This window comes from Mytilus trossulus, chromosome 2 (assembly GCF_036588685.1).
Source record: "Mytilus trossulus isolate FHL-02 chromosome 2, PNRI_Mtr1.1.1.hap1, whole genome shotgun sequence".
Classification (NCBI taxonomy): domain Eukaryota; kingdom Metazoa; phylum Mollusca; class Bivalvia; order Mytilida; family Mytilidae; genus Mytilus; species Mytilus trossulus.
This window is the reverse complement of record NC_086374.1, coordinates 85,918,678-85,980,200: the sequence shown is the minus strand read 5'-3', so window position 1 is coordinate 85,980,200 and position 61,523 is coordinate 85,918,678. Positions and strand designations below refer to the sequence as shown.

The 61,523-nt window shown below is 32.3% G+C and overlaps 1 protein-coding gene across 10 annotated transcripts; it reads left to right on the top strand.

The window, feature by feature from the left end:
* Positions 1 to 5,929: 5,929 nt before the first annotated feature.
* On the top strand, positions 5,930 to 52,259 carry LOC134708216 (uncharacterized). 10 transcript variants are annotated; one of them, XM_063568589.1, is made up of 9 exons: positions 5,930 to 6,150; positions 7,889 to 7,930; positions 22,590 to 22,686; positions 38,076 to 38,135; positions 39,561 to 40,146; positions 42,456 to 42,527; positions 48,370 to 48,539; positions 49,766 to 49,983; positions 51,405 to 52,259. In XM_063568589.1, the coding sequence occupies exons 3-9, from the start codon at positions 22,597 to 22,599 to the stop codon at positions 51,577 to 51,579; spliced, it is 1,371 nt and encodes a 456-aa protein (XP_063424659.1). In that variant the 5' UTR covers positions 5,930 to 6,150; positions 7,889 to 7,930; positions 22,590 to 22,596; the 3' UTR covers positions 51,580 to 52,259. The 10 variants fall into 10 exon arrangements, with proteins under 10 accessions (XP_063424659.1, XP_063424654.1, XP_063424660.1 ...); XM_063568584.1 differs by having other exon boundaries at positions 38,073 to 38,135; XM_063568590.1 differs by lacking the exon at positions 7,889 to 7,930.
* The last annotated feature ends 9,264 nt before the right edge of the window (positions 52,260 to 61,523 follow it).

The window sequence follows — 61,523 nt, the reverse complement described above, 5'->3', positions numbered from 1 at the left end:
TATGCTCACCGAACCTGGTCAAGCCAGAACAAATACTATTCTCACCTAACCTGGTCAAGCCAGAACAAATACTATGCTTACCGAACCTGGTCAAGCCAGAACAAATACTATTCTCACCTAACCTGGTCAAGCCAGAACAAATACTATGCTTACCGAACCTGGTCAAGCCAGAACAAATACTATTCTCACCTAACCTGGTCAAGCCAGAACAAATACTATGCTTACCGAACCTGGTCAAGCCAGAACAAATACTATTCTCACCTAACCTGGTATAGCCAGAACAAATACTATGCTTACCGAACCTGGTGAAGCCAGAACAAATACTATTCTCACCTAACCTGGTCAAGCCAGAACAAATACTATGCTCACCAAACCTGGTCAAGCCAGAACAAATACTATTCTCACCTAACCTGTTTAAGTTCAGTAGTGCTTTATATGCCTTAATATTCACATGGCATATAATTGATCACATTTTGTTTGGAATGTCCAGGCAGCAGTTTTGAAAATGTGGGACACTAATACCCCCCCCCCCCTCTTTTCCTCTCAGTAGGTGAAAAGCGGGTTCAGCGATTGCTGTCAAGCTGCTTTTCAATAGTTCGGGGGAGGCGTTAGAAGTTAAACAATTTCAGACAAACAACTACACAACCTTGAACAAAATCCTGCCAAATAGATAAATGTACACAGGTAAACGAAAACACTTAAACTACTTAGGAACTATTTTCAGCAAAACAGGCAGCTTTATACAATGCAAACAACATCTAAAGGACAAAGCAATTAGTGCAATGTACGAAGTTTTAGGAAGGGAAGAATTCACAATTGATCAATTAAATGCCACGTAGATTAATTTGACTTACTGGTAAAACCTATTCTGCTATATGGATGCGAAATATGGGGTTAAGAAAACATAGATATACTAGAAAGAGTTCAAAATAAATTTTCGCCAACTACTCAAAACGACTTCATTTATGGAGAACTGGGTCGCTATCCCCTAGAAATAGATATAACAAGAGTGCACACACTGAAATGTCTCGCCTTCTTTACTTATCATTGATATTATGTTGATAGTCCTAATACTAAAGCTTTATTACAACTGTCACATAAACTTAACATAAACCAAGAAAACTAAACATTGACCTTTGAACCATGAAAATGAGGTCAAGGTCAGATGAACCATGCCAGGTAGGCATTTTCAGCTAACTATTCTTCCATACAACAAATAAAATTGACTTATTGCTTATAAATTATAGTTTAAGAAAAACAGACCAAAACACAAAAGCTTAACACTGAGCAATGAACTGTAAAAAATGAGGTCAAGGTCAAATAAAACCTACGTGACTGACATGTAGTTCATGAAATATTTCCATACAAGAAATATAGTTGACCTATTGCATATAGTATTAGAAAAAAAGGCTATAACTCAAAAACTTAACTTTGACCAATGAACCATGAAAATGAGGTGTAGGTCATATGACACTTGCCAGATAATCCTGTACACCTTATAACCATTCCATACACAAAATATAGAAGACCTACTGCATACAGTATAAGAAAAACAGACCAAAACACAAAAACTTAACTATAACCACTGAACCATGAAAATGAGGCCAAGGTCAGATGACACCTGCCAGTTGGACATGTACAACTTACAGTGCTTCCATACACCGAATATACTAGACTTATTGCTAATTGTATCTCAGATATGGACTTGACCACCAAAACTTAACCTTGTTCACTGATCCATGAAATGAGGTCGAGGTCAAGTGAAAACTATCTGACGGGCAAGAGGACCTTGCAAGGTACGCACATACCAAATATAGTTATCCTATTACTTATTATAAGAGAGAATTTAACATTACAAAAAAATCTTAACTTTTTTTTTTCAAGTAGTCACTGAACCATGAAAATGAGATCAAGGACATTGGACATGTGACTGACAGAAACTTCATAACATGAGGCATCCATATACAAAGTATGAAGCATCCAGGTATCCCACCTTCTAAATTATAAAGCTTTTTAAAAGAAGTGAGCTAACACCGCCGCCGCCGGATCACTATCCCTATGTCGAGCTTTCTGCAACAAAAGTCGCAGGCTCGACAAAAACTAGAATTGTATCTTATTTGACAAAGTTAATTACCGATAAAGAAAGTAAGCTCGCTGCTGTAATGTTGAGATACCTTTTCAAGTTAGCACAAGAAACAAAATTTCGATCGCGATCGTTAGACAAGATGAAAAGTATTCTAGACAATTGTGGATTTTCTTACTTAATTATGGTCATTCCAAAACACATCACCTAACATTAAATCGATAATTAAACAAAGACTAGAAGATCAGTTTACACAGTCATGGTCAGGAAAGGTAAACGATTCGCCTAAAGCTCTGTATTGTCGCCTATACAAAACATTACACAATTTCGAACACTACCTTAACGTACTTGATGATAAAGATTTAATAACAATGTCGCGGTTTAGGACAATGAACCATAAACTGCCGATTGAAAATGGCAGATGGCAAAACAGTCCCCGAGGACAGAGTCAATGTCCGTTGTTCAGAGTTGCTATAGGTGACGAATACAACTATGTAATGGAATGCAGCAGTCTCTTGACAGATAGAACACTACTTATTGACAAGAAATACATAACGAACTGTAATGTTTTTAAATGTAATGCTATTATGAACCAAAAACAGAAATCTAAACTTCGAAAATTGTGCCAATTTAAATGACAAACTGGATTCTCTCTGATGTTAACCTGTCGGCTATACTGATCATACCGTTGTAAAAACTCATATTTAATGCTTCCTCAACAAATATAGTACTTATATGCAATGTAATGTAAACTAATGTGTTTTTCTGTGGACCTTTGTCCAACTTAGGTGATACCAGAATTAAATGATATATAACAATTTCAGACAAACAACCACAACCTTGAACAGAATGTTGCCAAATAGATAAATGTACACAGAATAATGATAATAGTCTTGTTGTAGGTATACAGTATAGATGGAGAACGGAGATATTTTTTCATAGTGCGAGCTCAGAAGAAGTAAAAATGTATAGTCATACCCAACACTTATCAGAGGTATCGAGATAAAACTCTAAATAAGTAAACATTAAATAACAAAAAAACATTACAAATTGAATCAACAAATTACAAATTATGGCTACAAGTAAACAGAATAAAAAAAAAGTCTTAACTATTTATTTTTTAAAGCAAAACATTCTCCTTATTTTATGAATTAAGATCTCTTCAATCAATTTCATTGTCTAGATTGGGCTACTATTTGCTAGGATTTAATGAATAATTAAGTAACCGAACATAAAACATTTATCAATAATCTCAACTCTCACATTGTAGTAGTTCCTTCTAAGAGTCAAGTGTAATTTCGAGTAGCCACTTGCAAAAGTCAAGTTCAGTGTTTATTCAGGTAATTGATTCGTGTACATCATTTTATCTGAATAAATATTGTTTATATCAGAATATCACACTTATAGTTGTGACTCCTCTTGGCAATCAAGCTGTTAGTACGTATTTTTATCCCCCCAAAAAACGAAAAAAATCCCTCCAGCGCTCTTGACTGCAATGATTCGAATGATTTCAAAAAATGCCTGTATTTCAGTGGTTGACGTTTGTTTATGTGTTACATGTTTGTTTTTCGTTCATTTTTTTTTTACATAAATAAGGCCGTTAGTTTTCTCGTTTGAATTGTTTTACATTGTCTTATTGGGGCCTTTTATAGCTGACTATGCGGTATGGGCTTTGCTCGTTGTTGAAGGCCGTACGGTGACCTATAGCTGTTAAAGTTTGTGTCATTTTGGTCTTTTGTGGATAGTTGTCTCATTGGCAATCATACCACATCTTCCTTTTTTATAAAACAGAAATCGATCAATCGATCGCCATATCAAACTGAGAGCACTTCTTTGTGTATTATTGATTTCTAGAATAGACTTATTCTTAAAAGTTGTTAATTTAGAATTGTAGAAGATCTTTGAATATTGATTGTTTTCTTTTTTTTTTCTTAAGAAGATTGAGCATTCACAGACATGTTAAAGTCCTCAACATTCTTTACGTGGCTGTCCCAAAACAGAAAGAATAAAATTGAGAATGGAAATGAGGAATGTATCAAAGAGACAACAGCCCGACCAAAGAGAAGAAAACAACAAGAACAATGTAATTCAGTGATAGTCGTAGGTTATTGTCTGTCATATTTCTTTTTTAAATATGTTTGTTGTTTTTTCATACATCAGGCCGTTGGTTTTCTCTTTTGAATCGTTTAATATTTTGTCGCAGCCTTTCATAGTAGTTCTATAATATAAGACTTCGTAGGTTCATATCATTTGTATTCTATGCCTTACAGGCTATCAATGTCAATGCCTTGATCGGGGAAACAAACCGATAAAAAAGTCGAATGCATACAATATGAACCTACGAAGTCTTATATTATCGGACTACCTTTCATGGCTTACTATCTGGTATGGGTTTGTCTCCTTGTTGAAGCATGTACAGTGATCTAGATTTGTTTATGTCCACATTATTTGAAATAAGGTGGATTTCTTTCTCATTGATAATGATACCAAATCTACTTTTTTGAATGATATTATATTATAAATAATCTATCTATAACAAACAAACATGTCTTAATTATAGATTTTAAATTTGTTCTATAATGCGTGATCAATAAAAATATATGGATAAGTTTACCCTCACTTTAAAAATGCGGACTAGTATAGTGTCATCCCCTTATCTATTTGGTCGTCTTCTTGTAGTTGAAGAAAATATTTTCGTTACTCTTTTCCCATGTACTACTGAGCAGTTTATATACCCTGTCATTGATCACATGTACTAAGGAGCAGTTTATATACCCTGTCATTGATCCCATGTACTACTGAGCAGTTTATATACCCTGTTATTGATCCCATGTACTACTGAGCAGTTTATATACCCTGTCATTGATCCCATGTACTAAGGAGCAGTTTATATACCCTGTCATTGATCCCATGTACTACTGAGCAGTTTATATACCCTGTCATTGATTTCTGAAATTGTTGAAACAGGAGACATCCCCCTCCTCCAACCTGACAGCATTGAATGTAATCAAGGATTCGGCTCTCTTGAAACTAGTTTCAGTCTATCATTCAATAATAATTCTCTGGCTGTAGGGTAACTAAGTTGTGATATATAAGTTTACAAATACATTCAATTTTGGAAAAAAACTTATAAAGAGAAAAAAAACACATTGTTATCTATTCCATATCCTCCGTGTTTAATATCTATTCCTGTTCGGTACATGTTATACCAAATCTATACATGAATTCAGACAAAAGACCCATAATAAGGGAGCATCCATTTTACTTTAAAAAAAAAGGGGGGGAGGGTAATGAGGTTCTGTAAGTCTTACAGAACCTCATTACACTAAGTGTTTGAGCCAGAATTATTATTACGCGAACCATTTTTTTTAGTTTTTCGACGCAATCAATATTTTTTTTCATCGAATTTGCATCAGAATAATTGTTTTGAAAAAAAATACACCCCCCCTTTTTTCGAAGTTAAATGGTCGTTTCCTAACATCATTAAGGAACAAATTATATTTGTTGTTATTTGTTAAGTATTAATTCAAAAAGACTTGACAATTGAGTGAAACTAAAAGTTAAGCACCGAGTTGCTATGCAATCAAGGGGTATCCCTGGGAATGGAGCTGAATCCTTCACTGCCGGGATTGTTACAAATGTAGTCCAGATTGCAGATTGAATTTAGGGTACCGTGGATAAATTTTATGATTTGTAATTTTGATAGAACATATTCTTTTTTTCTGTCGTTATTTTTAATCCGCTTGAAGGATCATAATAAGTTAAGCTCCCTGAATTGCCAACAGTAGCCTTTATAAATATCGATCCACCCGAGTGGTCACGGATCGGTGACTCTACCTATGGAGTGCTAATTATCTCTATTTATATTCAAAGCGATCAGGTAAACATGGCGGCGCCCATCAAATACCAAATTTAAACGTTTCATTTTTTGGGGGCATTTTTCAAGTTAAATTATGGAAGTAAATTAAGACCCGAATATGATATAGATTATCTTGGATCCAATTGTTTTCGTACCATTAAATTGGTATTTGTGTTGGAAAAGGAAACTAAAACATCACCAGAATCAGGTAATTTGAGTGTATTATATATGATATCATTATTATATATGTCTCTGTTAACATGAATCTACAACTAATGCTATTTTAATTGTAATTGAACTGTGGAAAATATGTTTGATTTATTTATATCACAATTTTCGACCTCCATTTGCATGTACATATCGCCACATTTCCGAAGTATTCCCCACTCCGGCACCGGAGTCTTTCTCGTACTAGGAAGAATAAGATACTATGAAGTTTTGTTTTAATGTTGTCTGGATATTGCATTTTCCTTTAAACCTGTTTCAAATCAGAACTATAAATATAAAAAAGAAGATGAGGTATGATTGCCAATGAGACAACTCTCCACAAGAGACCAACATGACACAGAAATTAACAACTTTAGGTCACCGTATGGCCTTCAACAATGAGCAAAGCCCATACCGCATAGTCCGCTACAGAAGGCCCCGAAATGACAATGTAAAACAATTCAAACGATAAAACTAACGGCCTTATTTATATAACAAAAATGTAACACATTAACAAACGACAGCCATTGAAATACAGGCTCCTGACTTAGGACAGGCACATACATACATACATACATACATAATGGGTTGGGGTTAAACATGTTAGCGGGATACCAACCATCTCTTAACCTTGGACTGTTGTATAACAGTAAAACATAAAAACGAACTATATATACAAATCAGTTGAAAAAGGCCTAACTCATCAGATGGACAAAAATACAAGTGGACGTGGTCGGGTGCTTGTACATCCCAACAACAAAAATACACTAGGAACAGATCTAAGAGTAAGAGTACACGCAGTTAACTGACAGCTAGTTTAAAGCCCTTAAAAACGAATAAAAAAAAATCATGCATCTGAGACTACATATGAACATGTATGAAAACCTTTTCTTCTCAACATTATTTCTTAACAACATTATGGGACCTACGGTCTATTCCCAGCCAAACCGAAAATGTATAGAAACTCTGGCCGTACTAAGGCAGGACCAGATCAGCTCACTCCCACGAGTCGCTGCAATAGTGTATGAATTCGTTCTCCATATTAATTACTGTATATATAGCATTCAAGAATGTAATACTGACTTTTATCTTAACTCCTATACATTTCTATACGAATATGATTGGTTAAGAGCAATCATGGAGACTATGTATATTCCATATTAGGTTAGTCAGGTTCCATATTAGGTTAGTAGTGGAGTTGTGTCCCTTTATACAAACAACACAGTGGTGAGAAAAACCAATCTTTAAAGGTTTCAGCAGACCATAAAATGGATAATGAACGATTGAAATTAATTCAATACACCACATTAAAAGCTAACAAGTTGTTATTGTTGGCATTTGTTTTTGAATAGACCTTTTAAAGTTGGTTCATAATACTAACTGTATTGAAGACGTGATCACTTTTATAGGCCACTAGTCTAAATATCACATGTTAAAATAGTCGGTAAGATAAATTCTTCACATAGTGTGCTAATGACCTAATACGATATATATGGGGCCAGTAATTCCATATGGAGACTTGAGCTTCGCTCTCACTCCATATGGAATCTTCAGCACCAAATATCAGAAGATTGAGAACCATGGCATTAGAGACATATAAAATAATTAATAAAGTCAATATAAAAAAGAAATGTGGTATGATTGCCAATGAGACAACTATCCACAAAAGACCAAAAGTGAAAAAGTCCAGAATTCAGACATAATTTAGTAAACATTAAAGAAAGTTCATATAACTTCAGGTACAAAGGCATAGCAGATATACCACGGCAAAAAACAACAAGGTATGATAAGAAAAGCTTTAGTTATGAGGCAGCAAAACTCTGGAACTCCTTGCCAAAATGAGGCAAGGAGCTCATATACTTTTGATCAGTTCAAAATTTTTATCTCCACCTAGCGTTTTTCGGGAAAATGTACATGCAGTTCTTGAAAATAATGTACTTACTTGCTGTCCCATATCTTGATCTCGAAGCCTGCTGTTGTGTTCTTTTTTATGTTTTATCTTTTTGCAGTTATTTTTATTATTTTTATTTAGCTATTTATTTCTTTTGCTTATGCATTACCTTTGCTATAGCTGCATGTAGTCCTTTGTTTGTGCTTAGTGTTTAATTTTGCATGTGCTACTCTAAAAAAAACTATGTGCTACTATATATGTGCTGATATTAGACATTTGTTTTATTATATCTCGCTTAGCTTTTATTCTGTATGTGCTATCTATAGATATAGGAAGATGTGGTGTGAGTGCCAATGAGACAACTCTCCATCCAAATAACAATTTAAAAATTAAACCATTATAGGTTAAAGTACGGCCTTCAACACGGAGCCTTAGCTCACACCGAACAACAAGCTATAAAGGGCCCCAAAATTACTAGTGTAAAACCATTTAAACGGGAAAACCAACGGTCTAATCTATATAAACAAAACGAGAAACGAGAAACACGTATATATTACATAAACAAACGACAATTACTGTACATGTATTAATACATATATGTGCTGTCTGTCTGTCTGTCTGTTTGTGTTGTATGTGTATCTGATGTTATTACATGTATGTTTTGTTTATTAAAATCAGTCGGTTTGAAGAGCTCATGTTCTTTGTTATTATGTATATATGCAATTCGACTTTAAAGAAAGATTACTTTACTTTGTACCTTAATTACAGATCCTATATATATCGTAATACATCACTAGCGTACTATGTAACTATTAATATGGGCGTTGCATATGCTTATATTTCAAAGCGCAGACGATGAGGAAAACACCTTATGACATGCCGGCATATCGAAGGTAACCAGAAGTGTGTGGGTAGATTAATTTGCTTAAATTCCAAAAAGAACGAACCACGAAGAAACCACCCTATGAATTCCGTTACATCGAAAAATAGCCAGTTGTAAATTTTGATGATTCGAGAACCGTTTTTCAACACTGTAAATTTCTCACAATTGTATGACGCTATAACAATAATAGACAATTGGCCTTAATACATTTTCTTTAATGTTAAATAATATTTCATTAACAATAGGATGACAATTCATCATTGCCCGGAGATATGGTCAGAAAACCATTAATGTGTTCAGTCGTGAAGGAAAATCTAAATATAGCATCTTTATTCGGCAATACTGTGCTAGGATGGGAATTAACAATTCATGTCAATTGACACGTCATTATGAATCCGAGATCTTAAGGTTTAGGACCCCATCTGTAGTCATGTGCTCCTGAAGGGTAAGCAGATTCTTCTCCACATGTGGCATGTAAAGTGTACACATATTCAAATTATATCTCATTGGCACTGCATGTTTTCCTTCTTAAATTTTAGTTGGACAAAAAAATCAAATACACATATCTTACAAAAATGAAAACAGCTCTTTGATTATTGTCTCCAGAAAATATAGTTTTTATTGCAATTAAACAATTAAAAAATCACCGCAATGGAAGCACCAGACAACCATGTTGGATTACTCGTGTTCAACCTATTTGTTTTGATGTTGACTCGGTAGTAGGCCGAATATTTGATTAAGATGTTCACTTGTTCAAATATTCTCTTGTAGCTTCAGTCTTACCATCACAGGTTTGATCGATTCAGCCCTAATTTTAATCAAATGTTAACTTTTTAATCATGTACACTGAACAAAAATATTGGTGACAGTAACACAAAATAATTGTGGGTTCTTCCAATATTATCAATTAACTTATTTCACCGTGTAAAACGCCACACGCGGGGTGTCGGCTATACTTGACACGGGTGGCGGTTTTGAAGCGAAGAAAAACGACGAAAAGCAAGTTCAAGCATCACAATTTCTCTTTAGAGATTTGTTAGTACCAAATAATGTAATGAACGGAAAGCCGAAAAGGATCATTCAAAATTCAAATTTAAATTTTTAAATTTTTAAATTTTGAATTTTGAATTTTTGAATTTTGAATTTAAAATTCAAAACTCAAAAAATCCTACATTAATCTATCATGATTCCCCGATGGACTTTACACTTCAATATACTACTGAAAGCTATTTTAGAAAGTTTTTTAAGAACACGAACCCATTGAAACAAGGCAAGGGGTCCGTTTAACCTTCATAGGGATACATTAAACTTTACCATTTGAACCCTTTGGTGACACAGCGTCCTTGCAAGTAGCAACCCTCTATCGAGAAAATAGGAAAGGAACCCGAGACCTATACTACTACAGCTGGAAAGTCGCTTCACTGAAATGGAACGTTCACAATGGAAAAATTGAAATCATCGCTTTTTCGTAAAATTTAAATATGTCTGAAATATTTACCACTGGAGGTTAAGCAAACAACAACAAATCTCTTATAATAACCTAGATTTCCAACGAAAGAATCTAGTTATTAAAATATGTAGATACAAAAGACATATTTTGTGTATTGTTTATCAAATTTTGATAATTTTATGTTGTTATATATATCAACAAAATTCGTGTTTAGTTTTTGACTTTATGTTATTTGGGAGTTACGGTCTATGATTGACGAAAGATGATACTTTTGGCATTTATTTATAAATGTAATTCCATTTATTACAAAATCGTATAAGGGTCATACTTTTTTTTTTTCAAATTGTCGACTTTAATCTTGGAATGATCAACTTTGATCTTGCAATTTTCAACTTTAATCTTGGAATTATCAATTTTTATCTGGGTGGAGGGATTAACTTTTGATTTTTTTTGTAGGGGTGTGATATGTTTGTCTAAAACTATGTACCCATTTTTATGCAATATTAACAAATATATGGTACCTATATTCAAATATCAAAATTGTGACCCGCCGTGACAGTTCCAAGCTTATGGAGGTAGAACGTCATTGTTAGAAAAATTATAAAGATGATAAATATCGAGATTCAATGAAATACGTATTTGTGAAGAAGAGATAAACATTTCCTTGGCTTCTTTTTGCGGACGCCGAACTATACATTATAAGTTTTGAATAAGTTTTACTTTATCGTTTGAAGTGAAAAATATTTGAATCTACATTTCAAATTGATACACAAAAAAAATCTAAATTCTCTGCTCTATAGATTTTATTTCATAAAACAAAAGGCTGTCACAACGATAGCAAACCGGATTAATTAGCATTTATTTGTGTCCTGGCAATATCACAAGAACCATTACTGATGATTGGTGAAAGTGAAAATAGTCAATATCAAATTTGACCTCTATTTTGTCATCAGTATCAACATATTAAAATTTGAAAAGCTTAGATTGAATGGTTCGTGAGTAAATGCAACAACGTGAATGGAAACACCGTTTTACGATCTTTCAAGAACCATAACTCCTGAACGGTAAAAGTCAAAATCGTCATTATTGAACTTGACTTCTTTTTTGTCATCAGTAACAACATATTAAAATTTGAAAAGCTTTGGTTGAATGGTTCATGAGAAAATGCACGGACACAACTGGAAACACCATTTTTCAATGTTTCAAGAACCATAACTCCTGAACGGTAAAAGTCAAAATCGTCATTATTGAACTTGACCTTCATTTAGTCATCAGTAACAACATATTAAAATTTGGGAAGCTTTGGTAGAACAGTTTATGCGTAAATGCACGGACACGACTGGAAACACCATTTTACGATCTTTCAAGAACCATAACTCCTGAACGGTAAAAGTCAAAATCGTCATTATTGAACTTGACCTCCATTTTGTCACCAGTAACAACATATTAAAATTTGGGAAGCTTTGGTAGAACAGTTCATGCGTAAATGCACGGACACGACTGGAAACTCCATTTTTCAATCTTTCAAGAACCATAACTCCTGAACGGTAAAAGTCAAAATCGCCATTATTGAACTTGACCTTCATTTAGTTGTCAGTAACAACATATTAAAATTTTAAAAGCTTTGGTTGAATGGTTCATGAGTTAATGCACGGACAACATTTGATTGCCGCCCGCCGACCGACCGCCCACCCGCCCGCCCGCCGAGCATTCCCAAATCAATAACCGACATTTTTGTCAAAAAAATCCGGTTAACGAGTCTGAAATATATCCATAACAAATGTACCGTATCAAATCATATAAAGGAACACCTATACTTCTAAACTGTTACGCATCGCATACTACGTTAAAGACGCGATGCATAATCAATCTTAATTAAATGAAAGAATTCGTAAAGCTTACTTTAAATTTTTTAAACTAACTTCATTTCAACAAGTTTAAACGACATATTCTAAAATAGAGCTGCAAAAAAAAATCATCTGCTCTATAGATTTTTTTTCATAAATGGAGTCTGAAATATATCAATAATAATTTTTAACTTATAGTGTCTTTGCTAAAACAGAACCAACATTGAAAGATCAAGTTTTCAGTGTTTACTTAGAAGGTAATATTTTGATACTAGATTTCCCACTGACAGCAATGAAAAAATCCGAAACTCTTTGGTAAAATTGATATCCGGGAACATTGAAAAACATTTCCATCATTTTCAAAGTAAGTTTCGGGTTAAAGAAATAAAATAAATAAATAAATAAATAATCCTAAAAAAAAACACCAGTTGAAATTTTATATTACAATCATTATACCAATTTCTGAAAGAATTATTTTTCATAAAAGAAGGAGAGATGATTGACTTCTGATGGTGAAAGCAAAAGAATCTGAAATTGACTTTATTGTTCATTTTAACCGCCATAGCTTCGAATTCTGATAACAGTTCGGTTGCCCATCACTTGAGGTGGGCTTGCTTGCGTATGTTTGAGTCAGGGCATATACGGAGCCCACGTTTGATTTTGCTGTGTAGGCATGGATGCATGTTATGGAAATTTGTGTTATTGTTCGTGTAGAGTTAACCATTCATAGTATTGCTTAATGGAAATGTTTGTTGTGAGTTTAAAATGGCGAACAAATCAAACGCACCCGGAATTGGCTCGTCTTTGTTTTTACTTCTTATCCGTTTTTTTCTTTTTCTTAAGCTGTTCAGGCTCTTGATTTGATGCCATTGAAGTTTATTTAACCACTTTAACATAATTTTACCGCTCAAAAACAGTTGCAGACATTTGCAAATCACATTTTACTGGAGCCGATGTAAACATGCTGCCATATACATCAGGGGTAGATAACTATGTAAACAACACATGTAAACGGATATTCTTCTGAGGACAAATTCGTACTCTGAAACGCTTAATTCATTAATTCAACATTGGTTGAAAAATAAAGAAAAACAAAAAAACAAATCAAAAAGTGTAATTATCAAAAACACATTTCATGTAACATGCCAAAAATTATATTAGAAATTTTTGAGTTACCTCTCTTTGTATATATAGAGTTCAGCTCTTGAAGTTTTGTAACATGTCAAATACATTGTATTACACTAAAAATGTTTGAGTTATCTATCTTTGTATAGAGTTAAACAATTGAAGTAAAATTTGGAAATTAAATAAAATTGGAAAAAAGAGAAAAGATAATTTTATATTAGCTTTTATATATTTTATCAAATCATATTTATGATACAGTTTGATTATTTTGCCCAAATATTATTTAAAGGTATTTCAAAATATTATTTACTTCATTCTAGTAATTAGTGTACAGGTAAAAACTGTTCACTACATTGTATATTTTTACCATTGATAAATAACTGATCGACAGGTGTAGTTGTGTCTCAGTTTTGTGAACAAGAATATTTGAAGATTTAAGGTTGGTGTATTTTATAAATATTTATAATGATTGTGAATATGACTGTTTGATATAAAAGAGTTTTATAAAATACAAAAAGAACAAAAATATGATATGTACATGTAAATAACATTCTATATTTTTATCTGAAGTTTTGCAAATGCAAATATGATTTTGAAATTTTGTTAAATCATTTGAATTTGAAATACAGTTTTATTGAACTAATTGATAGGCATTGTTGAGAAAACTATAAACAGGCATTGCAGGACCTTGACATAGAACAATACCTTAAAAACCCTCACACATGTGACTGTTCCCACTCGCCTTATAATTACAGCCCCTCTGGTCATGTTATAACTGGTGATCTAAATATAATTCAACATGAAAATCTCCGAAAGGTGATTTCTCATGGTCCTAAGTTTAGAGAACCCCAACACATCAATTGGAACCATAACTTCAAAATAATTATGGATTCTATTGAGGACTACGCCAGAGCATGGGCTAAGCGAGAAGAAGTTGAACTAGACACTTTGTCAGAATGGGTTAAAACTATCAGGTCTCTGATAAAACGTCGCATTCGCAAGTTGAAAAACTGTGTGAACGATCGACCAAAGTCCGTTTTCAGAGACAAAGAGGTCATGAAATGTCTATCAACTCTTCATGATAAGTATGTTGTTGTTCCTGCGGACAAAGCTTCAAATACTATTGTCTTTGTATGTAAATCGTATTACTACGAATGTCTTGTAAAAGAATTGGGTATAACGGAGCACTCAGGTAATCCCACATACAAAGACATATCATTTGACAAGGATGAGATTTTAGCAAATCATAAGTCCTTCATGGCTTCAATAAACATTACATTGAACACCAAATCGGAGGACTTACCTTGTTTGTATTGGATACCAAAGCTTCATAAAATTCCGTACAAACAACGGTATATTGCTGGCTCATCTTCATGTTCCACTAAAGAATTGTCTATTAGATTGACTAAGATTCTGTCCGCAGTGAAAGAGGGTCTTCAGAAATACTGTGAAACTGTTTACTCGCGTAGTGGTATTAACCATATGTGGATTCTTAAAAATTCTAAAGAACTTCTAGACAATTTCAAATCTCGGTCTCTTTCTGAAATAAGTTCCATCAAAACTTTTGATTTTTCAACCCTGTATACCACCATTCCCCATGTAAAATTGAAAAATCGCCTAAAAGAAATTATCCACAATGCCTTTCAACATAAAAATGGTAGCATACGCTATAAATTTATTACTTTGGGATTTCATAAAGCATATTTCGTTAATAGTGACAAACAAAAAGGTAAATCATGCTACACAGAAGAACAAGTAGTCAGTATGCTGGAGTTTCTTATCGACAACATATTTGTTGAGTTTGGAGGTAGACTTTTCCAACAAGTTGTCGGCATTCCTATGGGAACAAACTGTGCGCCTCTTCTTGCCGACCTCTTCTTATTTTCATATGAATCGGAGTTCCTCCAGACACTTGTCAAAAACAAGAGGATCAAAGAAGCCAGATTATTTAATTTCACTTTCAGATATATTGATGATGTTCTTTCCTTAAACAATCCGAACTTTTCTGATTGGGTTCCATTTATATATCCCCCAGAACTCGAGATTAAAGAAACAACAGACACGGCTTCCTCCGCCTCATTTTTAGACTTATATCTCGAATTTGACTTACACAGTCATCTCAGTACCAGAATCTATGACAAACGAGACGATTTTAATTTCGAAATTATAAATTTCCCCCACCTTAGTAGCAATATACCAACTTCACCTGCGTATGGGATATATATTTCTCAACTTATTCGATATTCTAGAGCTTGCAGCTCCTACTCAGACTTTGTAAAACGTCATCAGTGTCTGAGTAGAAAGTTGATGAACCAGGGGTATGTCAAAGAACGTCTCGTCCTTATTCTAAAAAAGTTCATCGGAAGGTACCAAGACCTTGTTGATAAATATTCCGTATCAACTTCTCAAATAATACACGATGGTCTTGATGTATAGATTCTGCGTACTGATGTTGTGTATCATCTTAACAACATGTTTTATTGTTCTTTTATTTGTTTTTGTTCTATTATTAAGATTACTTTTACTGTTGAATGGTTTTATGTGATATCCGTTTGACGTGGCTCGGTACTTATACATCTCGTCAATGTGTTTGTTTTGGCTTTCATTTTTTTGTTGATTTGTTTTGTATATGTGACTCTTTGTATTTCTTTTGTGCTTATAACGTGACTCTGTACTTTAAAAGATCCCGTCAGTATGATATTTGTCTATAATATGTCATTATGATATATTTCTATTATGAATTACTATATACGTTGAACCACAAACGTCAAAATCAATCAATGGCGTAGTGGAATTAACAATATTTGGATTCTCATAAATTCTATGTATATTTTTTCTGACGTTAGACACTCAAATCAATCCATGTGTTCTTAGACAGTAGATGTTTTTGTGTCCTGCTAAATTGTTCCTTTTAAAAGTTTTGGATTCTCATAAATTCTATGTATAACTTTTGGACTAGTTTGAATCTCGGTCTATTTCTGTAATTTATTCTTACATAATTTTGATTTTTTAACCCTGTATGCGTACATTGCCTATGTAAATTTTTAAATTGTTTGTATGCACATTGAACGACAAATTTATTTGACGTATATAATTTTTCTGACGTCAGACACTATAATCAATCCATGTGTTCGTAGATAGGTTTTTGTGTCCTGTTAAATTGTTCCCTCTTAAAAGTTTTGGATTCTCATAAATTCTATGTATAACTTTTGGACTAGTTTGAATCTCGGTCTATTTCTGTAATTATTCTTACATACTTTTGATTTTTTAACCCTGTATGCGTTCATTGCCTATGTAAATTTTAAAACTGTTTATAATCCTGGTACTTTTGATAACTATTGTATGAACATTGAACGACAAATTTATGTGACGTATATAATTTTTCTGACGTCAGACACTCAAATCAATCCATGTGTTCGTATATAGTAGATGTTTTTGTGTCCTGTTAAATTGTTATACGATGATGACTGATGTACCCATATTTTGACTATTTTATTAATTGTGACTGTTTATTTAACGCATCATGTAAATGTAGCGGAATTTGATGAGACTGTTATTAAAGTGAGAGGGTTAGCGCTATAGAACCAGGTTTAATCCACCATTTTCTACATTTGAAAATGCCTGTACCAAGTCAGGAATATGACAGTTCTTGTCCATTCGTTTTTGATGCGTTTTGTTTTTTGGTTTTGCCATGTGATTATGGACTTTCGAAGTTGATTTTCCTCTGAGTTCGATATTTTTGTGATTTTACTTTTTATTTATACAATGAAAGATGTGTTTTACATTTTAAATATAAAAGGTTCTGATAAAGTAAATATTGTTCACAGGTAGATCTATGTGATTTTAATACTAGAGGATGATATTATTGCAGTAAAATTGTCTGCCATTTCCTGTATTATGTATATGTTGAATGGTTATTATGTGCCCTTGATTGATGTTATGATTATGTTTAGTTAATTTTTGATATTTCTGATTGAAACATTATTGATTATTCATAAACAAATGTTGTTTACTTTGAAGACTTTCTCTTGTGTTCATATTTTGATTTGAGAAATGTTATGAATTGTAATATTCAGAAAGGGAGATAATCAAGTTCTTAAAGCTTTTATATAACTTTGGTTAAATTAATGTTTATATTGTATTTAATTGATATTTGAAAAAGCAATCTTTATTTCAAGTTAAATTTAATTGAATTTATATCTGCATTTCATTAGACTTATGATGTTTTATGTTTTTTTATTTTTCCACAAATATTGAACTATTCAGCGTTGCCAATAATTAATGTTATTTTCAATATATGTATAATGTGAATTCGAATATATGAATACAGTATAATAAATTCATGAACCTTACATTTGTGCTATCGTAAGCCAGTTTTATCGTTTTCGGAGGTTACATTCAAAAACTGTTAAAAATATTTAAAAGAAAATAAAGAAAAGAAATATAAAATTAAAGTAAAAATTGTAATAAAAAGAAATAAATTAAAAAATAAAAAATAAACAAATCAAAACAAAAATAATAGGGGTGATCCCTGATGAAGGTTTCCCTGGAATAAAAACATTTCTGAAATAACCCGAAACATTGCGTAAATAGCACAGTATCAATTTCTTTGAAATCATTTTTATTTCACAACTGATGTCTTCCATTAGGGGGGCCTTATTTCTGGAATAGCATTGTTTTCTCAATAATAATACATTCACTAATCTGCATTAATCAATCACTAATCCATAATTTATTGGTCTTAAATCGATCAGTAATCTAATCGATCACTAATCGATCAAACTCACGAGAGAGTTTAATCGATCACTAATCGATCAAACTCACGAGAGAGTTTGATCGATGACTTCAAGTCATCAATCGAGTACCGATCAAATATGAAAAAGATGTGAAAGATTCTCAAGTCATGAAAAGAAAAAGAAAAAAAAAACAATTGAGTAAGGATTGAATTGACACTAGATAACTCTCTCTTCCGGAGTAAAAGTGATTACAAGAAATGTTTCACTTGTCTGACATAATGTCGGCACATATCCTTTGAAAAGTTGTATAATGTTTTGCTGTGTATATTTATATCATTATTCTGCGGTATATATTATCAGATCAATTAATCAGATTAAGACAATATATGTTGTGTTTGGATTGCAACTGCAATAAAACAGCACACATTTATAACTCAAATTAATATAATGTCTATTTTGAAAAGACACTTAAAAATAATGGCGCACTATAACTGTGATTTCATATTCATCATTAATAACATTCACCAATAACACATTTTGAAATGCTGAGATTGTACTGTTTGTTGGTATCAGCTTTGGTTGACTACATATCGTTCAATGATTCCTATAGGAGATTGTACTGTTTGTTGGTATCAGCTTTGGTTGACTACATATCGTTCAATGATTCCTATAGGAGATTGTACTGTTTGTTGGTATCAGCTTTGGTTGACTACATATCGTTCAATGATTCCTATAGGAGATTGTACTGTTTGTTGGTATCAGCTTTGGTTGACTACATATCGTTAAATGAGATTGTACTGTTTGTTGGTATCAGCTTTGGTTGACTACATATCGTTCAATGAGATTGTACTGTTTGTTGGTATCAGCTTTGGTTGACTACATATCGTTCAATGAGATTGTACTGTTTGTTGGTATCAGCTTTGGTTGACTACATATCGTTCAATGAGATTGTACTGTTTGTTGGTATCAGCTTTGGTTGACTACATATCGTTCAATGAGATTGTACTGTTTGTTGGTATCAGCTTTGGTTGACTACATATCGTTCAATGAGATTGTACTGTTTGTTGGTATCAGCTTTGGTTGACTACATATCGTTCAATGATTCCTATAGGAGATTGTACTGTTTGTTGGTATCAGCTTTGGTTGACTACATATCGTTCAATGATTCCTATAGGAGATTGTACTGTTTGTTGGTATCAGCTTTGGTTGACTACATATCGTTCAATGATTCCTATAGGAGATTGTACTGTTTGTTGGTATCAGCTTTGGTTGACTACATATCGTTCAATGAGATTGTACTGTTTGTTGGTATCAGCTTTGGTTGACTACATATCGTTCAATGAGATTGTACTGTTTGTTGGTATCAGCTTTGGTTGACTACATATCGTTCAATGAGATTGTACTGTTTGTTGGTATCAGCTTTGGTTGACTACATATCGTTCAATGATTCCTATAGCGTTTTCTGTCCACATCTGTCGTGATTCTGGTGTTGCAACTGTTTAAGGTGTTAGACCTTGGTTCAGGGAGATAACTCTTTAAATCAGTTATGTGTTTGTAAAAGTCAAGTTTCATCAACGTATTTTAAGCATTTACCTGAAACAGATTGAAAATAATCTATGTAACATAGAAGCTTAGAATATATTTATGAAAATGGTTGACACAAACGTACTGATAATTTTAAGAGTTATTTCCCTTTACCTAGGTCTACCTCCTTAAGTTACAACTGTTAAGACTCTCAGTTATGTATGACAAATGAGTATAAACTCGCACTTGTCAGAGTAGGGAAACTCCACAATATGTATTAAAACCTTTCCGTGATATTTAATCTGTAAATTGGCGCTAAAGCAATATCTATTGTTTGCAAAAATGAAAAACTGCATTTAAAAAAAATGAATTTTATCTGAATGAATTTAAATGTAGAAACGGTTGTTATTTTCAAATTTATTGATGAAGTTTTGTCATTGTAACAGAACACAACCGCGACATGAAACAATGATGTTAAATTCTAAATTGTGTATGTCCGGTTCGAAAGCTCATTCAGAGCGTATGGTGCATTTCTATTCATCGTGCCGACTTGAAAGAAAACATATTCGATCTGCTTTGATTGTCACAAATGTATATACAAAATAAGAAAGAAACCAATAATTTCCATTATAAGAAAATTCTCAAAATACTGTAACAATTTAGGAGGAAGCCTGACTATCATATTATAAGAAGTTATAATTCAAAAGTAATAAATCTTTTACTATTTCAATATAAAAAAGAAGATGTGGTATGATTGCCAATGAGACAACTATCCACAAAAGACCAAAATGATACAAACATTAACAACTATAGGTCACCGTACGACCTTCAACAATGAGCAAAGCCCATACCGCATAGTCAGCTATAAAAGACCCCGATAAGACAATGTAAAACAATTCAAACGAGAAAACTAACAGCCTAATGCATATTTACATTTATTTACCCTACACGAAAACTTTCCCAGGAGCCGTGGATTGAATATCGTCCAAATATTTTCAAAACATTCATGTAAATTGATCGTAAGTCGTCATGGCGTGTTAAAACAGGTATTAATGAAAATCGTATATATCATTTAACCTGCACAGTCGGGATGACCCATTAACCCCGACTCCTATGACGTTCGGGTCAATTAGGGTTACCCTATCCGTGCACATTAAGGGCATACGATACAGTTACAGGGTAGGTAATGACGTTGCTAACGTAAAATGTTATTTTCGCGACGTCAAACTGTGACACATCGGGAAAAGAAGCATTTTTCGACTGATTTTTATCATTCAAACTCATTTAATTTGAAAACGAGTTCATGGACCCCTATTTTTCAAAACAGCAATTTGTTTCATTTTGCAGGGAGATTATATGACCCCAATCTTATACAAGAGTGCACACACTGAAATGTCTCGCCTTCTTTACCAATACTTGATACTATCTTGATACACCTAAATATAAAGCTTTATTGCAGCTGTCACATAAACTCAACATTAACCAAGAAAATGAAACATTGATCAATGAACCATGAAAATGAGGTCAAGGTCAGATGAACCATGCCAGGCAGACATGTACAGCTAACAATTCTTCAATACAACAAATATAGTTGACTTATTGCTTATAAATAAAGAAAAACAGACCAAAACACAAACTATTTAAACTTAGCAATGGACCGTGAAAATGAGGTCAAGGTCAAATAAAACCTAGGTAACCGACATAAAGATCATAAAATATTTCCATACACCAAATATAGTTGACCTTATGCATAAAGTATTAGAAAAATAGACCAAAGCTAAAAAAACCTAACTTTGACCACTGAACCATGAAAATGAGGTCAAGGTCAGATGACACCTGTCAGCTAGACATGTACACCTTACAATCATTCCATACACAAATTATAGTAGACCTATTGCATATTGTATAAGAAAAACAGACCAAAACACAAAATCTTAACTATAACCACTGAACCATGAAAATGAGGTCAAGGTCAGATGACACCTTACAGTCCTTCCATACACCGAATATACTAGACCTATTGCTTATAGTATCTGAGATATGGACTTGACCACGAAAACTTAACCTTGTTCACTGATCCAAGAAATGAGGTCGAGGTCAAGTGAAAACTGTCTGACAGGCATGAGGACCTTGCAAGGTACGCACATACCAAATATAGTTATCCAATTACTTATAATAAGAGAGAATTTAACATTACAAAAAATCTTAACTTTTTTTTTCAAGTAGTCACTGAACCACGAAAATAAGGTCAAGGACATTGGACATGTGACTGAGGGAAAGTTCATAACATGAGGCATCTATATACAAAGTATGAAGCATCCAGGTCTTCTACCTTCTAAAATATAAAGCATTTAAGAAGTGAGCTAACACCGCCGCCGCATCACTATCCCTATGTCGAGCTTTCTGTAACAAAAGTTGCAGGCTCGACAAAAACTGTAAATAGAGGATTTATTTTAATTTTGATAAACATGCAGCAAAAAATGACGTATTTTCCTCAATTCATGAAAACTTGATAAATATGAGTAACTTATTTCTGAATAAAAAAATGCATAATTTTTTATGATACTTATAAAATACAGAAATTACCGATTATTTTACAAAAAACAATTTGTGTTTATCTTTTATAACAAAAAAGTTATGTCCTTCTTTCGAAAAAGAAATTACGGCCACAAATCTGAATTTTGAGCAAATATACAAAATTTCGACCTCGTTTTACTCAAAAAGTAGCACATGAAGGTATATTTTTTATTACATATTTGATTTAATCAGGTAAAAAATAGCCTATTTGCAAATTTTCACGAACTTATAAATACAGGATCAAAACTGTATCGTATGCCCTTAATTCACATAGTATGCCGACTTTCTTGATCAATAACTATAACGTAATGTTACTAGGATCACGAATGCAGTTTATATAGTACATGTATGCAATACGTAGGTTTAGTAATGATTTAACTATGTTATTTTTTCTTATTTTACCATAGGTGAACTATGAGACACATCTGGAAATTCTGCTTAACACTAGTTGTGCTATCTGCAGTTGTATTATTTTTCACTTCTGAGGAGGATAGCTCATTAAATGTAAGTATATATATTTTAGTTCAAGCTAGCTTTACTATTTATATAGGTAAATCAGTAACTTTACATTAAGTTTTATCCTTTTCCGTCTGTACCGTACGTACGTCCGTAAATCCAAAGATTGGTTTTCGTTCTCTAACTTGAGTTTGCCTCAAACAAATGTTATGAAATTTCTACACAATGCTTATGAAAACAAAACACAGATTTTAGAATGTGAGTTTTGGTGGCGTCACTTCAACTATTTTAGAGTTATGCTCCTTCATAAATGGAAAAAAAACGTTTTAGTTTCCGTTCTGTAATTCAAGTTTGCCTAAACTAAATTTAATGAAACTTACACACAATGCTTATAACAACAAAATACAGATAACGTTCGAGTTTTGGTGACGTCATTTTAACAGTTTTAGAGAAATGTCCCTTTATAAATGGAAAAATTGCAAAATATTTAATTTCCGTTCTCTAATTTAAGTTTGCCTGAACCAAATGTTATGACGCTTCTTACCACAAAATACAGATCACGTTTGGACTTGGTTGTGTCACTTTAATCGTTTCTAGTTATGCCCCTTTATGAATGATAAAATGCAAAATTTATAGTTTCCATTCTCTAACTTAAGTTGCCTCGACCAAATATATTAATGAAACTTATTTACATTTGCTAATTACCACAAAACTCAAATCAAGTACACATTTGGATAGTATAACTCTTACCTTTCTTGAGGAATGTCCCTTTATAATGTTGTATGCAAGCGGAGGCATCATCTGTGTCCATGGGACACATTCTCCATTTATTTGTAAAACCTTAATACCGTTAGATCACTGACAATTTGTCACGTGATTGTATCTGTCATAGATCTTGTTTGTAGTGTAAGGTCAAAATCGATCATGCCCGCTTGGTTAGTACCTATATCCGGTGTACTGATGATACACGGTGAAGATATTAAACAGCAGTCCTCCTACAATAAGTAAAACAAATCTTAATTTAAGGGACGTTACTCGTTATGTTTGGGTTGTAACATCTATATGTAAAAGTCTAATTTTCTTCTTCATCAAATACAAATAAGTCATCTGAGTCATAGGGTTCTTTATTCATCAATTGGACATCACATGCATTCATCTTACAATTACATACACTAACCCTGGAATAACAAATAAACAATGGTAAAGATAATAAAATAAACGATACAATTCAATTGCTTAAAGTACTTCTCTATTACACTTCTATTATCATTTAAGTTCACATGTTCTTATGTAGTTAAAACATCCTTTATTTAACCTTTAATCTCATAACCGTTTCTCACACTTACTTCTGTGGGTTTTTTAAGGACGGCTTATCCTACCGTTTCTCAACGGTTTATATTAACGACCTTGACTGGCTATACAGCCCTTGCACGGTCGGACCGTTTCTCACAATCGATCCAAATGAATACTTATGCTTCGTTCACATGGACATTTAATTCGAATTGAATTCGAATCGAATGCAAATCGAATTCGCTAATCGCGTTCACACACTCGTCTTTTTTTTTTTTTTTATTTCGAATTGATTCGAATTAGCCTCTAATTCGAATTAGAAAAGCGTTTTTTGTCGAGTTTGACGAGCATTGTAATTCGAATTAGAATTGACGTTAGGACGTAAAACGTTTCGAATGCGAATTAAACTAATTCGAATTAGTTAATGCGAATCGAATCCGAATTACGTGTGAACTCAGCATTACAAACATTATAAATTCTATACAAACGGTTTATTGTTTGAAAATATCAAAATGTAATTTTACAAACAATAAACAATATCCTCATGAAAATTATCATTACAGATAATTTGAGCTTTGTATTTTAACTTCATGTGAATCTAGCTTGAATGTTCACAATCAGGGAAGATTATCCCAGTGTAATATTTCCAAAGTGACAATGAAATATCTGTCATATAGGTCAAGGTATACAGGTAAACATAAATAAAATATAGGGGTCCATTCGCTTGTTTTCGAGATATCATCCATTGGAATTTTGGCGGGAAAATGTTTTCTTTTGATTTTCCATAGCTTTATCATTGACCAGTGAACGGTCTCAAATACTATTAATAAATAAATAAAATTTTATAAAACTTTTACAAATGACTTATCATTAAACAGAAAAATAGGGGTCATGGGAATTTTTTTTAAGGCATTAAAATGGATAAAACCAGAGGATTCCGAAAAACTGACAACATTCCAAATCATGACAAACAGAGTTAAGTAAACTCACCAATTTGTGGAACTGAGTTTGTACAATATATAACATCAATAGCTACACTATTTAAGGTTCATGTGGACCCTATGGCTAAAATGGCCGGATTTTCACCTCAAAATTTACTCTGAGTACAGACAAACCTCCGCATCTGTAAAAAAAATTCAGGCATAGCATGCCCTAGATAAATGAATTTTAAGTATGCTTTATGTTTTAGAAAAATTAAAACTTACCTGGATTTTGCCGTGCACTTTTTTTCCTTCCTCCAGAAGGTGCCAAAATAAACTAAGTTGGGAAACGGATTTGAGAACTTCCCTACAGGTAAAAATTAAAGTGAGCATTTTTAATTGACATGGACATAAGATGAACAATAGATACCTGACAATAATTGGTTAATTAAACTGTGTACCTGAGTGGACCATGTCAAGGTAAACTCAACTGTTTGTTAATTTTACCATCTTCTGCAGAGACGAAAAAAAGTGTACGGCAAAATCCAGATAAGTTAGGAATTTTCTAAATCATACAATGCATTTGAATTTTATTTATCTAGGTCATGCTATGCCTTAAAACTTTTCCAGATGAACATGTTTGCCTATACTCAGAGAAAATTTTGAGGTGAAAATACGTCCATTTTAGCCATAGGGTCCACATGAACCTTAACTTCTATCCTAGTGTCCTCACACAGATCAATATATCATGATCTTTCGTGGATCTATGGTCAATACATAATATCATGATCTTTCGTGGATCTATGGTCAATACATAATATCATGATCTTTCGTGGATCTATGGTCAATACATAATATCATGATCTTTCGTGGATCTATGGTCAATACATAATATCATTATCTGAAATCAATAATACAATTATAAGTTCAAGATCCTATTACAGCTAATACATTAATGCTAGCAAGACAAATCTTTGTTTGACTTGCTTGCTTTGCTTGTATCAATGTTTGTTCAAGCATGGCAATTAAGATAGGCGGGGCTTCAGCTTGTATACATCATACTTAAATTTTATTGGACGTTATGTTTGAAGTTAAGGACAGTCACACTAAATTTTAAAACATCACAAGATCACTGGTATTAAAGAGATAATAGTAACTGCAATTACGATTATCCCAATATGGCGACGGTAGATATAGGTAAAATCTGTACACTCATTTTTCTTAAATGTAGCATGCTTTTGTCAATAGTTACTCAGCTGCAAGATTTATCTATACCATTACATCATATTTGAATCGTAACGGTGCACTGGAATCGTCTGAGCGCTTTGAAAATTGCCGTTGAAAAATTCGGTATGATAATCGTAACTCTATGGTATTTTTCTTCTTTGATAATCGTAATTTTCTTTATCGGATAATAGTAACTGAAACATAATAAATGTGTTTTTCAGCATTTCAATGGTATTTTGTGGGTTAAAAATGCAAATGTCAAGTTTAACGATGACATAAACGCATATAAAAATAAATGAAGAAACTTACAGGTTAATATCTAGGACAAATTTAGCTAGATATATATATATATACGAGTCTAAATTGAAAACTACGTTCAAACCTATGACTGCGTTGGATAAAAACCGCAATTTGTATACGTGTGCATGTCTGACAAACAAATTTCGTTGTAGAAGGGTCTAAAAACAGCACAAACAACATTTTCCAAAAGACCAAAAGAGTGAAAAAGTATATTTAAACAAAACGCATTTGACTAACAGGTCGAACAACTGATGTTCTTTAACCCTGCTGACTGGCATTGGCGATTGCCAAATAAAATTGATCACAAGATGTAACAAAATGGATTCTCATATAAATTTAATACGTCACAGAAAGAAAAAAAATTGTTAACTTGTGGACAGGATGTTGTGCCACAAACATTCGGTGTCAATATTTCTTTAGTACACCATATCCGGATTTCGACAATAAATGTCTCTTCAGTGATGTTAGGGATCGAAACGGTATTTGGAAGGCCATATAAAAAGTACCCTAAAAGTATATATATATACAGTCAGGGGACAAAAGTGAGTTCCCAGTAAAAAAAAGTCCTATCATTCAACTTGTATATCTATTTGTAACTGACAACAATATGCATAACCTTGTAGTTTAAACATATTTTATTTGCAAAAGTAGCAAAAGGGATTGGACACAAGTTATAACATCATTAGAGACGTCCTCTCCCAATATAAATATAAACACAAAGTACATTAGATAATGGCGAAAAGAAACACAAAATAGTAGTAATGCATGTAATACATACTTCAAAAAAAAATTAGAAATAAAAAGAAAAAGAAAAAAAAAATTCAATATAATAAGGAATAATAATGAAACAACTAGACTGAAGTGAAAGGTTGTAAAGTAGAAATTTAGAATATCAATTGATTGTTTTAAATCTCTGTGTTTTTCTGATATAAGATTGTACGGGCTCAAAAATGTCTTTGTTTTGCTGAAAAGAAAGGTCACCGTCACCAGCTAATAGAAGCTCAATGGATATAGCAAAACTTTTTAATTTTGAAAACAGTATTTCTCTGGCTTCGTTGTGAAGAGCGCACTCTAAAATATAGTGTATACTATCCTCAACAGGGTGGCCACAGCTGCATGCGGGACTGGGTTTAATATTAACACGATGTAAATCTGAATTTAAAGAACTGCACATATTTTTCAAACGTGTATGAATGATATTAAGTTTTCTATCCCCACAACTAAAATAGGAAGGTGGCTGTATCAATTTGGATTTCATCTTTCGTTTAAAAAATATTTATGTTTTGGACGTACGTATGTCGGGGGAAGGCTATTCCAATCAATAGTAGTGGATGGGAAAAAGGATTTTCTAGTTATGTCTAGTCTATAACCGGGTACTACATAATTATTACTGTTTCGCAAATCGTAGTTAGATACTTGACAAATAAGCGGGGGCATTAAATCACAGAGATAATCAGGGGCAGTCCCATTATGTAAAGAATAGAACATATTGAGCTTTCTGAATTTTCTTCTGTCCACGAGCAATTGCCAGCCAGTTTCAAAATATATATTAGCTTCCCGACTAGCAAACACGGGCAACCCAGTTACTAACCTCCCTGCTTCTAACTGAACATATTCTAAATTGTCGGCTTCTTGTTGAGTACAACCATCCCATAACTCACATGCATATTCCATAACGGGTCTTATAAAAAGTTAAATATATACGAGCAAGATAATTTCTATGCAATACATATTTCAATTTTTTAAGAACATTTAATCTCGTGCTTGCACACTTTAAAATATTTTCTATATGTGTATGGAATTTACCATTGGAATCAAAAGTAATCCCTAAGTGTTTATGACAGGAGACAAATTCTACTAATTGGTTTTGAAATTCTATTTCAATATCATCTGGGGAAGTATAGCAGGAGAATATCATAGCCTTTGTCTTATTAGGGTTAAAGTTAATAAGCCAATCTTTAGACCATACTGAAATTTGTTCTAAATCGCTGTTTAAGACATCCTCTATAGTGTAAGGGTAATTGCTGGAATAAGAAAAAGATGTATCATCAGCAAACAATCGAGTTAGACTTGTCAAATTATCAGCCATGTCATTTACATAAATAAGAAATAGTAGGGGACCAAATACAGAGCCTTGCGGAACTCCTGCATTAGTATTATCAAAAGGCGAATAGGCATTTGAAACAAAAACGCTTTGTTTTCTATTTGAAATATAACTTTCAAACCATTTATACAGATTTCCATCAATACCATACGCTTTTAGTTTTATTAAGAGGCCACTATGCCATATCCTATCAAAAGCTTTCGAGGTATCACATAATATATAATAAGAGATGTTATACAGCGATCATCAACTGACATGCATATCCTATAATAAATTTCTATTAGCTGGTGAACCTTTTGATATATACATGTACCTGTTAAAGATACGGAAAATGAAGCAGCTGTCGAGTCAGCTATTGTGGTAAGTAGATATTTTGAAGTTTCAATGTTGTGTGCGCGTTTAAGTCCGTTTTTTTGTTGTTTTTTTTTAGGGGGGGGGGGTGGATTAGCTATATCTCATATCCCAAAAGTGCAATCCTTTCGATTCATTGCTCAAAATGAAAGTCACGTATACCACATTTTCATATGTCATATATGTTTTGCCTCCAATATCACGTTTATATTAAAATTCTGCGCGAAATGAACAAAAGTTTCCGTCAATAACTTTATAACTGCATTATCGGATTTAACAGTTGATACTTTTATCGGTAGATATGAGTGTTCATATTTCCCTTTTCCTTATAATTCAATAAATATAGCCGTCCATTTTTTTCCCCTTTGATTCCCTTTTTTCTATTTTATACTGATATAATATATGATTTTAAAAATTTAATTCAAATGTTTTGATCAAATACCCATGTATTTTAGGACGTTTCTTTAAACAGTGTGGATGGTAAATGATTTAAAATAGTTACAGTTTATTGTTACTATTGTTTATTGTTACTTTTGTTTATTGTTACTTTTGTTTATAGTTACTTTTTTTTTTTAACCTTACCTATAGTCTTAATACAAAGCACTTGACTGACTGAAAAAAACCACACACAAATATGTATATTGATAAATTACATCAGAAGGCATAACATGTACATCATCACAGTCGGAACTTGTTTAATTACAAAGATTTTTATAGATTTTACAACAAATATTTGTGCTTCAGAAAAATGCATGACAATTAAGTTAGGCTAATTTTTGTTTTTATTTAATAGAAAATAACTTATTATATGGCAAGTATGCAAATACAAAAATGTTCCTAGTTTAGTACCTTCAATATTTGTCTCTACAATATCTTCCATGCATATGTATGCATCATACTTTTCATATACCGAGTATTAATGAATTTTTGAATTGATTTGTTTCTAATATTGCGGAATATGCGTTATTTTATTCTCCACTTTGCAGTCATTCTTTGAATAAGTATTTCTTGTAAGACAATTCAAAGCCACATCAACTTTATTTCTTCATTTTCAGGCTTTTGGCCAAACTATAAGAGAACACAAATCCATGTTTGTCAAAGAACTCCACGTTACTTAATTTCATAATACACAAACAATCCCAACCTTTCTCTATTTTTATATAGCATTAAATGTTTAAAGGATGTCATATTGTTATAATTCAAAATTAAATTTGTGCTGTTTATAGTTATTTCCTGAGATATCGAAATTTCAGTGACAGTTATGAAGTAGCTAAAATGCCAAAAAAATATGGTATGATTAACAACGAGACAACTTTCCACAAGAGACCAACATGACTCAGATATTAACAAAAATAGGTCACCGTACGGCTTTCAACAATGAACAAAGCCCATACCGCAAAGACAGCTATAAAAGGCCTATATATATTATAGGTCAATGTACGGCCTTCAACACGGAGCCTTGGCTCACACCGAGCAACAAGCTATAAAGGGCCCCAACATTACTAGTGTAAAAAAAACAATAGCATAACATCACAACATAGAAAAACACACGTTAAAATATCAATTGGCAGAATTAACTCAATCAAAAAACATAAATTAATACACATATGTAGCTGTTTTCCTAAGAACTGTTAATGATATATGCATAAAAAGAAATGTCATAAGATGTTGGAACGTTTCGTAAATAATTCATCGACATGACTTCATTATATGCTATCAGATATATGTTTACAGTGTCAATATCAATAAAACACTTTCCAGTTACGATTATCTTTCCATTTTTAAATACCATAATTACGATTATCTTTTTTCCGAGTTACGATTATCATCCCGAATTTTTCGACGGCAATTTTCAAAGCGCTTAGACAAATCCAGTGCACCTTTACGATTCAAATATGATGTAATGGTAAAGATAAATCTTGCAGCTGAGTAACTATTGACAAAAGCATGCTACATTTAAGAAAAATGAGTGTAAAGATTTTACCTATATCTACCGTCGCCATATTGGGATAATCGTAATTGCAGTTACTATTATCTCTTTAATACCAGTGAAGATGACAAATATAAAGCGCAATCGTAGAAATGGAAGCCAAAAAATTGTATTTGTTTTTTTTCTCGAAGATATGCATTTTTTATCATCCAACATAAAAGACTGTCGTCAAGTACCTTTAGTTAAAAAAAAAAGCTATTCGAACACACCTACTCTGATTTAGTGATTCGAGTGATTCATTGCTATATAGAAATGATAGAATCTGAAGCGAGATGATGTATCAAATATTCTTTCTTTGTACGTTTTCAACACAAAATATTCATCTCAAACACACCCTAATAAAGAAGGTGCATTTGATTTTCTAATAAAAGGGATAAATTAATTAGGGGGGATGACTTAATTATTTTATTTATTATGTCTATTGTTATTGAATATTGCGCACTTTGGATTAATTTTTGCTTGTAAACCTTCAAACAGAGTATTCTTTGTTTATAGAGGAGGCGATAAGTGCTTTCTGTTATGTTTACTTTAGTAAGATTTTTTTTTAAAGTGAATAGAAACAAATAGAATAACAATTTTCTTATTGTTAAAAAAACAGTCATTTGCATAAGTTTTTAATTTATCTTTACATAGTTAAGCAGAACAGTTAGATATCAAGTCGACGACATGGTTTAACTTATCTATCAAGTTGGATGAAGAAAATACTTCCTTTTTTTAATCTATACGGACGGAGAACATATCAATCTATAAGTTTACTTATTTCCGTGTCTGTCCTTCCATTACGTGACTCAAGAAAAAAATCAAAAAATTGGTAACAATTGTTTCAAAAAGAGAAAATCGAGCGAACCTTCTTAATATGTTAGGGTGTGTTTGAGATGAATAATTTGTCTTAAAAACGCACAAGGGAAAAACATTTGATACATCATCTCGCTTCAGATTCTATCATTTTTATATAGCAAAGCTACAGGTTGACTTTATAACATAAAAAAAATCACATTACTAAAAGATGAAATATATGGGTCAAATGAAATACCTATGTAATGAATCACTAAATCAGAGTAGGTGTGTTCGAATAGTTATTTTGCTTTTCTAAAAGTACTTGACGACAGTCTTTTCAGTTAAATGATGAAAATGCATATCTTCGAGAAAAAAAACAAATACATTTTTTTGGCCTCCATTTCTACGATTGCGCTTTATATTTGTCATCCTGTGATGTTTTAAAATTTAGTGTCCTTAACTTCAAACAAAACCGTCCAAGAGAATTTAAGTATGATGTATACAAAGCTGAAGCCCCGCCTATCTTAATTGTCATGCTTGAGCAAACATTGATACAAGCAAAGCAAGCAAGCCAAACAAAGATTTGTCTTGCTAGCATTAATGTATTAGCTGTAAACAAATAAATCTTTACAAAAAAGTACTTTCATTTATAAACAAACATAATATCATCTGACTTGTTTACATTAAAATACCATAACATAGGCCAAGGTCACTGTTTAAAAAAATCAAACTCACCCGTACAGCGAATACACAAAAGCTCTCAAAACAACCAAATCATATAATCATCTCTCAAACTAAAATCTCAAACTCACAAGGACATTGGGGAAACTTACTTTTACCTTGCATGTTATTGAAATATCATAATCAGGATTCATACTTCATCCATCTGTTAGAATGAAGGCTCTCAATGTAAATAAATGTAACTTACCAAAATATGCTATATTTGTGGTTCCTGACTGAATATAAGTGTATCCAATATCACTGAATGATTCAAACCTTATATGAAAAGTAACTACAAAGACCAGTGTATGTAAAGTGCGGATCCTAAAATATCATTTTTACTGTATATGCCATAAATGTCTACTGTAGAATGATAAATAAACAGACGAACTTTTTTTAATTTTTGAAGAAAATGAAGAAAATGAGTTAAAATGATTATGTTTCGAAATACATAATACTAATAAAACAAAGAAAGAGATGCGAGCGTGGTTTTACCGCGCCTAAAGCCATCTATCCGTGAAATATATACCAAAATAGGTGAATATTTAGGACATTTCACGAACAGATCGTGCAGGTGCTTTATAACTAACAGGTAAGATGTTGTTGCAGTAAAAAGTATTCATTTTAATACAATTAATAAAGTTGTATAACGTAGAATATGTTTTGTCATTCAGTTTCTTCATATTTAACTAACTTCCACTATGATGATTTCGTAATGCTAGTCATGTTTACTGTCGAATAATGATACTATTCTTTCATTTTCACTGTGGAGCGAATCATTATTATTGTATATGCGGTGCATTTTCACTGTATAATCATTTTTTTATCTATTACAGCTTATTTCTTTAAGCATGTAGAGCAAGACTTTAGTTGACTTGCTTGCTTTTCTTTTATTGGATAATCATTATGATAACACCCAATTTAATTCAAATATTAATACAGGTTAAACTTTGCCTATTCATATTGTTTAAAAGTGTCAATCTTATTTACAAAGTTTGTATAAACAATTAAACAAACAAAGCAAGCAAGCCAACCAAAGTTTTGCTTTACATGCATTAGGAAATTAGCTGTAAAGCCTTAATTTAGCCGACTTGCTCAAACAATAGATAAAGTAAGAGAAAGAAAATAAAATTTAACTTACGGAGGAAAGTTTGGTTTTAAAACACTCTAATAAATTTACTAGAAATAACATTTATTTCAAATGTATTCCATTTAGTTTCTTATAAAGCCAGTGGCGTAGCCAGGGTTTAACTGATGTGCATGCCTTCGCAGAGCGGAGCGAGAATTTTTTTTTGGGGACTATTTTATGCAGAAAATCATATTTTTTTCAAACATTGTTCTTTTAAGCACATGTACCCCCTCCCCTCCCCCCGAAACTAACACTGGTTTGATTTTTGTTTAATTTGAAAATACCCACCAATCCATATAATTATATTTCAAACAAAATTTTAATGTTTTTTTCGAAATTCTCGATGTAATTCAAAATTTATTTATTTGATGTAAAAGTTTTCCACCAATCTTATATTTGACATCTCATAAACGGTCCCATCACACTAGCACTTCTTTATAAAGCTAGGAGCTGAAGTGATCCCTAGCATTTCTAAAAAATCGGCCCCATCACAGCAGCACTTCGGAATATGGGAACTGAAGTGATCCCATTAACGCATCGCAGGGGACACCATCGAAACATCCAGTCTTGTGTTGTTTGAACTCTCATATGTACGATTCTTGCCAGATCTTTATATCATCAGCAATGACAATTTCGAAAATAAGTCCTATTCAAGCTTTGACCTTTTGAAATATAAATTATAACGGTAATCCCATTTCATTTTCTCTGAAGCTTTTATTTCTCTATAAAAATAATAAAAGGAAAAGGAAAAACACATCATCTTTTTTTAGTTATTGTTCCTTGGTTACATAAAATATGTGCAATGCAGGGGACATACGAACTTTGTTTTTTTATTGTAAATAAAATTAATATGTGGACCTAGAAAGAACCTTGAATTGAATGATCAAACTCTATTATAAATGAGTTTTTTTTCACGTCGTCTTCCATGTCACCGGAACTTGACAATATCAGGATATGGTGGTTTAGTTGTCAGTTATGTTGTTAGTCAGTTGTAGAAGCCATCGCTCCACTAGGCTCAATTTCAGATGAAACATGTCCCAGGATCTGTGCATTGTCTTCTGCACTTGTTGGTTGTAGCCGACAACGTAATCTTTTTACGAAAAAAAATCAGACTTTTCTGCGATTTATCCATCTAGTTTTATTACATGAACTAAATTGTCCTTAATAAAACACCATGCATACTTCATCGGAAATAATTGGATGTTATCCTCATATCCTAACCCTTGATTCATACGGATACCTCAGAGTTGAACTGCTGTGAACATATCTTTATTTATATTTTTTTTCCTGTCAAAATGATGTGGATGCTTGAGCATCTGAGCATATGTATGCAAGCTACGCCACTGAAAGCGTAGATTGATCTTTATCCTTATTTTTTTTTATCCATTTCCATGACACTTCACCACTAATTACGTACATCTTGATATAGATTGAACCTCTGTTATCCTGTTTGAACGGTTTTACACTGAAGCCGTTTATAACTTGCTGTTCGGTGTGAGCCAAGACTCCATGTTGAAGACTGTATTTTGACGTATAATGGTCTACTTTTATAAATTGTGACTCGGATGGAGAGTTGTCTCATTGTCACATACATGTACGACATCTATATATGGCTCAAAAACGAAACGAGACGGGATAAAGAAAGGATAAAAAAATCCACGCTTATTTTTTAATATATTTATAATGGACTCAATATGAGTCAGAATAGAGTAAAATAGTGGGTCGCATTTGGGTATAAGCGTGACGCTGGATTGCCGATTTTTTTCAAGCGTGACAGGTGAAAGTCAAATGATTGTGTCGTGAAAAACGAGAAATGAAGTCTAGCGGGACACGGATAATTACAAAAAATGAGAACAACATTGTATAAGCGGGATACGGGAATCTGACAAAACAATAAGCGGAATACGGGAATCTGCCAAAAACAGTAAGCGGGATCCAGGATCAGAACCCCCCAATGAGACCCCAGAATAAGATATTTTTGTATATTCATCCTATTGTTACAGTCATGCCTTCAATAACAAATGTATCCGATGCATGCATTTTTTATATTTTTGGTCCCTTTTTCAATTTTGTGGGGTCCAAATTTATAGACAAAAGTCCTTAAATATAGATATTTGGGATTCGTTGACATGCTGAATCTAACCGTCTATCAAGTTTGGGGATTTTTTGCCTAGGATCTGAAATAGCCCACATAGAGTTCCAAAGGGTCTAAAATCAACAAAAATGAATTGTAGCATGCATTTCGTGTACAATAACCCAAATGTGTATGGTTTTACCTCTGCGGTAGTATCCATTCGCGGATCTAGAATTTTTCATTTTGCTTTTGTTACAAGTTTGAAAAGCTATATATTTGATGAAGAATGAATGAGGAGTTTGTATTTCAATTTGAAAAAACATGTATCATAAATCCTAAAGTCATCAACTAAGTTTTTTTCATTTGTTGCAAGTGCATTTATCACATAATTCTACAATAAAAATTCCTCGCATCTTTGAAAATTCTACATTATTAATGACTGCACTAACAGTGATAATTCATCGCATCTATAGTTAAAATGGATCGCTTTCAATAATCGATATGCTATATTATGATGCTTCTATAACATTTATTTGAACTTTAATGCTATGTTTGTATATTATGAAGACATACTACAATGAAAATATGTTAAAACTTTCCTTCAAATCACTTAACTTGATATTTTCAAAACGTAAACAAATACAGTTTTCCCATGATCCTTTATTCTACAATAGACATACCCGCATATAACAGTAAAAATGAACTAGCTGGATTCGCACTTTATATACACTGAAGACTGGATACTAAATAATTAAACTATTTAAACTTTTGTAAACAAAGACCAAAATTGACCAGCCATTTAATTTGAATTCCCTCTATACATAATATCACAAGACCACCAATGACCAATAAAATAAGACCTAATCACAAGTAGATTGCAAACGAATTACCTACTTCAAGAGATATTTAGAATTAGTACATATAATATAATTAATGCATCCAGATTAATGCATCCAGGGTTAATGGCAAAAAATCCACTCTTCCACATATACAGAAGTTGAACTATTGTAATTTTGGTAGAATTTATTTTAGAAAGGTATCAAAATTCTATTTTTGTTTGTTCCTGTCAGATATTCTGTATTGCGGTTTTGAAAACAATTAATTGCCTTTTACATTTTTGTCCTATTGTTTTTGCTACGAAGAAACTATGACGTGTTGGATCAATGATTTCATTTTACAGTTGACTCATTGACTGACGCATGTGAAACACTTTTAGAGTTGGCTCTATAATCAATGCCGATAAGTCCATTTTTCAAAACTATTGGCTAAATAAACCAACCATCCGTTTTCCTTGACGAATGGCTTCGTGAGCGACACTAAAAAGTCCATTCTGCATAACCGTTCTCTTCATGACCGTCGACCAACAGTACTTTTATTTTAAGTTTTCCTTCTGAGCATGACATTCCTGACTATTGTCTCCATACTCGACGCTTAATAGTCCGTTTTTTCTCTCTCTAATAAGTGCTTGCAACGCTAAATACTAGTAGTCAAATTTCCCTCACAAATGTCTTTGCATATCACTTGGTGCTTCATTTTTTTAACAGTTGGCTCCATGAGCGACGCTCAAGATTTAGTTTTTGTATATCAATCAGTTCCAGGAGTCATTATCACATTTCTCAAAATAGCTGGGTTTATGAGCAATGCGGTACCCTCAATGGTGCGGTAAATTACTATAGGTTTTGCCTAACAGTTGGCTAACAGCGACGCTTAAAAAATAATTCTTCCTAATAGTTTCCATCTGGAAAAACGCTCAATATTGGTGATTTATTTTATAGATTAGTTATGGTCAGAAATCAATTTCCCCAAATAAATCGGTTAACGAGCGGCAACACACAATAGTCAGTCCCACCCGACTGTTAACTATATAACAGAGGTTTTCGTCGTTCCTGTTATATTTAGAATTCGGAGGGAAAATTCACTGGATAAAGTCAACAAAACTTACGATGTTTTATATACAACTTCTTCAATAGTGCAATACATCAATTACAATAAAAGTTCAACGGTAAATATTCCGAAATCATACAACAAATGGTAATTCCAATAAATGTTCTATACTAAACACAATGAATGTCACTGTAAATGCACGGCGTCCGTAAACATTGACCACTGGTATCCAACTGCTCATTCGCATATAAACGATTTAAAATGTATATACATAATCTTACTTAATCATAACTACATGTAATCATGAAATTTGTCACGTAATGCTATAAACGAATAATACAATTAAAACATATATATGATAGCAAGAAATGGACAATATCAGGATTAAAATGGATTAACTTCTTAACATGTAAGCTGACAATTTCGAGAACAATAGTATATTGCTTTTCGATAAAGTTTGAATGTCCATGAAATAAAACAAAGCGGAAAATATCGCTGTCACAAATTCACGAGCAATGCTCCATTTTCCGATTTCGAATTTGGGATATTTCGAACATACAGGTGGTTTTGAGAACTCTTCGTACTTAACATAAATATATATATATATATATATAAAGTAAGTTTTTAGCTGTGTATTTATAAAGTGATAAGTTATTCCATCGTTTTAGCAGGATCATGTACAGAGTGTGTTCAGCAGAGACGAGACGGAAGGCGTAAACTTTACACGTCACGTGAGTAACATTTCATAAGTAAGCGTATATATGTTTTTATAAAATAATTACCAGATTTATTCATTGACATTGTATACCTAAAATATCAAGCCATCAAGACTTGGTGTTTTCTGCCTTTCCGCTATACCCTAGCACGTGGCAATGAAGATTAAGCTCAAAGACTGGTTGGGGCGTAGTCAAAACATTTTTTCGCCCGAACCGTTCAACAATTTTCGACTCCGTCTAAATAATCATGCTAGTTGGGTCAAAGCGTGATAACGCGCTCACCGTTCAACAATTTTCGACACCGTCTAAATAACCATGTTAGTTGGGTCAAAGCACGATAACTTATAATGTCCTAGCCGGGTAAATTGATATGTCTTCATGTGGACTTAAATTACCTTGTGAAACAGTACGTTAAAATCCGGTTCTCTTTGTATGTCTAGTACAAAGCAGGATTCATATAATTGCTAGTATCTACGTCATTCGATCTCTGGTAGATAGTACTCGTAGTCTCATTAGCAATCATACCACCTCTCCCTATTTTATTTTCATTTGTCTCGCAATGTCAAAATCTGGTCGATATGAATTTGGTTTGACGCACGATGTAAACCAATTATCAATCCATCCATCAATTTATATACAAAAAAGCTAAACTTTATGAATTCAAACCTTATAGTCAGAACAAGATTTCGTAAGTACGATGAACTTATATCTGTCCCAATACAAAAATCTATTGATAGATTCAGTATTGCTTCTTAGTGTCAAGTAGCATATATGTCATGCCTATTGAGGACGAGTCAACAAATAAGATAAGATTAAATTAGACTAATGACAGGTTGGTGATCTTTGATATCTTTGTCAGTTTTTTTTATTGTTAATACTTTATTACTTGCGGTCGTCAGTTTGAAAGAGATTCCGCTAAAACCGGTGCTATATGGGTCGTCTTAAACTTGCAGTGAGAATAATGTTTATTTGCTCCTTGAGTATGCCATTTTTAGAAGAGATGAAGAACGGCAATAAAGCTCTATTTCTCCATCTTGTATATTTTTCTGTGCATATACTGATTTTATGACATGGATGGATATACCCTATTTGTCTTTTTTTTTAATATTAAGGTGGTACTTAACACTACAGGGAGATAACTCTATAAAATAAGCTTAAACGTTTTAATTACGTTGTGTTGTTAAGGGAATATTAAGCTTGTCAATGATCAAAATTAGTCTTTGTCAACTTGAACTGCTATTTAACCAGTGTATTTTTTTCTGATAAAATGATTGATTAACATTTTTAGAATTTTTCATATTTTTGTGAAAGGGTCAAAGTAAATACTTTGTCAAAATTTTATGAAAACTAAACGAGCCATATTTATTTTAGTGAAGGTGTTGGGTACCACCTTAAGTATGATTTTTCTTTTATGAATATCTTTACAATTATATTTGATAGGTGACGCCTGGTGTGAAGATTTGTCGTCGAGATGACCTCTATACATATTCAGCAGTAGCCAAGCCGAGTGCTGATTGGACAAAATACACCTCGATCATCATAACATCATGGTGCAAAGGAAGCACCCAGTTCAATTGCTTCTTATATTCTACAAATAAAAATATTGAGATGGTTAAAGCTACTTTAAGCAGGAAACGTTCAAATCATGGACGAGCAAATATGTGTGCTTGTCAATATACATGCAATTTGGAAAATGAATACCACCAAATTAAAGGCTACTTTACTCAAATCGGTCTTAGTCCGCTAAATGATATAAAAAAAGACCCTTGTCCACAAATAAACAAAGTTATATATCCAACGAGACAAGCTGGTAAAATGGCTATTTGTTCTAAAATGGCGTATGGTTCTCAGGAACCAATTAAACTGATTGAATGGTTTGAGTACAATCGTTTAATGGGCGTAGATCGCATCATAACCATGGTTCAGCTGATAAATAGAGATTCTTATAAAGTGCTTAAATACTACAACAAAACAGGATTGTTAGACATGGACATTTTCCCTTCTCCGTTGCCAGGAATAGACATAAGTATGCATTCATTTAATTATGTATTAATGTGTTTCTATTTTTTTGTAAACTGTTAACTAGCTCATTTCACTCATAAAAAGAAAGCATTACAATTAAAACTAAAATAAAGCATAATTTCATTGTTCCACACAATTTTCTTTGATTGTTTTAAAGGGTTGAATTAATAGACAACTTTCGAGTTCGATGCATTTCCGTCAAAAACTTTAGTTTTAGTGAACGTCATTTGTGCGTTTAGGGGCGTCGTCACATCCATTCCAATGTTGAGCGAGTGGTTGGGAATTATATAGACAATAACTGTTTAGTGTCTTTAAATATCAGCTGTATTTGTACGAGGCTAGGAAACAAGGTGTATGCGAGCTTTTAGCGAGCTACTTCACCTGTTTCGAGCCGAGTACAAATACAGCTAATATTTAAAGACACTAAACAGTTATTGTCTTTATCCTGCAATTAATTCTGTATATTGTTTGTGTTTTGAGAGACACAAAAAACTAACATATTTAGCATTTATTTTCGATTTGTGAACCCTTGAGGCCCGCGCAGTAATATCAAAATCACACATTACGCTGCAGACGGGTTCGCTAAAAAAGAATCTCGAATGGTCAACAATAATGCATCGCTCAAGGTGAATTATTATCTATTTTACCCAAAAAACTTATTTCAATAATAAAAACAAATAACAAAACATTGTCCAATTTGAAACAGAAGTGTACGAGTTGTCCTACGCTTCAGACTTGACATGGAATTTCACTAAACATGCATGCTGAAATTGACAACACAATCATACACATTCAAGTTTTGAAATCGACAATTGTCATCGTCATTGGAATGCAACGGGAATACACATTCTGAGGTCAAACAGGTTCAAACAATACTCAGTCCGGCAGTGGGCGGAGCTTTAAAGCGATATCTGTATAGTATACAGATACAGCATAGCGATATCTGTAGGGCTGTATCTGTATAGTAGGACACCCAATTGCAGGATAAAATTCTATATTGTACAAATTATTCGGCAAATTGAATTCTCAAAATTGAAAATCAGCGCTGCTGTCATTAGGGAATTGTCATTAAGTACCTACAGACCAACCATTATTTCTAGTTTATCCTGCACAATGACGTTCACTTAGACGCTTGATGAACGTAAATACTACAGGGATATAGCGACACCCTCTATCTGGTAAATGATGTCATAAAGACGCGTACAATTGACGAGTTTTTTCCGGCGACGGATGAACGCGAAAGTGGTCTATTGCAGCTAATCTGGTCTGACGTTAAGTTTCTTTGCTCTTCAACTTTTGACTTGTTTGGCTTTATAAAGATTAGCGTCACTAATGAGTCTTGTGTTGACGGAACGCGTGTCTAGCGTTCTGAATTATAATCCTGGTACTTTTGATAACTACGTTAACATCTAACGTTAATTGAACGCTGTCACTGCACTTAAATATCTAAAACCACTGCGGTAGTTGTTACTAAACTTTACAACCATCACTTTTTTCGCAAGTTTAGTGAATTTGTCCCTACTATAAAGGAAATCAAGTAACTGCATATCCAACGCCCTTAAAGATGGCCTATGTTACTAAAGGTAGAAATTATCAGAGAAAAAAAACCAAGTAACATAAAAATGAATATAAATATATACAGTTTGAATCAGTAACTGCAAAGTTATCCAGATATGGTATATACTAAGTAAACATCAACTGCATGTTATTGACTGATTTCATCGACTACGCGACCGATATATGGTCGGTTCCATGTCTATAGCATATTTTCAAATTTCCATTCAAATGGTTATCGATAAAGTTACTCAACCAATTCGAACTTCAAACAAGAATCATCGTAAAAAGTTGTTTTATATTATATTAATTTGTTTTCTCTTCTGGATTGTCAACATAAACTCCCTTTTATGTAGTGTATGTTGAATAGGGAATTTTCACAGGAACTTGTCTCAGATTTTGTTCTCCCTATATTCCCATGTTATATTAAGGTATATAGGGGAAATAAATTCTAAGACAAGTGCCTGTGCAAATTGTGTTTATGTAGCTAGTAAGATTAAAGTAAATATTGTTTAAAAATGAAAGCTAAAAGATATTTTATTTATTATGATAACGTCGAAATGCATCCCATTGTCTGCATTCAAATACGCTGATAAATTGTTATCTTTCTAGTCCCTATAAGAATAATCAGCATTTTAATGAAATACCGTGAGTTATTGAATTTATATATATAGACAAACTAAAACAACTGTTTTAAAACTATGTCTAGCTTTCAAATGTATTAAACCATATTTTCATTTTTTTAATGTATTTTTGCAGAAAAAAATGCCAACTGCGAGGTAAAAGATAGAACTTCATGTTTTAAAGACTTCAGCAATGAGGAACTTAAAGGTAATATTAAAATGTTTTGATAAACTTTTTTTTTCACACAATAAGTGCTTAAACGTTTTCCATGCCAGCTTACTTTTTTATAAATTAAGCGTCATTTTAGCGGTACAATCATATATCTTGAAAGTTTTCCTCTTCCGACTGCACCTTACATATCCGAATATTGGATTGTTACCAAGACAAACATTACACTGATATTTTCAAACATACAATATTTAAATTTAAGCAACATTTATATGATATAAGTATAGTATATATTTAGATATTTTAGAGGAGACGATACCTTTGCAAATTTTAAATTAAAAGTACAACATTCTTAATGCAATTGTTTTAACATATACATATATATAACATAACAAATACCGGTATATGAGAAATACATAGAATACAGGGGCGGATCCAGCCATTTTAAAAAGGCGGGTTCCTAACCCAGGAAAAAAGGGGGGGGGGGTTCCAACTATATGTTCCAATTCAAATTCATTGATCGTCCAAAAAAAGGGGGGTTTCAACCCCCGGACATCCCCCCTCTGGATCCGCGCCTGGAATAGTCATAAATTTATTATACTTTTGACATTAACTAGTTTTATTTTGTCAGGTTGTGTGCATGCTTATATAGCTTATAACGCTTCTATATTTTAGATACTAGAATACATTATCAGTACTTTATGCTTGTGCAATTACTAACTGTAGCTTGAGAATAAACTCTATAATTTTTACTCGCATTGTATGGTAAACTTTCTTGTTGTCTCTGCGAAGCTTAGAAAACAAGGTCAAACGTTTTGTTGACATGGCCTGTTTTAAGTCGCATATATAGAATCGTATTTAAAACAGTGTGGCTGTAGCCATTTATTGACGACCTAAATTATCCCATTGACTGGGACAGATTATGTAAACGTTTGTCTTTAACGACCACTGCTCACTATGTACTTGTTAAAGACACTTAAACTGCGGGGTCACCAAAGGTTCTCAACACCTAAATAAAGTAATTAAAAAAACTTATCAGAAATAATTCGATGTTTTGATTTATATCAATAATACAAATCAAAACATACAGGTTATTCCTGATTACTTTTTTCGAATTATTTTATTATTAAAGGTGTAAAGAACCTTTGGTGACCCCACAATTTAAATTCTGTAATAAGCAAGAAGTGAGCAGTGGTCGTTACAGATAAACGTTTACATAATTTGTCCCAGTCAATGGGATGGTTTAGTTCGCCAATCAATGGCCACAGCCACACTGTTTTGAATCTGATTCTACGTACTAGAGATTTTTTATTGCAGATTTTCCACATTGAATATTGTTGAGGAAAATAGTACCGCCGTATTTGTATAGAATTACAAATTGAAAAGTAACAGTGTATGTAAAGTGCGGATCCTAAAATATCATTTTTACTGTATATGCCATAAATGTCTAATGTAGAATTATAAATAAACAGACGAACTTTTTTTAATTTTTGAATAAAATGAAGAAAATTAGTTAAAATGTATATGTTCAGAAATACATAATACTAATAAAACAAAGTAAGAGATGCAGCGGGGTTTTATCGCGCCTAAAGCCATCCAGCTGTGAAATATATACCAAAATAGGTGAATATTTATGACATTTCACGAACAAGTCGTGCAGGTGCTTTATAACTAACAGGTGAGATGTTGTTGCAGTAAAAAATATTCATTTTAATACAATTAATAAAGTTGTATAACGTCTAATCTGTTTTGTCATTCAGTTTCTTCATATTTAACCAAATTCCACTATGATGATTTCGTAATGCTAGTCATGTTTACTGTCGAATAATGATACTATTCTTTCATTTTCACTGTGGAGCGAATCATTAGTCTTGTATATGCGGTGCATTTTCACTGTATATATATATTTTTTTATCTATAACAGCTCATTTCTTTAAGCATGTAGAGCAAGACTTTAGTTGACTTGCTTGCTTTTCTTTTATTGAATAATCATTATGATAACACCCAATGTAATTCAAATATTAAAAATACAGGTTAAACTATGCTTATTCATATTGTTTAAAAATGTCAATCTTATTTACAAAGTTTGTATAAACAATTAAACAAACCTTTGTTTACCGTTTAAAAGGTTTTACACTGGAGCCCTTTATAACTTGCTGTTCGGAGTGAGCCAAAACTCCATGTTGAAGACCGTATTTTGACGTATAATGGTCTACTTTTATAAATTGTGACTCGGATGGAGAGTTGTCTCATTGTCACATACGACATCTATATATGGATCAAAAACGAAACGAGACGGGATAAAAAAAAATCCACGCTAATTTTTTAATATATTTATAATGGGCTTAATATGAGTCAGAATAGAGTCAAATAGTGGGTCGCATTTGGGTATTAGCGTGACGCCGGATTGCCGATTTTTTGCAAGCGTGACAGGTGAAAGTCAAACTCACCGGCAGTTCCAGTTCCGATCTGCATACGGGCCCGAATACTACTCTACACTATCACTGCCTTCGGCTTTTTTCGTTACGCGCTGTTCAAGTGGTTTGACCCGAGATGACCTTTTGTTGCTACTGAAGCAAATATGGCCGACCATTGATGGAGTAAAGGAAAATAGTTCCGGAACGGAAACGATCACTGTCCGGAGTTTGAGGTGAAAGTCAAATGATTGTGTCGTGAAAAACGAGAAATGAAGTCTAGCGGGAAACGGATAATTACTGTGGATTCATTTATTTTCGTGGGTATCAATTTTCGTGGATTGACGAAAAATTGCATTTTCGTGGATATTTGATTTCGTGGTTATGCCAATATTTGCATACAAAACATATAGAACGTTTCTTTGAACATTTAAATTCGTGGTTATCATGTACCCACGAAAATTGGTATCCAACGAATATTAATGAATCCACAGTACAAAAAATGAGAACTGCATAGTATAAGCGGGATACGGGAATCTGACAAAACAATAAGCGGAATACGGGAATCTGCCAAAACAGTAAGCGGGATCCCTAGAATAAGAGATTTTTGTATATTTAGTCCTTCAATAAAAAATGTATCCGATGCATGCATTTTTTTAATATTTTTGGTCCCTTTTTCAATTTTGTGGGGTCCAAATTTATAGACAAAAGTCCTTTAATATAGATATTTGGGATTCGTTTACATGCTGAATCTAACCGTGAATCTAGTTTGGGGAAATTTGCCTAGTTGCTGAAATAGCCCACATAGAGTTCCAAAGGGTCTAAAATCAACAAAAATGAATTTTAGCATGCATTTCGTGTACAATAACCCAAATGTGTATGGTTTTACCTCTGCGGTAGTATCCATTTGCGGATCTAGAATTTTTCATTTTGAGAATCGCTTTTGTTACAAGTTTGAAAAGCTATATATTTGATGAAGAATGAATGAGGAGTTTGTATTTCAATTTGAAAATACAGGTTTCATAAATCCTAAAGTCATCAACTAAGTTTTTTCGTTTGTTGCAAGTGCATTTATCACATAATTCTACAATAAAAATTCCTCGCATCTTTGAAAATTCTACATTATTAATGACTGCACTAACAGTGATAATTCATCGCATCTATAGTTAAAATGGATCGCTTTCAATAATCGATATGCTATATTATGATGCTTTTATAACACTTATTTGAACTTTAATGCTATGTTTGTATATTATAAAGACATATCACAATAAAAATATGTCAAAACTTATCTTCAAATCACTTAACTTGATATTTTCAAAACATAAACAAATACAGTTTTCCCATGATCCTTTATTCTACAATAGACATACCCGCATATAACAGTAAAAATGAACTAGCAGAAATAAGCTGGATTCGCACTTTATATACACTGAGTAAAAGGTTCCCTTTAGCATAAATACTTGTAGTTTCCGAGTAGTCCATCTGACTTTATCATATATATATGCCTTTTCTAATTTTCCCTCGCAATTAACATATACTTTTAAATATAATATTATTTTTTTCTGATTCTATTCTGACAGTGTGCATTTCTTTTCAATATTTATTTCTTATCAGTCTAGGTTTTATTCTCGATTTTATTTGCTGCAAAACACATAGCTGCCTAGTATTTGCACATTTTTGTCACATTATTGCATTATACAATTTTTTTTAGAAAAGCACTGTTGCTCTCTTATTTGTATTTTTTCTTAAGATAACTTAAAGAATGGTATTCTTATTTTAACTCCGTGAACAGATGACGTCCCAAAACTAGATAAAGCAAACAAAATGTACTCAAAGCGATTGATTGCTTAATTGAATGATTCCGGTAATGATAATTCAGAAGTTGTGAAAAAGTGGTTAATGGTTGCAATTTTGTTAATATAGACAATGCAATTTCCATAGGGCTAAAATGTGACACGTTTACTATGAAAGTTCGTGAAAAATTATATCCCAGAACGAAAAGTTGATTTGCACTACAATTTTATTCAAAGGTCAAAATATCTATTGGCTGTGCGGCATATTTCAACATCTATATAAATATGACCTGAATTTTTATAGATTTTAAACTTATACATTTTAAACTTATACTTAAAAACTTATACTTAATTTCGATACCCCTACCTCCACTTTTGAGGCCCCTCATGGGGGGGTCCTAGTAATCACATAATCACCATTTTTTTGCCAATATAATCACATAATCATTAAATATTTGCTTATCTTTAGTAATCAAATAATCATAAACTAAAAATACAGTCCTAGGTAATCAAATAATCATGAAATATTTGGCTTAATAATCAAATAATCATTAAAAAAACGGCCAAGTAATCTCATAATCAAAAACCCCATGAGGGCCCTCACTTTTTGACCTCCTAAGAATAAAATTTTAGGCGCTACCAGGTTTGTCTATACTGGTAACACTCCCAAGTTATGTCTCTATCAGATGAAACACAGAGATCATATCTGGGAACCAGTATAAGCTCACAAATAAGCATTAATAGTATATATATCCCCAAAAGAACTTGGCTTGTGAAACAGCTTTATTTACAAAGTGCAACCTTTAAATTTTTAAATGTGATAGTAAAATCATTTCTTAAAGCTGATCATCAACTATAATGAGGTTGTAATTTCATACTTCAATCTTATTTGACTTTGTTAGTCCTACCAAAAGAAGTCGAATCTCTCCAGACACCCCCGCTTCCTCAGTCCAATTGAAACTGACGTTCACGTTACTGTCAATAGTACTGGAAGTTGTGTATAACAACAGCACTCACCAATTAGATCAACACAATTTGCCCACTATTGTATTTGTCATTTTAATGTGCGTATTGTTATGCGTTTACTTTTCTACATTGGCTAGAGATATAGGGGGATGGTTGAGATCTCATAAACACGTTTAACCCCGCCGCATTTTTTGCGCCTGTCCCAAGTCAGGAGCCTCTGGCCTTTTTTTGTCTTGTATTATTTTAATTTTAGTTTCTTGTGTACACTTTGGTGTGGCGTTCATTATCACCGAACTAGTTTATATTTGTTTAGGGACCAGCTGGAGGTCGACTCGGGTTGCGGGAATTTCTCGCTACATCGAAAACCTGGTGGTGACCTTCTGCTGTTGTTTTTTTCTATGGTCGGGTTGTTGTCTCTTTGACACATTTCCCATTTCCATTCTCAATTTTAGCTGACATTTGAATGTTTTGTTTTTAATTATAATCTATTTCAAAATGAATAATGTACCAATAACATGCGCCACGTCATACTAATTATTTTACTGTTTATGCTTATTTCACATGTTTATTGTTTTTAATAAATTGTTTAGAACAATTGATAGAGTTATAAAACATGTATTACGTTTCTATAGTTAAAACCTTACATCTTTACACCCTTCTTCTGCTGTTTGATTATAATTCAATATTTATTACTATTTTCATTAGATTTACCATGGAGACATTTTCGCCGATCTTCGCCCCAAGGTGAACATGACCAAATGGTAGCCTTGGATCATTGTCAGGAAAAACTTCAAGGTTATGACTTTGTTGCGAATGTAGATTTTGACGAATTCATAGTGCAGTCCAACTTACGAAATATAAAGGAATATTTCAATGTATGTTTTCTGTTATCATTATCCTTGTTTTGTCGAGCCTGAACTACTTTGTCTGGGAAGTGAGGCATATCAAACCGTCAACCCATCGTCGTCGGCGTAGTGTTAAAAGATATTTACCACAACAACAATTTTGCAAAACCTTGACCAACGTTTGTTTATAATTAAAAGTATTCAGGGGAAAATTTAGAAAACGTATTATCTTAACTTTTCTATATCTTTAATTTCTGATTAATGGATTTAGTTTTGTTTATATTAAGATACAGTCTATAGGTGGCAAGGTCAGAGCTTACTCCAATTCAAATATACGGTTAATGATCTCATTTTACAACACTTCGTTTAACTCTCTGTCACATCAGCCAATGAAATTTCATGCAGTCTTCAATTTTGTAAAGGTTTACATCATTATGATTAAACGAGAGCTTCTCGAAAGGTCTTATAACTCGGATCTATTCGTCACAATTTGGCCGATTTTGTTCCTTTATCTAATTTGATAAAAGACAAGCGATTTCACCCGATGATTGCCGATTGATATAAGAATGGAACATTGCTCGATCTGTATTTTATTTAGACTTTGAGACATTTTGAAAAAAATATGAACAAAATATATCTTGTTAACAAGATTTACGGTACTTTTTTTTCTTGCACCAGATGCGCATTTCGACAAAACATTTCTCTTCAGTGATGCTCGTGGCCAAAAATATTTTAAATCCAAATCTTATATAAAAATATATAACCTACTGCTGAATGGGTCAATGCGATGAATATTTCATACTCCATGTAAACTCGAAATGGCAATTACTCTAATTAGCAATTTTTTTTTTATTCTAATACAAAATATCAGTTTATTAGATGGTTTTCAAATCATTTTTTAAACATAGACCGGATCATCTGTAATGAACTACAATTTAAAAGAAATACTGAGTGACTCACTAACGGTGATACACATTTAGCTTTTTCATGTACTGTAAGAACTGCAGTAAAAAAAAGTTATAGAGCTATATGTAATAGTGCCATATAATTGTTTGGTTCACTGTCATAACTAAACTATGACCTCAATTCTTTTTTCCTTCTAGCTATTTTGACCAATTTGATTTCTCTTCATTCATTTGTATATCCATAATTAATTTACATGTTTTTAATCAGTATTGTCACTGAATGTTATATAACTCATGCACGTGTTCATGTGTATAGTTCATGTAAGAATATAACATTTTAACTTATTTCAGGATACGCTACTGCCAAAGTATCAAAATGCTGCCGGATTTACATTGAATCATTCATACTTTTTGGCTAACTGGGGAATTTCTGGGGATGGATTTCTACAAATGACTCAATATACACAGAGAGTTGATCCTCGTTATGTAAATTATAAGAATGTTTACATTCCTAGTAGGACGGCAAGTACAACCACGCACGAACTTACTCCAAAATCTGGATTTAGAAGGTAAGGGAATTTGGAAAATAATAACATTGGTAAAAAAAATTATTTTTCTTGTATATTATCTAGATGTCCGCCATTCTTATATTGAAATTCCTAAAAGAAAATCATTTTTTGTGCAAAATTCGTTTTTTAACGAAATGGTATCCTCGTATCTATCTGTAGAATTCCTATAGCTTACTATCAAGATAAAGTTCGTAGTAACAGTTTGTCTATATGCCTTTTTGTGCTTCTTTGCTATATATATATATATTATATTGATTAAGATTATAACATAATGTTGACTCTTGTACCCTGTTTTGCTGTTTACATTTTTACCTTTTATGCCTGTTTATTTTGTTCACACATCTTTTCAATATAAGGGAATTTGACGCGACTGTCATAAGTGTGCGAGAGGTTTAACTAGCTTCAAAACGAGGTTTAATCCACCAATTTCTACACATTTACCTGTAACAGGCCAGGGATATGACATTTGTTATCCATTCGTTTGATGTTTTTGAGCTTTTTGATTTGGCCATTTCATTAGGGACTTTCTTTCTTGAATATTCTTCGGAGTTCAGTATTTTTGTGATTTTTACTAATTTTCGTAAAGGCCCAGGTCAAGTCGTGTTTTGTGTTTGAGTTCAAATAGAGGTCGATTCCTCTTCTTCATCTTTTTTCAATGCATTGTTATCAATTATTTTTCGTGTTATTGTTAATGCCCAGAACTACTTGTGATATAGAAACTAATCGTCTTAGCATCTTACTTAACAACTGCATTAACTTTATTAGAATATAACTGTACATTGCACAAATGTGTTAAAATTTAAATACAAAAGCATGTATTATTATAAAATAGTGTTTTATATGAAGTAGTATTTTTATGAGGAAATTATAACCATTAAATAAGCGATCATTGTCTCTTCATAGAAACTGGACGATATACCAAAATACCACGAAATGAAAGAAAATGTAAAATATGTAATATCTTAGACGATGAATTTCATTTTACTTCAATTGTAAAATAAATAAAAATATAAGAGAAACCTCTCTAAAATATTATATACAAAAATATGTAAATTTTAGTAAACTCTATTTTAATGATAAACTTATGTACTTAATCCATCAACACCAAATGATGTAAAAGCAGTTGTTTCTTTTATTAAAGAGTCATTAGAACTGAGGAAAGGAGAACAGTAACTGTTTTTATCATATTTCTTATACTATTGTCGAGTTTTCATTATGTTTCATTATGTTTGTTTGTCAATGTATTTGCCACAACCAAAATTGGTTTATGTATGTTTTGCAAATAAAGATCTATATAAAAAATTAAAAGATGGGAGCTTTTTAAGAATTTAAGGTTGTTCATATCATATTGAAAATATAACTTGCAAATGTAAAGTACTAAGATACTTCCTATTGATGAGTAAAAATGTTTTCTATTTCAGAATATATTTAAAAAAACATCATATAGTAGTACACCACTATAGAACATGTCCAGCAGTGGCATACTGGAAGAACTGTATGAACTTTACCAGATACGAGGATAAAAAAATGTTAAAAATAAGAAAAGTAATGGAAGAAAGAGCATCTAATGTTAAACAAGAACTTGGGATTACATAAATTTTATATTTTCATTTTCATTGCGGTGTTTGGGGCTTTTCTTTTATAAAGAAGAGAAAAAGTTAACATTTAAAAAAATGGTCTCCCATTGAAATGATGTTCATATATTTCTTTAAAAATATCTAATATTTGACCTCTTCCATTTTTTTGGAAAATTTATATTTTCATCTGCCTTATAAAGGCTTACATATCCCACGTTGCATTGCTGTATTATGTGATTAACAATGCATCATTTGTACAACAGATCGATGTGTTATGAAAAGGCAATTTGTAAAAATATATTTTATGAACTGTGTACTAGTCTTTTCATACACAGATTTTTTTGTCATTGCATAATTTCTTGAAATACTCATTTCATATATGCTTTTATTCCTATATTATTTTAATTTTATATCTTATATTTTTTGTTTTTGTATGTTGTTACTGTTTATTTAAATGCTACAGTATTTTAAAATAGATATGTGTGTTTTTCAGTGTAAAAGTTGTTTTTTTCTTGAATTTTCCTTCTCTCTTGACAAGAGAGGTTTTAAATTAGCTAGCTTTTAAGTCGGGTTTAATCCACAATTATCTACAAAAAATGCAGTCCTGGATAAGACAATTGTTTTCCATTCGTTTGTTGTGTATGAGCTTTTAATTTTGCTATTTGATACATGATTTTTTATTTAGAATTTTTATTGGGATTTTGTATTTTTGTTTATTTGACCTCCAATTTATGAGTTTAGAATCTAACCTTTGGTATTCTTTTTACCTTTTTTTCCAGATATTTCCACGTAACTTGAGAAATGTTAAATTGTTTAACAAGAGATGAATGGAACTTTCCCTTTTCTTTGTTGATGCCTAAGACATGATTTATGTACGTTTGTCTCTATATATAATTGTCAATTAGTGTTATCCTTATCATATCTATCGTTCTAAATAGATATCAAAGATACAAGGACTATAATTTAGTACGCCAGACGCGCGTTTCGTCTACACAAGACTCATCAGTGACGCTCATATCAAAATATTTGTAAAGCCAAACAAGTACAAAGTTGAACTATGAGCAAGATAATTGTTACACGGGAAATATATACCCCACAAAATTTCTTCTATCATACGGAAATGCGAGTCTTATTTCCCATGCAAACAAGGTGTACAATAATATATAAGTGACATCATCCTATGTTATTAACTTTAAATATACCATATATCTCAATGGCTTTTATTATTCGAGAAGCAATTAAATTAAGTTTTCTATTCCTCCGAGGCATATTTTTCATCAATATTGATATAGATCAACATTGTCTATGTAAAATTTTAAAATTGTTTGTATGCACATTGAACGACAAAGTTATGTGACGTATTAAAATTTCTGACGTCAGACACTCAAATCAATCAATGTATTCGTAGATAGTAGATGTGTTTGTTTTCTGTTAAATTGTTCCGTTTGAAATTGTTATACGATGATGACTGATGAACCCATATTTTGACTATTTTGTTTATTGTGTCTGTTTGTTTAACGCATCAAGGTAAATAAACGGAAATTGATGAGACTGTCATTATAAAGTGAGAGGGTTAGCGCTATAGAACCAGGTTTAATCCACTATTTTCTACATTTAAAAATGCATGTACCAAGTCAGGAATATGCTAGTTCTTGTCCATTCGTTTTTAATGCGTTTTGTTATTTGATTTTGCCATGTTATTATGGACTTTCCGAATTGATTTTCCTCTAAGTTCAGTATTTTTGTGATTTTACTTTTTAACATACCATATTTAATAGAATTGTAACAAGGAAGAATGTGAATCAATTTCTCCTTCTTTCATTTTTAGCAGCTAATTTCATATAAACATTCAATCATTCCAGTTTAATAATAACAAACAAACAAAAACACGTATTTATAAAACACATTCAGAGGGCGTGGTATCATAATAATAATTGTTAAAATAGCGAAAAGTAATATAACTAAAAATATTGAACATATTCAGGGATATTGAGCTTATTGCTGCCTTTGAGAAACATACTCGATAGGGATGACAATATTGATGACTCTAAACATATTCAGGAATCATCAGATCATTGCTGCCATTGAGTTACATACTAACGAAGGTTGACAATATTAATGAGTGACTCAGTCAAGAACACATTTAGAAAGCGTGTCATTATTGTTGACAACGCATTTAAAGTCATATGAAACTTCAAATTAAAATAAAATACATATGTTTTTTATAACTAAGTGTCTAGTTTTTATTATAAAACTTATGTCTATATACTTTTTTTCTGGACAAAATTAATAGTTTGTCCTAATTAAGAAGAAAACACTATTTTTTTTTTAATTGCTTGCTTCAAGCAAACAATTCGCCGACATGTTTTCCGTATGCAGCGTGACCTTTCTCGTAAACATTCGGTGATATCGCAAAACGCATATGCGAATGATAAACCAAACGTAAACATCGCTCCGTCATCAAGGTATACTGTATCTTATTCTACCAGTTATATACGTGCACGTGCTTACCTGAACACACATGCTTCTTTGTTGACTGTTTACAAACGGGCGACAATCTTGTAACTTCGGATTCTAAACATGACCATTAATAAGCTGCCATATTTTTACAACCACACTGACCGATTGAAATATATTTTGACGATTATACGAAATTTATGCGTAAAAATGATAAATCCTTGAACAGAAGACAAAGTTTATGATATATGTATGCATTGGTTCAAGAATTGGATTAACATTTTTTTTCACTGGTCACTCGGTTCATATGTCTTTAAGGACGTCACATGATTGTCGACTCAAAAACACTTTCTGAGATTATTAGCTCATTGCTGCCTTTGTAAAACATACCCAGGGCGGTTAACAATATTGATGACTCAAACACATTTAGGGAGCCTGCTTTTATTGTTGACCAAGAAATGCATTAGGGGCGTGACAAAATTATTGACTAAGAGAAGCAGGTATTTGTTGGGACATTAAAAAGTCAATTTTTAAACTTAATTTTTCATCTGTTATGAAATTCCTGGTGACTTAAAACCACAATATTGAGAAAAAAACAGCCCATTAAGTTTTAACACTGCAAGTATTTTGTTCCAATAGTATATAAATGTCAAACCTTTCGGAGTTTTAAATGTTGTCATTAAGAATATAATCGGGCCAGACTGAGGAATTTTCGTCAGTTTTTCAGATTCTTATGTTTTTTCTAAGATACAGCGGAAAATATAATGACCCACGTTTATTTTCAACAGCTTATATAGAGGTAAGAACCGAACTGGAAGCAGATTTGTAAACTAAATAATGCCAATGCTGAACATTAAGTAATGTTTCTAATATCAAATATCCCCCAAAACGGAGTTCTATAACCTATCAATATATTAGCGTATTTTGTTCCTTAGATTAAGCTCTTCTGACTTTAATTGTAAATTTTATATTTTTTTTAATTTCAAATAAGTAGTTCCTTAAAGTCATAATAAACAGTGACCGGTGAACAATAATAGTATTCCAATTTTGAACTAATGCATACAAACATCATAAACTTAGTCTTCTGTGCACGATTTTATCAATTTTTTTTGGCCTAAATTTCGTATAATCGTCAATTTGTTTTTCAATCGGTCACTGTTGTTGTGAAAATATGGCAGGTAATTAAAGTTCGTTATTAGATCGGGCTATTTGTAGTGCCATCTTTCACCATCATAGAACCATCGGCCACTTTTCCTAGCCTTCGGGGACAACTTCGGGGAGGGTTCTAAATTTTTTAACATGTTAAAAAATCCCCGTAGGTGCGTCCGATGTTGAGGGTTCGTATTGAGTTCGTATCACCATCCTCACCATCGTAATGTCACCAGGAATGCATCTTTGAATATCGTATTGCATTCGTGTTTCCATCGTTTCCATCGGGCAGTTTTGACATTACGATGTCTACACGAATGAATCACGAAGCTACCAGAAGGTCTTACGATGGCAACACGACTTCTTAAAGACCTCGTAATCCCGTCGTGTTGCAATCGAATAAAAGTACGAAGGCGACAAGATGGAACTACGACGGCAATAAATCCAGCTAAATGTAAGATAATTTTCGCGCTAAAATACATTTAAAGTGCACTACGCGATATACACTGGTCAGTCTAATACGACAGTTAAGAAAGACGTTCACAAAACATGGAGTTCATATCATATGATTCTATGAGAGCAAGAAAGGCGACAGCATTGTTTCTATTAATACAAATGGAACTAGAAAAGCAGCTATTACAGGCTCAGGATTTACTTTTACAAGTAAAATAGTATTTGTTGTCAATTTTTCATATCAAGTAACATAATGAAAATTATAAACGCGCCTCGTACACCAACATTACAGGTATACGTATCTAGGGAAACCAACATTTTCTTCATTAATCTGTTTTTTTTTATGTATCGTCTGAGTTGTTGTCACACGAATGTTTACTCCACAACCATTTTGTTTTCTATATGTCATATTTTGCCGCATTTGTTGCTTTCCCCACATCCTTCATTTTGTCTATATTATTATGATATTCTCCTGGAAAGAGCTCTTTTTGAATAAAAGGGACCAACGAACCAATTACCTTACCTTTTATCAGTAAACATGGGCATAATTATGGGTGATTATTCAGACTAGTGCACACATTTTACAGTTCAAACAAAGCAATGCCGAGCGTGGCATCCCCTCGTATGTAGCATATTGGGGAGAAATATAGACACTATATTTGTATATGACACATGCAGAAAATGGTAAATTGAATATGCATATTTGATACATAAACTATCAAGTTTTACCCTTCAAGCCCACGGTCTTCCGTCTTATGATTAAACCAGAAATGAAATGTACAATATAATATATATTCCATATTGATTAAAGAATTCCAAACGCGCGATGCCTTCGGCATATAATTTAAGGGCATACGATACAGTTTTGATCCTGTATTTACAGTTTGATGAAAATTTCCATATAGGTTATTTTTTGCCTGATTAAATCAAATATGTAATCAAAAATATACCTTGATGTGCTACTCGTATATTTGCTCAAAATTTGGATTTGTGGCCGTATTTTCCCTTTCGAAAGAAAGCCATGACTTTTTTTGTTTTAAGAGATAAACACAAATTGTTTTGTGTATAATAATTTGTTATTTCTGTATTTAATAAGTATCTTAAAAATTTATGCATTTTTTTTTTTATTAAAAAATAACTCATATATATCAAATGGTCATGAATTGAGAAAAAAAAGTATTTTTTTGCTGTACATTTATCAAAATAAAAAAATGGACTATTTACAGTTTTATAAAATCTGGTCCACATAATCTCCCTGCAAAATGAAACAAAATGTCGTTTTAAAAAATAGGGGTCCATGCACTCGTTTTCTTATAGACATCGTATGGCCATCGCGCCATCATCGTAATCCATCGTGTAGCCATCGTAATCCATCGTGTAGCCTTCGTGATCCATCGTGTAGGCTTCGGCTGAGATATGAAGTTTAAATATCCGTCTTCAGTTAACCTTCGTATGTCCATCTTTTGCTATCGTATATAATTTCGGCACCATCGTATAGACTTCGTTATTCATCGTACTTGCTTCGGTCACTTTTTTGTATTTTAACGAGATCGGGACCAACTTCGTACGAACTTACAATTTTCGGCTTCGGGTGTCCATCGTATATAAAAATCGGGACAGTGTGACGCGGGCATAAGAAAAAAGTATATGTACATAAGTTTTAAAATGAAAACTATCCATTGAGTTATTTAAAAACATATGCATTTTTTTTTAATTTGAGGTTTCTTATGACTTATAACTTCTAAACAAACAAAACGTCCTAAGTTTTTCTCCCCTTTTCACAATGCACCACACAACAGATGTCTTTGCTGTCGATAATACAATTAATAGTTGTATGTTTTGAAAATAAAATAACCAAATCTAAATAATATTCACAAAAACAGTAATATATTACTACATGTACAAAACACAAACACCAAAATATTTAGTTTATATATATTTTGCACAAACGTCATTCAAAGTAAAATAAACATCTAAGAAATCTAAAACAAGTCACCAAAAGATTATGTCATTAACAAAAATGAATAATTTCATCAATGTTTTTTATTCCTAAAGGATTATTCTCAAAGAATAAGTCTGAACCACTCTATTCAAATCTATTACACCGAGGCACCATTACATCAATTATCAAAAACCTTAAAGAATAATTCAAAAAGTTTGTAGAATACTTTTCAAAATAATGTCGCTAACGAACTATCCAACAATTTTTATTAACCTTAAAAGATCTAAAAAAAAAACCATACATATACATCACTGTGTTTATACCTTGAAATAGATCATATAAAGACCAGTTTATCAATTTTTATAGATCTTATATGGCCCTTAAATAATTGTGGGAACACTGAAAACTAACATACCATAAATACCGATTCAAACCAGACCTTCGGCACAAAATTGACATTTAAATAGTGTATATCGGTACCACTCTCAACAGATGACACATGGGTCCAATCTTTAAACCATTAATTATCGTAGACATCAGAGTATGATACCAAAGGATCATTCTATCAATGTTTGTTAAAACCCAAATGTCAGTTTCATTCCATCAACGTCTAGCAAGAATTATGCCATCAAATATTGTAAATCCATAGGATGAAACACCACATTTGTAATAAATCGCGAAAAACAAGTAAAGCAATTCTGATAAATGGACTATTCTTACAATATTTTAAACATTAAAGAAGGCACAAAAGGGACATTCAATCAATGCTTTGATCTATTTGAAGTTTTAAGCTCACGAGAATCCTTATCCATTTAACTATAAAATTATATCAAAATTATATACTGAAGTGCAACAAAATCAAAGGCAAAAATACATAGAAACGTACTATTTGACAACAACTACCATACAACTGACTCAGAACAGGACATTGCAAAAACGGTATGTTGAACATGATTTAATGGCTAGCCAAACCTCCTGCTTTATGAAAATATTTTTAAAAATATCGCTAAACTGACAACACATCGTGACAGAAATACAACACAGACACACACAAGAGCATTCATCACAAAGAAACGCACAAACTAATAATATTATAGTCGACACATTATGTAAACCACAGAACAACGAACACATTTCATAAACGATATATTCTACAGGATATCAGAAACAGTGACGCGCTTACGTAACTAACATACAATCTCGAACTTTATACAATTATCTACACAATATTCTGTTATATAAAACGGACTATAATGGTTAAAATTGTACATATTTTAGCAAAAATACGTGAAAACAGCCTAATGAAATTGAAATAAGACTGCAGTTGATAAATTTTACTTTAAATGATTTTAAAAACACTGGCCCATTCCCATGCACCAGTGATAAATGTATGTGGACAAAATTTCAAGGAATTACAATTTAGATAGAGAAAAAAAACGTCTTGACTATTTCCACTTGATTGTATATGAGAAGAACTATTGTAAAATTTATCTTTTTTTCGATATCTATATGCATTTCAACGAATACTCAAAGCAAGCTTACACATCCAAAATACTACCCACTTACATGCAGGTACTAGTATATCATACGCATTTGAGTGCGTAAAAATTTTCCCTCACGATTATGAAGCATGTCTTCATGGTTGTCTTGTGTAATCTTCATTTATTATTTATGACAAGTTATGTAATATACCGTATCAGAATAGAGAATAACTCTACTTTCATTCATAATCACATACATACAATTTGAATGATTAGATTCGGAAAAATTATACTGTCCAGCTCAAAAACAGTTGCATAGAGTGTAGATTTGTAATCTTTAACAATCCTTTCAGTTCATTCGTGACCATACGACCATTATTTAGGATATCTTGACAAATGACCGTGAAAGAAACCTGCGGTCAAGAATTTCGATAAAATAAGATAAAATATCGTGAAAAAAATCTTATCGTAAAGAAACAGGTAATGTCAGGATTTATTCAAATTAACTCATTTTTTGTGTTTGAATGTGTCTATAAACTATAGACTAACTCTATGATTAGTATATCTGACGGAATCAAGAATAGTTCTTTTTACCAAACTACAAAAAAGATTGATCATCGCTGTTTCATTGACATACAAACAGAAAGCTGATACGAAATGATAAAAGCGTTCTTAAGCACTATTTCCAAAATAGTAAAATCACAAAAATACTGAACTCCGAGGAAAATTCAAAGCGGAAAATACCTAATGAAATAACAAAATCAAAAGCTCAAATGCATCAAACGAAATGATAACAACGGTCATATCCTGACTTGGTACATGCATTTTCTTATGTAGAAAATTATAGATTAAGCCTGGTATATAGCTAGCTAAACTACTGTATGATACAAAGGCAATAAAAATTGTTTTTCATTCGCTTTTTCAGGTTGTTTTTTTTGTTAAAATAAACAAACGTGAAATAAAGTTTTATTTCTAACAAATAACTAAAATGTTAATCTGTGATAACACGTCCAGTCATCGCCATATCTTGACAAATAGTCGTGAAAGAAATCGATGGTCAAGTATTTTGAATGGGTCGATTGATCTGATACCGGATCATGGAAAAATTGGATCGTTAGAAACATTCATAGTCAGTTTACAATCCAATTCATTGAATTTTTAGTCAAAATGTTTTTTGTTTTTTTTTCTAAATATCGTTTTTACAAAACTACAAAACGAAGATCTTTACTCAACACAGTTTGAGTAACATACATAAATAAAGGTTTCATAAGAAATGACAGAACGGCTCTAGACCATTATTTTCAAACCCTATGAACAGCATATTTCAGTTGCTTCTACACAATGCGTTCGGATTCTTTCCAGTCTAAATCGCTCTTATAAATAATGGTTTATGCAGAAACCATCAAAATAATACAGACAGCGTAAGTATCAATTGTGCCATGAACTCAGCGATAAATTATATCATGTAAATTCTCTCCCATTTATGTTTCCCTCAGTTTTAGTTTGTATCCGGGATTTGGGTTTTATTTCTTATTCGATTTATGAATTGTAAACAGCGGTATACTACTTTTGCCGTTATTTATCTCGATCATTATATAATCTAATTTGTTTTTCAGGTTGGGTTACCTTGTTCTTGTTTAGATAGTAGCATATTTGACAAGCATTTCATTAAAACCAGTTACACTCAGAATAGCTTGTATTTCGTATTAATTTTAACTTAACTTAACTAAATTTATCATGAAAAAACGCCCAATAACATTAATCATATACATGTCTTTTTATTGAGAAAACGAAAGACAGTGTGACATGATTGTAATTTGTTGTAAATTTATCTTGTTTTATGTTTAACAGTTCGTGCAATTCCTTTGATTTAGCGTTCATTTCATGTATTAAACAATGGAATTGTATCTCATGTTTGATAAAATATGCACACTCTATTAATGGAGCATGAAAAAGACATGCATTTTATCCACATGTTAAAATCTTTTTACATGCATTCAGACGGTTGTGACAGACTACTTTTTTCTAAATAAGGCAACATTAGTATACCATAGTTCAAAAGTAATAAATTGATTGAGAAAAAACAAATCCGGTTACAAACACATCAAATATAAGAGGAAAACAAAGAAACAACAGAAACACTGAAGTGCAACACAAAAAACAAACTACAATGCAACACACAGGAACGACTGTTGATAATTAATACTATTTTCCTGACTTGGTACAGGACATGTAATGAAAAAAATGGTGAGTTTCTAACTTTTTTGTTAAAATATTTAATAAAATAAATCGTTAAAATACAATATATGGACATATGAAATTAATACTTATCGCATGTAGGAATTATATGTTTTATCACATTTATACAATGTACTCCACCTATACCCCACCAGTTTCAATTAGACCTATTTATATAGCCTGAACCATACCCGACCAAATTTTTGTCGAAATTGAGGAGTCTCTGACCTTTGTTAATCTTAT

Bases quoted from the DNA above. Each gene is read 5' to 3' on its own strand.
- LOC134708216 (XM_063568585.1), top strand. From the start codon at position 22,597: ATGAGACACATCTGGAAATTCTGCTTAACACTAGTTGTGCTATCTGCA. The intron at 22,687-38,072 runs GTAAGTATATAT...CCATCGTTTTAG, and splicing joins AGGAGGATAGCTCATTAAAT to CAGGATCATGTACAGAGTGT. The intron at 42,528-48,369 runs GTAATATTAAAA...TATTTTCATTAG, and splicing joins CAGCAATGAGGAACTTAAAG to ATTTACCATGGAGACATTTT.